Source organism: Chlorocebus sabaeus, chromosome 20 (genome assembly GCF_047675955.1).
Source record: "Chlorocebus sabaeus isolate Y175 chromosome 20, mChlSab1.0.hap1, whole genome shotgun sequence".
Taxonomy (NCBI): domain Eukaryota; kingdom Metazoa; phylum Chordata; class Mammalia; order Primates; family Cercopithecidae; genus Chlorocebus; species Chlorocebus sabaeus.
Genome location: NC_132923.1, coordinates 105,452,373 through 105,521,982, shown reverse-complemented (window position 1 = coordinate 105,521,982; position 69,610 = coordinate 105,452,373). Strand labels below are relative to the sequence as shown.

Below are 69,610 nucleotides of genomic sequence, written 5' to 3'. Positions count from 1 at the left end.
TGGGTCACATCTGTTCCTGCTTTCAGCCTCATCATCATCCTTTTCCATGCACTTGCCCCTGTCCAATAGGAGAATCACTTGTGTTCCCTCCCACAGTTCCATGGGGCTTGGGCCGGCAGACTGCACACCTGAGCTGTCATCTCAGAGTGCTGTGTTTTCTTAGGGCAGTCGCTTACCTTCTCTGGGCTTTGGCTTCCCCATGCTCCTCCCACTCCGCATCTCCAAGCCCTAACTTATTTAAAGGGAAAAGGATCCCAGGAATGTTGTGGCTGGCATCCAAGTAAAGTAAGAGGAATCCAGGTTGGAATCATTGAAGAACTTCCCAAACAGCAGTTCGTGTGTGACCCTGCAGGAGATGTCTTCAATTATAGTTTAATTTCAGTGAGAACTGGGGAGTGTGTGTGTGTGTGTGTGTGTGTGTGTGTGTGTGTGATGTCTTCAGTTATAGTTTAATTTCAGTGAGAACTGGTGTGAGTGTGTTTGTGTGATGTCTTCAGTTGTAATTTGGCTTTAATTTTAGTGAGAGCTGTTGTGTGTGTGTGTATGTGTTATCTTCAGTTATAGTTTGGCTTTAATTTCAGTGAAAGCTGGTGTGTGTGTGTTTGTGTGTGTGTGAGATGTCTTCAGTTATAGTCTGGCTTTAATTTCAGTGAGAGCTGGTGTCTGTGTGTGTGTGTTGTCTTCAGTTATAGTCTGGCTTTAATTTCAGAGAGAGCTGGTGTGTGTGTGTGTGTGTGTGTGTGTGTGTGTGTGTGGTCTTCAGTTATAGTTTGGCTTTAATTTCAGTGAGAGCTGGTGTGTGTGTGTGTGTGTGTGTGTGTGTTATCTTCAGTTATAGTTTGGCTTTAATTTCAGTGAGAGCTGGTGTGTGTGTGTGTGTGTGTGTGTGTGTGGTCTTCAGTTATAGTTTGGCTTTAATTTCAGTGAGAGCTGGTGTGTGTGTGTGTGTGTGTGTGTGTTGTCTTCAGTTATAGTTTGGCTTTAATTTCAGTGAGAGCTGGTGTGTGTATGTGTGTGTGTGTGTGTGTGTGTTGTCTTCAGTTATAGTCTGGCTTTAATTTCAGAGAGAGCTGGTGTGTGTGTGTGTGTGTGTTGTCTTCAGTTATAGTCTGGCTTTAATTTCAGAGAGAGCTGGTGTGTGTGTGTGTGTGTGTTGTCTTCAGTTATAGTCTGGCTTTAATTTCAGAGAGAGCTGGTGTGTGTGTGTGTGTGTGTTGTCTTCAGTTATAGTCTGGCTTTAATTTCAGAGAGAGCTGGTGTGTGTGTGTGTGTGTGTGTTGTCTTCAGTTATAGTCTGGCTTTAATTTCAGTGAGAGCTGGTGTGTGTGTGTGTGTGAGAGAGAGAGAGATATGAGCTTGGAGAGGTTCAAGGTACCTGACCTCTGAGGACCTGGCCAATCAGCCCATCCTCTCTGGCTCTGGTTCCACTTCTCTTCTCTTTCCTTCCAACAGGATGTATGCATGGAGGTCGTATCTATCCAGTCTTGGGAACCTACTGGGACAACTGTAACCGTTGGTGAGTGTTTGGAGCCTAGAGAGGTCTTGCTTTGTGAGCCTGTGTCTGACAGACTTGGTTCAAATCCTATCCCTGTCCCCCTTCTGCAAGGGAGAAGTCTTTTCCCTTCTCTGAACCTCAGTTTCCTCATCTGCAACAGAGGAATTTTAACACTGACCAAGTCAACTTATCTCACATCATTCCAACAACATTCCTCAAGCATAGCCAGCCATGGGTGCCTGGCCCAGGGGTCACCCTTGAACTGAAAGTCCTTCCCCACCCCTCCTGGTTTGGGCTGGGCCACTCCTCCCAGCTATTCCTGCTGTCACCACAGAGTCACAGGGAGAAGGGGGCGCCAGGAAGGAAAGCTCTGACTGCAGCATCCGCTGCCCTGAGCGGATGAGTGTCAGGGATGGCTGAGTGGGCGGCCAGCCAGCCTCTAGCAGGGCCTTCCCTGAAATGTGGCCCTTCTTTCCTTCCCCACCCCTCCCCACCATTCCCAGCAGGAGGAGGGATCACAGGTACCCCCCTATTCAGTCTGAGATGGGAAGTGGAGAAGGGCCGGGTAGGAAACCCTGAACACCTTAATAGAAATAATGGGGAGCCTGCGACTTGGAGGAGGAGGCCCTGCACCCACTCCACCCCCGCTCCCTCTTTGCCTGGGACTACGAGGCCCAAGAGAGAAGGAAACTTTTTGGAATGCATTGCGCATAAGCTATTTCCATTGCCTTACTAGGGTGAGGGGTGCCCGGGTCACAGTGAGGGAGGGACGTTTCAGAACATGTCTGGGTGTGCAGCGTGACTGTGTGTGCACTGTGTGTGTGTGTGTTCAAAAGGATAAAACACGCCTGCCTGTCCGCAGGTTCTGATAGGATGGCTCTGGCCATTGAGGGGTTAATGCTCTCTCTCACTGCTGTCCCTGGCCCCTTAGGCCCCCTTTGGAATGCTGAGACCTGCTACCACTGGCCCTGCCTGGACCTGTGTGGGCAGCCCTGGGGGCAAAGGAGGAGATGGCAGGAAAGGACGGAACACCCTGCTGCTCTTGAAGGCTCTGGGGGCGAGGGTGGGGGATCGTCCAGGGTGTCGGAGCCCTCAGAGGATGCTTCCAGAGTCTAGTCGGGGGCTGCTGCCTAGGTGTGCAGAGGAGGAACAGCCTGGTGTGCAGAGGGGGAAAGGAAGGATGAGGAGAGCCTCCCCAGCCCTGCAGACTCCTCTGGCCCTCCCCAGAAATGCCCCCGCCGCTCCTGGGGCTGGAAAGCCCAGCCATACTGGGTCTTGGCTCCCCTTGAGGCTCCTTAAAAGGCAACATTGGAGGTGGGAGCCTCGGGCAGCATGGAAGGAGGCATTTCAGCTTCTTGTAATAACAGAGTTATGAGCTTGTAAAAGCATTATAGAATTCATAGAATGCAACCCTTCAGTCGGCACCTATTATTAAAGACCTACTGCGTGACACGCACTATGCTGAGCTCAGGAGATGGAGCAGGAATGCAACAGACACAGTCCTTGACCCACTTCTAGTTAAGGTGAGGGGCATGGAAAGACAGCAAATGAATGTATCCTGACAAGCTGCCCTGTGTTGTAGGGAAAAGAGAGGATAACGGGGGTCCCAGTTGAGAGCAGGGAGTGGGTGGGAAAGCCACTCTGAGGAAGGGACGTTTTATGCTGAGACCAGGGAGAAGGATAGAAGAGGCCTGGCCTAGGCGGAAGGAGCAGCTCGTGGGAAGGCCGGGAGGTGACTGAGCTCATTTTACCTGAAGCTGGGGTAGCGGAGAGACACCCCAAGGAGGTACAGGTCACGTTCCATGGGTCACATCAGCTGTGCTGAGGATTCTGCATTTTGTTCGGAGTCACAGGAAGCCACGTAGAGAGTACACGGTCTGATTTACGTTATTCAAAGATCTGTCTGGCTTTGGGGTGTGTAGGAAGGGGATGGCCTGGAATCCTAAAGGGGTAGGGGACTTGGTGAATAAGGCAGTGCCGTGGTCCAGGTGAGAGGTGATGAGGGACGGGAGTAGGGTGGCCACAGTGGAGGGGTGAGAGGCAGGTGGATTCCTATGTGCCATCTCCAAGCCCTGCTGATAGGGGACATGTGGGCGGACACCACAGACCACACGGAGCTCTGATGTGAACAATTGGGTGCCATTTTCAGAGTTGAAGATGTTAGGGAAGAGCAGGCCTGTGGGAGGCAGACGGGCTATTTTGAGGTCGAGATGCATTTTGTGCATCCAGAGATGTCAGAAGGTCAGTGGGATATGAGTCTGAAGCTCCAGAGAAGTGGGGTCTGGGGTTCCTGTAATGAGAACGGTGATAGTAGATATTAACTCTGAGCACTTCACGATGGGCCAGGCCCAGTGCTAAATGGGCCTGTCATTGAATCCCTGGAAAGTGGTACCACTGGATTATCCTTATTTTATGGGCAAAGGCATTGAGAGAGACAGAGCTTGAATGACTCTCCTAGGATGATACAGCTAGCGGGCTAGGACTGGAACCCGGAATTTGAATTCCAGAACCCATGCTCTTAGTCAATGCAGCATATGGCCTCAGTTATTGACTCAGTTAACAAATATTCATTGGGTGCTTACCATGTGCTAGGTTTTGTTTTCCCAGGCACTGAAAATACCAAATAATACCTGCCCTTAAGGAATTTACCGCCTGTGAGGAAACAGGTATAAGCAATATAAACAGACCGGGCCTGTGGCTCACACCTGTAATCTCAGCACTCTGGAAGGCCAAGGCGGGTGGATCACTTGAGGCCAGGAATTTGAGACCAACCTGGGCAACACAGCAAAACCCCATCTCTACAAAAATTGCAAAAATTAGCTGGGTGTGGTGGTGCGCACCAGTAGTCTCAGCTATTTAGGAGGCTGAGGTGGGAGGGCCGCTGGAGCCTGGGAGGCAGAGACTGCAGTGAGCCGAGATCACACCACTGCATTCCAGCCTGGGCAACAGAGCAAGACCCTGTCTCAAAAAAAAAAAAAAAAAAGGGGGGGAGGGGAGGGTGGGGAGCAGGCAGATCGCTGTGAACCATCAGGGGCCAGCCTAGCTGGAGCCTTGGAACCAGAACTAGGAGGAGGAGGGGGTCAGGGGACAGGAGGACAGATCGTGCAGGGCCTTGTCATCACCAAACTTTGGCTCTTACTCTGTGCTGTGAAGCCAGTGGAGGGTTTTGGGCAGAAGAACGACATGACATGACTTAGGTTTAGCAGGGTCACTCTGGCAGCTGTGTTAAAAATACCCTGGGAAGGGGGGCAAGGGGCAGATGCAGGGAGCACCCACAGTGAGGAGGCCACAGCAGGAATCCAGGTGAGAGGTGATCGGACTTGTGGGGCGGGTGCAGGAGAGAATGAGAGTGGTTCGGATTCTGGACGTGTTTTTAAGGTAGACCCACAGGATACGCGGATGAACTGGATCAGCATGTGAGAGGAAGTCAGTGGAGACTGCCAGGTTTGGGGCCCAAACTCCAGGAAGGATGGAGTTGCCATTTTCTGAGAACTGTAGGGGGAATAGGTGTGGCAGATCAGGAATTCGGTTCAGGGTATGTTTCAGTTCAGGGTAGTGATGTTGAATAGCCACGAGATCCTTGACTCTGAAGTTCAGGCAGAGATCTGGGCCACAGATACAAACTTGAGAATCACGAACTAGACGTTGACATTTAAAGCCACCAGGCTGGATGGGATCACCTAGAGATTCTCCCATAGTCACTGCTACAGACTCCCTGGCCCATGTTAACCTCCGAGGCCATATTCCTTCAGAGGGTCCCCAGTCCCCCACTTACCCTTTCCTTCTCTCCTTTTCTCACCAGTACCTGCCAGGAGAACAGGCAGTGGCAGTGTGACCAAGAACCATGTCTGGTGGATCCAGACATGATCAAAGCCATCAACCAGGGCAACTATGGGTAAGAGGCCCTAGAAGCACCGTCAGTGGGCACGCATGCACACACATGCATGTATACACACATGCTTTGCTGTGGGGCACATCCAGCAGGCCACTCCTATACCCAGATTTGATTGTGTGTGCACTCAGCCACTGTGTGTCTGTCCCACCTACATGCACCTACCCCAGGACCCCGAGCCTTGGCAGATCTGTGACTTCCTTCCATCCCCTCTCCTTTAGCTGGCAGGCTGGGAACCACAGCGCCTTCTGGGGCATGACCCTGGATGAGGGCATTCGCTACCGCCTGGGAACCATCCGCCCATCTTCCTTGGTCATGAACATGCATGAAATTTATGTAAGTTCATCCTTTCCCACAATCCTACCATCTCCCCATGGCTCAGAACCTCAGGGATGCTGGCCCTGTGCCCTGCTCCTCCAAGGGCCTGGACTATCCCCTACTACAAGGCTGTGTGTCCCTGGACAAGTTACTCCCCTTCTCTGGGCCTCTGATTCCTGCTTCCACAGGATGTGCTGCACTGGAAGAACTGATGTTCAGATTGAGTTTTGTGGTCCTGGCATCAGCTCCCCCCTGATCTCTCCAGCCTGGGAAAAATGCTGTTGGTCTCAGTACAGCTGGGTCAGGGCCCAAGGGGACAGGGGGTCACCTTGGTATTTTGGGAAGGGAAGGACAGACACTCCTCCAGCTCTGGCCAGAGGGCAGCAGTTCTCGGAAATAAATGCTGATTTAGCCGAACCCCAAGGGAGGAGAGGGCTTCTCCCTTCCCACCAGTGGGACCCTCTGGGAGAGGAATGGGAACCAAGTCCAAAGTGAAAGGGTGACAAAGGGGAGCTTCAGCAGACCTGGACTGAGACACATGCTGGAGCATTTGTCCATCAGTGGCAGGCAGTGGGAAGGCAGGGGCTGGCAGGAGTGGCCCTCCCTGCCGAGACTTCGTCCTGGGGTGACCAGACCCTGGCCCTGCCCTTATTCCCCTGGGCCTCTGGCTATTTTCTGCCTCCTGCTGTTTGTGTTGGCAGCCTGCCTGGTCACGGGACCCTACTGCCTCTTCCCTGCCCTTCCCTTTGGGGCCTGAAGCTAAGGCCTGAAGAAAGCTGAGGCCGATCAGAAGGTGCAGAGGAAAGAGGCAGGGGTTGAGAATGGAAAGCTGAGGGGCCTGGCCTGGCCACTTCCCTGTGCCTGGCCTCAGCTGCCTCATCTGGGAAGCAGGACTAGTCAACTCCACCTGATACCTGGGAGGCACTAAATGGTGCTTGGTTCTTCAACACAAGTCAAAGTTGGAGGCAGCTGGAATCCTGCAGCAGCAGGAGGGCTCAAGATCAAACTGCAGAAGGCCCTGCACTTGGTGGCCCTCCAGTGCCAATGGGCACCTGAGGGGCAGGCCAGGGCACAGCAGGAGGCAGACAGGGCAACCTTTATCTTGCAGACAGTGCTGAACCCAGGGGAGGTGCTTCCCACGGCCTTTGAGGCCTCTGAGAAGTGGCCCAACCTGATTCATGAGCCTCTTGACCAGGGCAACTGTGCAGGCTCCTGGGCCTTCTCCACAGCAGGTAAGCCAAGGGCAAGGGCTGGCGCCTGGGAGAGGAGGGCCAAATCCTGAGACTCCTGACAACCCCTCTGCCTCACCCTACCAGCCGTGGCATCCGATCGTGTCTCAATCCATTCTCTGGGACACATGACGCCTGTCCTGTCACCCCAGAACCTGCTGTCTTGTGACACCCACCAGCAGCAGGGCTGCCACGGTGGGCGTCTCGATGGTGCCTGGTGGTTCCTGCGTCGCCGAGGGTATGCAGCAACAGGGGATGTGGGCAGAGAAGAGGGCGAGGGGCTCCGTGGGCATGGCCTGGGCCATGATGCACTGAGTCTTTCAGCCTTTGCTCCCTCTTGCTGCCTCTGCAGGGTGGTGTCTGACCACTGCTACCCCTTCTCGGGCCGCGAGCGAGACGAGGCTGGCCCCACGCCGCCCTGTATGATGCACAGCCGAGCCATGGGTCGGGGCAAACGCCAGGCCACTGCCCGCTGCCCCAACAGCCATGTTAATAACAATGACATCTACCAGGTCACTCCTGTCTACCGTCTCGGCTCCAATGTAAGTCAGCACTTGGGTGAGGGCACCAAGGCAGGAGGGTTGTGAAAGCCTGTAGTCTCACCCCTGACAGATGCTGTCTGTCCATCCCCTGCCCTCCAGGACAAGGAGATTATGAAGGAGCTGATGGAGAATGGCCCTGTCCAAGGTAAACACCCCTCATCCAGCACCCTGGTTCCAGAAGCTTGTGCCTGCTTGAGACTGGGCACAATGGCACAGACCTCCCCTCCCACAGGCAGTGCCTGGAGGGAGCACTTAGAGCCTTGGTACGGAGGGACCCTGGTGCCTGGGCACACCTCAATAGACTCAGGCACCAGTGCCTGTGCCAATGAGCTGAGCGGACCCAATCTTGACATCTGCCCACAGCCCTCATGGAGGTGCATGAAGACTTCTTCCTATACAAGGGAGGTATCTACAGCCACACACCAGTGAGCCTTGGGAGGCCAGAGAGATACCGCCGGCATGGGACCCACTCAGTCAAGATCACAGGGTGAGGGGCGTGTGGGCAGAGGGGGCTGGGGACAGCAGGGTTTGTGCTAGGGGCTCTGGAGCCTGCCTTGGGTTCTTACAACCTCTCTAAAGAGCCAGGACTACTCATCCTTTCAACAGGGGGAAAACTGAGACTCAGAAAGAGAAAGGACTTGCCCTGGGTCGAACTGGAGGTTGGGAGCCTCTGAAGGCTTTTTGGGAACTGTTCCTTCCTGACATGGGATAAAATAACCCCAATGAAATATGAAGAGAGCCTCAAGAGTTTCTCAACCTCTCCCCACCTCAACACCTGTCCCAGCTCTGCCTGACCCACCGAGTGACCTGTGAGGTCGCTCCCCTGGCCTCAGTTTCCCTATCCAATTTAGGGAATATAGATGTCAGGGTCACTGACTTCAATGAACTCAGTGAAATGTGCTTTACGGTGGGAGTTGGGGGTCTCTAAGATATGCATATATTCTCCGAGTGTCTTCCTTCTGGCCCTTGGCACCTACACCTCCCTGGATCCCTAAGTGAGGGAGGGCAGGTATATATGTGGTTCCACAGAACTAGCCCCCAGGAGGTGGGTCTCTGGAGGATCCAGGTTCCCTCCTCTTCTGCTCACCTCGCCTCCACTTGTACCCTTGGTGCCCCACCCCCTCCCATGCTGGGCCTGGGTGCACCGACCTACAGATGTGAGAGTGAGGGAGATGCAGAGAGGTACAGAGACCTGCCTGAGCCCTAAGGGTGTACCCAACCCTCCAAAGGCAACTGGGGGCTGGATGGGGCAGGTTTCCGGGATTGGAGCTCCTGAGAGCAGGTAGACCCAGCGCCCTTCCCCTTCCGCTGCTCTGCCCACAGATGGGGAGAGGAGACGTTGCCAGATGGAAGGACGCTCAAATACTGGGTGAGGCCGCTGACCCTTTCCCCGCCCCCTCTTCCCCTCGCCCCACTCCCATTCCCCTTCTCACCACCCCTCCTTATTCCCAGACTGCGGCCAACTCCTGGGGCCCAGCCTGGGGAGAGAGAGGCCACTTCCGCATCGTGCGCGGCGTCAATGAGTGCGACATCGAGAGCTTCGTGCTGGGCGTCTGGGGCCGCGTGGGCATGGAGGACATGGGTCATCACTGAGGCTGTGGGCTCCACGCGGGGTCTGGCCTGGGATCCAGGCTGAGGGCCGGCGGAAGAGGCCCCTATGGGGCGGTGACCCCAGCCTCCCCCAACAGAGCCGGGGCGCAGGCCGGCGCCAGGGCGCTAATCCCGGCGCGGGTTCCGCTGACGCAGCGCCCCGCCTGGGAGCCGCGGGCAGGCCAGGCTGGCGGAGCCCCCAGACCTCCCAGTGGGGACGGGAAAGGGCCTGGCCTGGGAAGAGCACAGCCGCAGATCCCAGGCCCCTGGCCCCCCACTAAAGACTACCAAAGCCAGGACACCTCAAGTCTCCAAGTCTCCAGCCCCACTACCTACCCCACCCTACTCCTGTATTCTTTTGTTTTTTAGACAGGGTTTTGCTTCCTTGCCCAGGCTGGAGTGCAGTGGCCCATCAGGGCTTACTGTAACCCCCTACTCCTGGGCTCAAGTGACCCTCCCACCTCAGCCTCCTGAGTAGCTGAGACTACAGGTGCACCACCACACCTGGCTAATTTTTGTATTTTTCATAAAGAGAGGGATCTCACTATGTTGCCCAGGCTGGTCTTGAACTCCTGGGCTCAAGCGATCCACCTGCCTCCGCCTCCCAAAGTGCTGGGATTGCAGGCATGAGCCACCGCACCCAGCCCTGTATTCTTATTCTTCAGATATTTATTTTTCTTTTCACTGTTTTGAAATAAAACCAAAGTATTGATAACTACAGTGTCATGGAACCTCTGGGAGTGGAAAGTCAAGCCAAAGTTGGGGTGGCAGTGGTTAGACAGCAGAAAGGACTGCCTGAGGTGTTGCTGGTTGACAGGGGTGGGGGGACTGGAAATCCTAACTGCCATTCAGTCCTAATTGTCAATGCCCTGGGCACTGACCCACTTGGGGGAGGGGCATGGATGGCATGGCCTTTGGCCCTAGAGAGAAACCTGAACCGTGGGAACCACCTTTCAGACGCTGAGTCAGCTGCTGCCTGAAGGGGGAGCCCTGCCCTCCTATCAGCTGAACCTGTGCCAGTGCCCAGTAGGCAAGGGGGGCACAGCCCACAGAAGCTGGAGCCTCTGTCTCTGTAGATCAGTCTCTCCAAGCCACCCAGACAAGGGGGGCCTCTCCTCCCCCTGCTCTTGGGCCAAGCTGAGCCTGCTTCTCATCCTACCTCCCCAGGTTCCCAGTGCCAGCACAATAAGCCAGGCCTCAGCCTGGCTCCAAGACCATCAGAACCCACCCGCCCAACCTCGTCACCAGCTCCTTGCTGCCTCTCAAATGCCCGGTACACATGCAGACTGCCAGGCATTTGCTCATGCTGCTCCCCGGGCCAGATGCCCTTCCATGCCACCCACCCCTTGTCCCGCTCCAGGGTTCCTTCTCCCAGACAGTGCCTGTGAAGGGCCACTGACGTGCCAGAGGCTGTACAAGGAGCCCAGGCCACCCCACCCCCATCTGGCGTGGGTTAGACCCTCCCTCAAATCGTCTGCACTCTGCCCTTCACCCAATATTTCAGGTATCTGGGATCTATTGACCTTCCCCATTGTGCTGGAAATTCCTAGAGGGCAGGGATGGTCTGTTTCATTAGTGGGTCCTGGTACCCACACCGAAACCCTGGTAGAGGGTGACCCTCCAGTGTATGGAATGACTGAGTGGATAGGGCCCATTCTTTCACCTCCACCCCCTCCCAAGCCTCCACTGCGTCCCTCTGGGCGCAGATGCCAGGCTGGTTCTCCTTCCTTTCTGGGAGCCCAAGAGCCTGTGCCTGGGAGGGGGATCCCCGAGTGCAAGGAATCCTCCCTGCCGCCACCTCCAGCCAGCGGGAAGTCGGGGGCACCCTGAGTCGCCGAGGGACTGCGGCGGGGAGGTCCCCCGGGGCCCCTGGCAGCCCCTCAGGACCGCCGCGTTCCCGGGCCTCACGGGCATCACCTGAAAGGAATGCGGGCGCCCGATAAGCAGCCGCCTTTGTCTCGCTTCCTGTTTGCCAGGACGTCCAGAGCCCGGCTCCCGTGGCCCGCCCGCCCGTCCCCAAGGAGCCAAGGCCGGCGGGGAGCCCCGAAGGGGCGGCGGCCCCTTCGCACCCCCTCCGTGGTCCCCGGACCCGCCCCGTCGGAAAAACCCGGTTCGGAGGCCCCACGAGGCTGGAATTTTCTATGGGGACCTTCCAAGGAAGCTCTGGGGCGCGGGGACGGGCGGGCGCGGCCCGCCGGGTCTCAAGGCTGAAGCTAAGGCTCCGGCTCCAGCTCCGGATCCGCCCTGGCGCTGCTGATCCGTGTTGTTACCAGAAAGGGGTCCAGATCCAGACCCCCAAGAGGAGAGTTCTTGGATCTCATGCAAGAAAGAATTAGAGGTGAATCCCTGCAGTAAAGTGAACACAAGTTTATCAGGAAAGTAAAGGCATAAAAGAATAGCTACTCCGGCAGGGCGCGGTGGTTCACACCTGTAATCCAAGCACTTTGGGAGGCTCAGGCAGGGCGCGGTGGTTCACGCCCGTAATCCAAGCACTTTGGGAGGCTGCACTCCAGCCTGGGCAACATAGCGAGACTCCATCTCAAAAAAAAAAGGAAGGAAGGAAGGAAAGAAAGAAAGAAAGGCTACTCCATAGAGCAGCCCCGAGGGCTGCTGGTGTCCCATATTTATGGTTATTTCTTGATTATCTGCTAAACAAGGGGTGGATTATTCATGCTTCCCCTTTTTAGAGCATATAGGGTCACTTACTGACATTGCCATGACATTTGTAAACTGTCATGGCACTGGTGGGAGTGCAGCAGTGAGGACGACCAGAGGTCACTCTCGTGCCATCTTGTTTTTGGTGGGTTTTGGCCGACTTCTTTTTTTTTTTTTTTGAGACAGAGTCTTGCTATGTTGCCCAGGCTGGAGTGCAGTGGCACGATTTCAGCTCACTGCAAGCTCCGCCTTCCGGGTTCACGCCATTCTCCTGCCTCAGCCTCCCTAGTAGCTGGGACTACAGGCGCCCGCCACCACGCCGGGCTAATTTTTTTGTATTTTTAGTAGAGACAGGGTTTCACCGTGTTAACCAGGGTGGTCTCGATCTCCTCACCTCGTGATCCACCCACCTCGGCCTCCCAAAGTGAAGTGTGAGCCACCACGCATGTTGGCCGGCTTCTTTCCACATCCTGTTTTATCAGCAAGATCTTTATGACTTGTATCTTGTGCTGACCTCCTATCTCATCCTGTGACTGAGAATGCCTAGCTGTCTGGGAATGCAGCCCAGTGGGCCTCAGCCTTATTTTACCCAGCCCCTATTCAAGATGGAATTGCTGTGGTTCAGACGTCTCTGACGGTGGGGGGTCAGCCTGGCCCCTCCTTAGCCTTGTTCCTGGGGCCATCGAGCCCAGGCCCACCTGGGCCAGTCCTGCAGTGGACGAGGGTGCAGATGGGGCTGGAGATGCCCTAGCCGGGGCCTCAGCAACCTCCACCAGCCACCCCTGCTCCTCCGATGTTGGGCATGGGTGTGTTGTTATAAAGAGCGAGGCTTACCTCAAGCACCCCAAACCCAATTACTGCCCCTGAATCTGCCCCTAAAGAAACCCTGGTCCTGCAGCCCCTTGCTGTGTGTCCTGGGGCCAGTCCTTCCCTTTCCTAGGGCCAAGGGTGTGGGATGTTAAGACAGAGCTGGGTTTGAACCTCTACTCTGTTCGGCTATGTGTATTATTGGACAGGTCTTTCCAACTTAAAAGGGGGACAGTAGTACTCACCTACCTCCTGGAGTTGGTGGGAGGATTAAATGAGACAAACATGCTAAGCATTCAGCTCAGTGCTTGGAATTCATTAAGGGCTTAATAAATGGTAACAGCAACTGCGATGATCATTTTAAGAGATTAGACCTGATCATGTAAAGGCTTTTTATAATGAGCTAAACATTCATTGAGTGCTTAACCATAGGTTTCTGCCAGCGTGTTGTTCTGAATGCTTTACGTACATTGTCTCATTTAAGCCCCCCCAACCCAAAAAACAAAACAAAACAAAAAACTATTTCCAGAAGCATAGAGAATAGCAAGTAAGTTGCTAAATGTCGTACAATTAATAATTGCAGCAGGATTCAAACCCAGGTCACCTAAATCCTCATACTCATTAGGTCTGTATTAAGATTAATAGTGATATTCCAGTGTCCTTCCCCAAGCCCTTTCCCTGTCTGGCAAGCTCTTACTCATCCTTCAAAACCCAGCTCAAATGTCCCCCTTCCGGAAAGCCTTTCCTAGAACCCATCCTCTGGATCTCCAGGGACCCCTCCATACACACCTGGCACAGAGGAAGCACCTGTCAACAACTTCTCCTCCTACAGAGGGATGGGGCGGTGATTTTTTTTCTTTTTCAGCTCCATCCTTTCCTGGCCACCGAATATTTCACTTGGGCATTCATTCTGGTCCCCCATGGGACTCTGCAGGGGTCCCTAGGCACCTGACTCTAATCTCTCAGGGGCTGCTAAGTTACATCATTTCACAAGTGCTGATGCCTCACATCTTCTTGGGATCTTGCCAAACCCCCATGCCTGCCTGGTGCCCATTAAGGGAAAGGAATTCATGCCTACCGAGCCTGCAGTGAGCCACACTTTGGGCTATGTGCTTCACTCACTTTAGCTCCTTCGATCCTACCCACGTCCCTAGGAGGAAGTGTATCCCTAGACACCCAGTGCCAACCAGTGAGACAACTCTCAGGCTCCATGAGAGGAGTAAACCTCCAAATCGTGGGGAGGGCAAGTGGGTCCAGGCATAGCTGGAACCAGGGACCCAAAAACGGCCAGAACACACCCTCTCTGTCTCTGTCTCACTCTGCCTGTCTTTTCTCTGCCTTTCTCTCTAACTCTGCCATGAGGAAGGATTTGTGGCCAATGACAACTCCTGAGCCTCCCAACCCACAGCCATGTTCTCAGTTCTGATTCAAAATAGAGAAGTCTTTTGATTGGCCAGGCTCCAGTCAAGTGTCCACCTGTGGGACAGTCACGTGTGGCCGAGGGACAAGGTCATGGAAATCATGACAGCCCTTGCCGAACCAGTGTTTAGGGGAGGAGATCCTCAAAGAAGGAGGATCCATGGGAAAGGAGGAATGCCAAACAGAGTGAGGTAGGAGGGGAGACTTAATTCCAGGGATGGGGCCTCAATGATTACTACCCCTTCCCTAGAAATTTCTGCATAAACTGCCCCTTAATCTTCATACAATTAAAGGTGGGTATAAATGTGACTGCAAAACTGCCCTGAACTGCTACTCTTTGTCTATGGGGTAGCCCTACTCTGCAGGAGCAGTCACGGAGCTGTGACACTGCCTCTTCAATAAAGCCATTTTCTTCTACCTTTGGCTTGCCCTTGAATTCTTTCCTGGGCAAAGCCAAGAACTCAGTGGGCTAAGCCCCACTTTGGGGCCTGCCTCCCCTGCATCAAAATGACAGAAATGGGTCCACGACAGCTAGGGACTATTCTTACCTCCATTTGACAGAGATGGAAGCTCAGGGAGGGGACGTGACTTGTCAAGTCACACTGCTGGTAGGCGCTGGAGCTAGATGCAGACCTCACTGCATGAAAATCCGGGGCTCTGACACCAACGCCCGAGCCAGTATCTTTCCAAAGTAAAACAAGCCTGAGTCTGAAGAGGACTTCTAGGGAAGCGTCCTGCTTCCTGCTCCAGGGGGCTACAGGCTGGTTCCCACCATGGGATGGGATGAGATGGTAAACCGAATATGCCAGTGGGCACATCAGAGAGATGGGTGCCAGGGGAGCCATACTGAAGATACTCACTGTAGGTAAGGGTTGCTATTACCTCCTTTTTACAGGGAGGAGACTGCGGCTGGGGTGGTGATGGCGGTGGGGAAGGTGAAGTGACGTGCCAGAGGACACATTGCTAGGAAGTCGTGGGGAACCTCATTTGTCAGACTCCAAAGCCCTTTTCCTAAGCCGTGTCTGGGTGTATACACAGTCACTCTCCATCTTGTACCCAAGCAGGCTCTTTGGCTTCCAGTTCTGTACACAAACAGCCTGGATCTGAAGTTTGGAGCTTGCAGAAGTTGGTGATCAAGGTGCAACTGAGGGGAGGGGCAGTGGTGGGGGTTATGTAACGCTCAGGTGGGCTTGGTCTGGGGCTGCAGGGAGGTGCTAGGGTCTGCAGAGTGCAAGCCGAATCACTGCTCATCTTGTCAAGTTCAAAAGCCTCCTCCTTTGAGAAGCTGGGGTTTTTTGTTTGTTTGTTTGTTTGTTTGTTTTTACAGAGAGAGTCTCGCTGTTGCCCAGGCTGCAGTACAGTGGCAGGATCATGGCTCACTGCAGCCTCGACTTCCTAGGCTCAAGCAATCCTCCCACCTCAGCCTCCCAAGTAGCTGGGACTACAGGCATACCACCACACCTGGCTAATTTAAAAAATAAAAAAAAAAATTTTTTAGAGATGGGGTCTCACTATATTGCCCAGGCTGGTCTAGAGCTCCTGGCTCAAGTGATCCTCCTGCTTCTACCTCCCAAAGTGCTGGGATTGAGAAGCCTTTTTGACTCCCCAGGACAGCCCTCATCCATCACCCAGACTCCACTCTCACACCACTTCCTCCATCATAGTCCAGCATGGGAGCTGTCCACACCCTTCCTGACACGGGCCTCTGAGAGCAGGGCTGTGCCTCACCCTCTCTGCTCTCAGTGTGGCCTAAAACTATACTGGGCAAGGAAGAAACACCAGACCCGTTTGCTGGAGGATGGAGGAAGCCCGCGAATGTGGATGCCCACTCGGCGGCGCCTATCTCGGCAGTGTCAACCTCCGCAGCAACCCTGCCCCCTGGTGGCTGAGTCCTCACCTCCCCCTTGCTGCAGCCTAGAGAAGTAGTGGAGAGAAGCCACCTGTGCAGAATTTCAGACCTGAGCCCCTGCTATGAGTTCGTGTCTTACTCTTTGGAGCCAAAACTGTTCTGTGAGACCTGGAGACTGGCACAGGGGATAAAGAAGGACTGGACAGAGCTGGGAATGGATCTCAGTCAGCCCAACTCCAGAGGCCAACTCATTGCTGTGGCCCCACGTGTCACCTCTCACCCAGATATTGTGCTCCAGACTGTCCAGGAGAGAGTCTGAGTCTGGCTCTTTTTTTAAAAAGACAGGGCCTCGCTTTGTTGTCCAGGCTGGAGTGCTGGAATGCAGTAGCGTGATCATGGTTTGTTGCAACCTTGACCTTCCAGGCTCAAGCAGTCCTCCTGCCTCAGCCTCTCAAAGTGTTGAGATTACAGGCTATGTCACCATGCCCCGCCCCAGGTTAGACTTTGAGGCACCCTAACCTTGTGGCGGTGTCCTCCACTCAGGCCTCCTTTCAGGTTCCTCATCTCCCCCAGCACACATACCTCCCTCAGCCTCTCACTCAGAACCAGGCAGACCCAGATTCAAGTTCCACTGGATTCCCTGGAGTTCATTTTCCACTTTAAACTTTTGAATCTCTGTTCCCCAGTCTTTCTTTGTTTACATATTTATTTATTTTTGAGACAGGGTCTTATTCTATTGCCTAGGCTGGAGTGCAGTGGTGCAGTCACAGCTCACTGCAGCCTCAACCTCCCACGCTCTGGTGAGTCTCCCACCTTGGCCTTCCAGGTAGCTGGGACCACAGGTGTGAGCCACCACGCCTGGCTAATTTTTTGTATTTTTTTGTAGAGACGGGTTTCACCATGTTGCCCAGGCTGGTCTCAAACTCCTGAGCTTAAGCAATATGCCCGCTTTGGTCTCCCAAACTGCTGGAATTACAGTTGTGAGCCACTGCACCCTGCCCTGTTTCCCAGTCTTTAAAAGGAGAATAGTGATTTCCGTTATTTCTGTGTGGGAGCTGCCCTTGATTGGGAAATTTTAAGAATAAGGAAATGCGGGCCGGGCGTGGTGGCTCACACCTGTAATCCCAGCACTTTAGGAGGCTGAGGCGGGTGGATCACAAGGTCAGGAGTTCAAGACCAGCCTGATCAATATGGTGAAACCCTCTGTCTACTGAAAATACAAAAAATTAGCCGGGTGTGGTGGCAGGCACCTGTAATCCTAGCCACTTGAGGAGGCTGAGGCAGGAGAATTGCTTGAACCCGGGAGGCGGAGCTTGCAGTGAGCCAAGACCACCCCACAGCACTCCAGCCTGGACAACAGAGTGAGACTCCGTCTCAAAACTAAAAATAAAATAAAAATTAAAAAATAAGAAAATGGGAGAAACAAGCTTGCCCACTGAGAGTTGGACTGAAGAAATCAGTATCTAGGCCGGGCGCAGTAGCTCACGCCTGTAATCCCAGCACTTTGGGAGGCCCAGGCAGGCGGATCACAAGGTCAGGAGTTCAAGACAAGCCTGGCCAATATGGCAAAACCCTGTCTCTACTGAAAATACAAAAATTAGCCGGGCATGGTGGTGGTCACCTGAAACCCCAGCCTGATCAATATGGTGAAACCCTCTGTCTACTGAAAATACAAAAAATTAGCCGGGTGTGGTGGCAGGCACCTGTAATCCTAGCCACTTGAGGAGGCTGAGGCAGGAGAATCGCTTGAACCCAGGAGGTGGAGGTTGCTGAGATCACACCACTGCCCTCCAGCCTGGGCAACAGAGTGACACTCACACACATACACACAAAAAAAGAAAGAAATCAGTATCTAATGAATGACAACAAGGATGTGCAGAGTCACCTTAAAAGGCCAGGCTACCTCTAACTCCTGAGAAAGATTCTTTGCTTGGCCAAACTTATTCAGGCTCTTGAATCTTCTCCTAAACTCATCTGAGCATTTCCTTGTAAAATTGGGTTTTAGCTAAAGAACGCCACTTAATCCGTTTAGGCAGAATACCTCATCTTCTACACCTGATCATCCTTGATATCTGATCAGGTTCCTCGTCTTCCACCCTTCCGCAGGTGATGTCTGATCACCCCGGCCTGTCTTCAGCAAGAATCCTGTTAGGTCAATTTAGTCAGAATCCCCCTTAGTCCTGCTGTTTCTTCTTAGTAATTTTTCCATCCACTGGCCCCCATCGTCCTTCATGACTAAACTCCCACTTGCCCATTCTGTATTCAGAATCTAACCCAGTCTCTCTCCCCCACTGCGAGACCCCTGTTGCAGTGGTCCCTAATACCTCTTAAAATGGTCCTGAATAAAATCTTCCTTATCATGTTTTCACAGGTATCACTGAATAATTTTTCCTTTAATGGTCCTACAGAAGTTGGCAGGCACCATGGTGGAAATATTGACTCAACTAAAATAGATGAGTCTCCGTGATCCCAAGATGCTGAGTGTTGTTCAGGGAGGGTCGGCTTGGCCATTGGACCAGTGACCAAGCTGAGCCTTGTGTTCAAATGGACGGGGGGTGTTCCCGATGGACTCTGAGGATGGTCCTTTCCCCATGGCAGGCTGGTGCTCTGGAGACCTAGGTGTGGTGGGTTTTCTTAGCCTGGGGCCATAAACTCAGGGTTTCAGCCTCTAATGCCGTTGGGACTTGGCAGATGCATGAGGAAGCCGGGAGTGTCAGAGAATAGGGAGTAACGGGGTCTGTGTCCAGCATGTATTGGAGAGTGTACGTGTGCCTAAATGCATTCAGAATCAATGACTTTTAAAAACATGATGCCATCCTGACTCACACAGGGTCTCCACAGGAAACAGATGGTGAACTCTAATGAGGAGAATTGGGGTAGAGTTTATTTTCAAAAGGATGAATGACAAAGAAGGGTCTAGGGAGGTCATCAGAGAGTGCAGAACTCTGGGTCTAGCGGTGACCTGGCTGTCACTTCCCCTAGGCCTACAGGGCCAAGGGGTAAGAGAGGTCACCAGAACTCTGAAGGAGTCATTTAAAGTAGAGGTGGCCTGCCAGCGAGGAAGCTGGGGAACAAACCCCTCAGCCTGGCTCTCCCCTCCCTCTCATCGGCTAGGCTCTGCACTTACCAAATCCCATGAGAAGCTAGAAGGCAAGGAATCACGGCTGTGGACTTTTACATGAACAAGAAATTAACTTCTGCCTTATTTAGACTTCTCTTTTCCAGGGTCTTTTGTAACAGCAGCTGAACCCGTAACCTAACCAATACACTCATAACAGGAAACATCTGCCAAAAAGATATGATAATCATGAACTTACACATATCTCGCAGAACATGTTTATTTTGGTGAAACATATAAAGCAAATCTGGCAGAACTGCAAGAAGTTTATAGACAAAGTGGAATTGTAGACAAATTTATAGATAAAGTGGAAAATTTTAATTGAACTTTCTTAAAACCAATGGATCAAGTAGCAAAACATTAGTAAGGCTACAGAAGTTTGTACAATATAATTAAAGATCTCCAGCTACTAGATAAACAAGTTTTACACTCCCACCCACAGAGTACCCATTGTTTTCAAGCTCATGTGGAACATTTTTCTAAAAATGCTGCCTACTTGGCAACAAAGAAAGTCTAAAATTTGTTCAAGGAATCAGTATCGTCAGTCACATTTTCTCATCCCAATATAATAAAATTAGAAATCAATAATAAAAAGTTGGCCAAGAAAATCCAATATGTTCAGGAACTTAATGACTCATTTCTAAGTAATTCACAGGCTAGGAAGAAAATTATTAATATAATGGAAATTACAAGATATTTAAAACTGAATAACAATAAGCTAAAGTGAAACTTGGAGGGAAAACATGTTTATTAAAAACAGGAAGAATTGGTAACAAATGAATTAAGCATCCAACTCAAGACCCCAGGAAGAGATATCAGAAAACCCCAAGAGAATAAAATAAAGGAAATAATAAAGATAAAGCAGAAAGGGATGATACAGAAAACAACCTAAAGTTGAGATGAGACTTTTTAAATCTTAATAAAATAAATAAATCATTAACACAAAATAGACAATATTAGGAACAAAAAGAAGGCTATGGCTAGAGACGCAATCAAGGTTTTAAAAAAATCACAAGAAAACACCATGGGGACCTCCAGTTCTGGCAAGATATCAGACTAAGTTAATATGGAAAATCTAGGAGATAAACTCAGAAGGAAGAAGTGGTTTGTAAGAAGAAGCAGAGAATAAAAAAAAAAATCGTTAAGTGTTGACAATTCGAACAAGCAGAAACTTCATAAAAAAATTTAAAAGACTGATTAAAAAGAAAAAGAAGGCGTGGCCAAAAAAAACCCAAACAAACTGGGAAAACAATATAGTGACAGACAGGACACTATGATCAGAGTTCAAAAGCATTCTAAGGTTGTGCTAGAGGTGGAAATTGATTAACTTCAGACTTTAAAACTGAAGTATACATGTTAAAAATTTACGAATGACTGACCGGGCATGGTGGCTCATGCCTACAATCCCAACACTTTGGAAGGCTGAGTTGGGAGGATTGCTTGAGGCCAGGAGCTTGAGACCCACCTGGGCAACATTGCAAGGCCCCGTCTCTACAAAAACTAAGGAAGTTAGCCAGGCATGTGACGCACACCTATATTCTTAGCTACTGGAGAGGCTGAGGCAGGAGGATCACGTGAGTCCAGCAGTTTGAGGTTGCAGTGAGCTACGATTGTGCCACCGCACTCCAGTCTTGATAGCAGAGTGAGATCCTGTCTCAAGAAAATAAAAATAAAAACAAAAACAAAACAACAACAACAAAAATACCTCAGTACCTCAGTTTGTTTCAGTCGCTGTAGTTGGCCTTTGTTTCTTGCAGCTAAATGCATCCGGCAAATACTAAGCAACAGAAAGCTGGTGTCACTTTATAAATATCAAACAACCTGAATACAAAGGTTTTTTTTTTTTTCTTGAGACAGTCTTTCTCTGTTGCCAGGCTGGAGAGCTCAGCTCACTGCAACTTCTGCCTTCCGGGTTCAAGCGATTCTCCTGCCTCAGCCTCCCGAGCAGCTAGGACTACAGGCTCACGTCACCCCCAGCTAATTTTTGTATTTTTAGTAGAGATGGGGGGGTTTCACCATGTTGGCCAGGATAGTCTCCATCTCTTGACCTTGTGATCTGCCTGCCTCGGCCTCCCAAAGTGCTGGATAAAGGTTTGAATATAGCTAAAGCAATCCTTGAGGGACTATGTGTGTTTACTCTTAAATACATACATACATTTGATAAGAATAAAGATGACACATTATGATTCAGTATCCAATTTAGGAAATCAGAAAAAGACAACATAATAACAGCACCCCATCCCCCACCAAATAGCAGGAAATAATAAAGAGAGAAATCAATAAAACAGAAAACAAAGAAACAATAGAGATGGTCAAAACAAGTGACTAATAAAATAGATCTGTTTCTAGCAAGTCTGAGAAAGAAAAAAAGAAGGCCCAAATAATATTGGAAATGAAAAGGGGAGGACATGCGCAGTAATGTCTGCAATCCCAGAACTTTGGGAGGCTGAGGTGGATCACTTGAGGCCAGGAGTTCAAGACCATCCTGGCCAACATGGTGAAACCCTATCTCTACTAAAAATACAAAAATTAGCCAGGCGTGGTGGTGCATGCCTGTAAGTCCAGTTACCAGGGAGGCTGAGGCAGGAGAATCTCTTCAACCCAGGAGGCAGAGGCTGCAGTGAGCTGAGTCTGTGCCATTGCACTCCAGCCTGGGCAACAGAGAGAGACTCTGTCTCAAAAATATAAATAAATAAATAAATAAATAAATAAATAAATAAATAAATAAAAGAAAAAAGAAATGAAAAGGGGAATTTAAGTACAGATAATTTCAATCATAAGAAACAATATCATGGCCGGGCTTGGTGGCTCACACCTGTTATCCCAGCCCTTTGGGAGGCTGAGGCGGGTGGATCACAAGGTCAGGAGATCCAGACCACCCTGGCTAACACAGTGAAACCTCGTCTCTACTGAAAATACAAAAAATTAGCCAGGCATGTTAGCGGACGCCTGTAGTCCCAGCTACTCAGGAGGCTGAGGCAGGAGAATGGCGTGAACCTGGGAAGCGGAGTTTGCAGTGAGTCGAGATCGCACCACTGCACTCCAGCCTGGGTGACAGAGTGAGACTCCATCTCAAAAAAAAAAAAAAAAAAGAAGAAGAAGAAGAAAAAAGAAACAATATTACACAAATAAATTTGAAAATGCAATGTAATGGGTGTCTGTAAAATGTAACGTCAAACCTGACTTAAGAAATGGAAAAGTAGCCGGGCATGGTGGCTCACACCTGTAATCCCAACACTTTGGGAGGCCAAGGTGGGCCGATCACTTGAGGTCAGGAGTTTGAGACCAGCCTGGCCGACATGATGAAACTCTGTCTCTACTAAAAATACAAAAATTAGCCAGGTGTGGTGACATGCTCTTGTAGTCCCAGTTACTCCAGAGGCTGAGGCAGGAGAATCGCTTGAACCCAACAGGCGGAGGTTGCAGTGAGCCAAGATTGTGCCACTACACTCCTGTCTGGGGAAAGAGCAAGACTCTGTCTCAAAAAATAAAAATAAAAAAGAAATGGAGGCCGGGCACAGTGACTCATGCCTGTAATCCCCGCACTTTGGGAGGCCGAGGCGCATGGATCAAGACCAGCCTGACCAACATGGTGAAACCCTGTCTCTACTAAAAATACAAAAATTAGCCAGGCATGGTGGCGCACACCTATAATCCCAGCTACTCAGGAGGCTGAGGCAGGAGAATCACTTGAACCCGGGAGGCAGAGGTTGCAGTGAGTCAATATACCACTGCACTCCAGCCTGGGTGACAGAGCGAGACTCCACGTCAAAAAAAAAAAGAAAGAAAGAAAGAAATGGAAATGAGAAATAAATAATAACATTAAAGAAATAGTTGTTCAGATCATTCTGTTTTTATCTTTTCAATCTCTCCTGGACCTGTAGTTATCATATCATTTGCATTCTTAGTATTTATTAATTTGTGCCTTTCCTTTTAGAAGAAATCAGCCTTGGAGGTTTGACTATTTTTTTAAATCTTCTCAAAGAACCAACTTTTGGCTCATTAATCCTCTTTGTTTTCTGTTTTATTAATTTTTGCTCTGATCATTTCCTTTGTTCTGCTTTCACTAGGTTTATTCTATTGTTCTTTTTTATTTCCTAAGTTAGAGCAATATATAGAATATTTTCAGAATTCCGGTCATAACCTCCCCCATATCCCCAGAGGTAACTACTCCAACTTCTATCTCCATAGATTATTTCTGGTCCCTTTTGCATTTCATACAAATGGAATTAGAGGGTATCTACTCTTTCTGGCTTCTTTCACTCAAAATTAGGTCTGTGAGGTTCATCCTTGTTGTTGCCCGTTTCAGTGGTTGTGTGTGTGTGCTTGTGTGTGATGTGTTTTGGTGTATAGCATTCCATTGTACAAATATATTACAATTTATTTTTTATTTTTTGAAACGGAGTCTCGCTCTGTCACCCAGGCTGGAGTGCAGGGGCACAATCTCGGCTCACTGCAAGCTCCGCCTCCTGGGTTCACGCCATTCTCCTGCCTCAGCCTCCCGAATAGCTGGAACTACAGGTGCCCGCCACCACGCCCAGCTAATTTTTTGTATTTTTAGTAGAGACGGGGTTTCACCGTGTTAGCCAGGATGGCCTCGATCTTCTGACATCGTGGTCCGCCTGCCTCGGCCTCCCAAAGTGCTGGGATTACAGGCATGAGTCACCACGCCCAGTCCTACAGTTTATTGATCTGTTCAACTGTTGATACACATTTGGGTTGTTTCCAGAAGTGTGTTTTTAAATTTCCAAACATGTGGGTATTATTTCTCTCTTTGTCACCAACTCTCAATGGTATTTTGACCAGAGAATGTGATGTGTATCACTGTGACTCTTGAAATTAAGACTTGCTTTATGGCCTGGCACGTAGTCCACGTCTGTAAATGCCCCATGTGTACTTGAGAAGAATAAGCATTGGGTGTTGGGTTCTCTTTGTGTCACTAAATCGAGCTTGTTAATTGTGTTGTCCAAATCTTATACCTTTACTAATTTTTTTTACTGATTAGTCAATCAATAATGAAAAGAGCTGTTTTGAAGCATCTCACTTCTAAGAGTGTATTGTCAGTGTGTTATTTTTGGCTTGTCTCTACCATGTTGCTTTTTTGTTTTCAATTTGTCCCACTTTGCGGTTGCCTTCTTGCCTTTTTGAAAAGCAGACTGAGCTTTTGTTTGTTTTCTTACTTCACTTTTCTGTCTACTGGTTTGGAAATTATTGACTCTATTCCTATTCCTAGAGTGGTTCCCCTTAAATTTTTGCACTGCACACTTAACAAAGCCTAAATTTAATATTTCAACCCCACTTCCAAATAATACAAGGACCTTGGAAAACAACACCAATGGCCACCCCCTTCCTCCTAACATTCAAATTTCATTTTAGTCCTGGCCCTTTTGTTTTCAGCCCCCCAAATTGCCATCATGATTATCATTATACTATACAATGTTTGTTTAGATTTATCTCCATGTTTATCATTTTTATTTCCTCAAAACTTGTTCTTGTATCTCAGGCATCTTTTTCGATCAGTTTTTTCCTTTCTGAAGTATATATTTACACATTCTTTTACTGTAAGTCTGTTGGTAGATTTTTTTTTTTTTTTTTTTTGAGATGGAGTCTCGCTCTGTTGCCCAGGCTAGAATGCAGTGGCTGGATCTCAGCTCACTGCAAGCTCCGCCTCCTGGGTTCATACCATTCTCCTACCTTGGCCTCCCGATTAGCTGGGACGACAGGCGCCTGCCACCACGCCCAGCTAATTTTTTGTATTTTTAGTAGAGACGGGGTTTCACCATGTTAGCCAGGATGGTCTTGATCTCCTGACCTCATGATCCGCCTGCCTCAGCCTCCCAAAGGGCTGGGATTACAGGCGTGAGCCACCGCGCCAGGCCATCTGTTGGTAGATTTTTTTAAAACTTCATTTTGAGATCATTGTAGATTGACATGCTGTTGTAAGAAATAATACAAAGACTCCTTGTACCTCACATCCCCTTTCCCTCAATGGTAACATTTTGCATAAATATAGTGCAATAGCACAGTCAAGAAAATGACATTGATGCAATCTACTGATCTTATTTAGGTTTTACCAGTTTTATATGCACGTGTGTGTGTGTGTGTGTGTGTGTAGTTCCATGCAATTTTAGCAAATGTAAACTTGTGTGACTGTCATCACAGTCAAAATACAAACTGTTCTATCATCGGAACTGGTTACCCTTTTATAGCCACTACTACTTCCCTCCCTCCAACATCCCAACCCCTGGCAACCAGTAATCTGTTCTCTATCTCTACAATTTTTTTATAATGAGAATGTTATATTACTGGAATCATAGTATATATAACCTTTTGGGACTGTCTTTTGGCTTTTTCTCACCCCCGCACAATTCCCTTGAGATCCATCCAGATTGTTATGTGTATTGACAGCTCTTTCTTTTTCATTGCTGAGTAGTATTCCATGGTATGTATGTACCATAGTTTGTTTAACCATTTATATGCTGAAACACTGGGTTGTTCCCAGTTTTTGGCTATTACAAAGAAGGCTGCTATGAACATTCATGTGCAAGTTTTATGTGAACAAAATGTTTCATTTCTCTGGAATAAGCACCCCAGACTGCACTCACTGGATCATAGCCCTGTGCTTTTTAAATTTGCAAATGACTTTAATCCTCATTCTTGATTCCGAATCGACAGTTTTTTCTCTAGGAATTTTGAAGAAATTATTCTTCTGACTTCTATCTTTAATGGCTATTGTTGCAAAATCTGCTGTCTGCCTAATTGCAGTTCCTTGGCACATAATCTATTTTTCCTCTCTGGCTGTCAATAGTTTTTATTCAGCTTTGGCATTTTCCAGTTTCAATTCAATATATCCAGGTAAAAATGTCTATTATTCTTGTCTTTCAGCAGTCCTCCATCCTTTCTATACCCTCTTTCTGGAAATTTGCTTAGTAACATGTTAGATCCTATTATTTTTTTCCCCATATCACTTTCTTTTCTATTTTCCATCACCTTGTCTCTCTCTATTGAATTCTGGTTAATTTCTTCATATCTGTCTTTCAGCTTTCTCTTCAGCTATATCTAACCTACTGTGCTTTTCAAAACTTTTTTTTTTTTTTTTTTTAAGGCAGACTCCCTCTTTCACCCAGGCTGGAGTGCAGTGGCACGATCTCAGCTCACCACAACCTTTGCCTCCCTGGGTCAAGTGATTATCTGCCTCAGCCTTCTGAGTAGCTGGGACTATAGATGCCTGCTACCATGCGTGGCTAGTTTTTGTACTTTTAGTAGAGACCGAGTTTCACCATGTTGGCCAGGCTGATCTCAAACTCCCGACCTCAAGTGATCCACCCATCTCGGCCTCCCAAAGTGCTGGGATTACAGGCACGAGCCACCGTGCCCAGCCTCAAATTCTTTAAATTGTGAAATATAACACAATATGGAAAGGCATATCAAATACAATTGCACAGCTTAAACAAATACAATTGCACAGCTTAAACAATAATTATAAAGCAAACATCTACGTAATCCTCATGAAGCAGAAGATGATAGGCACTCCTAAAAGCTCCGTGTGTACAGCCCATCACAATCCCTTACTTTCTCTCTTAAAGGAAACCATTACCCTCACCTTATGGTAATTATTGTCTTGCTTACTTTTTATAGCTTTGTCCTCTCTGCATGCCTAAAGATGTGTTTTAACCTGTTTTTGGATTTTATATAAATGGAATCTTACAGTGTGTATTATTTTTGTCATGCTTTTTTATTCTACATTGTTTTTAAAGATTCATTCTTTTTGTTATGAATAGCTATCATGTTTATTTTCACCACTGTATACTATTCCATTATATGAATATGCCACAACTTACTCATACATACTTTTGTTGATAAATACCTGATTGTTTCCATCTTGTGACTACTATAATGTTGTTTCTCACCTGATACCTAGCCCAGACATCAGGTTTTCTTTCTTTGTTTTAATTTCAGCATCTCATTTTCCTTTGTAGTGTCTCTGTTTAGTCGTTTTTTCCGCATCTACCTCATCGCTTTTTTTTTTTTTTTTTTTTTTTTTGAGACAGTGTCTCCCTCTGTTGCCCAGGCTGGAGTGCAGTGGCATGATCATGGCTCACTGCAACCTCTACCGCCTGGGCTCAAGCAATTCTCCCACCTCAGCCTCCTGAGTGGCTGGGACCACAGATGTGTGCCACCATGCTCAACTAATTTTTTTAAAATTATTATTTATAGAGACTAGGTCTCGCTATGTTGCTCAGGCTGATCTCAAACTCCTGGGCTCAAGCAATCCTCCGGCCTTGGCCTCCCAAAGTGCTGAGATTACAGGTGTGAGCCACCATGCCCAGCCTGCGTGATCATTTTTTAGAGTATCTTTTTGCTTCTTCATTTTTGTAATTTGATGTCATATTTACTAAAATACTTTATTCACAATTATGGTGTTTTATGTTCCATGTTTGATAAATGCAATATCAGAAGTCTTTGGGGTCTAAGTTTATTATTTATGGTTTCCAGCTGACTCTCAGTCACGGTGACTTGATTCCTTGGGAGTTTTGTTAACAGTGTGATATAGGTATATATTTATCTTTCTTCCACATGGAAAACTAGTTTTCCCACCACCATGTATTGGAAGGAATTTATTTAAATGCCAACTCTGACATAGGTTGAGCTTCCAATTTGCATAGCTCTGTTTCTGAGTTTTCAATTCCATCCCAACCATTTATTTGTACATCCCTCTACCAATATACCTTCCTACCTTAATGACTTTCATTGTATACATCTTGATATGTGGAGGGTGATTCTCCTCATTTTGTTAATTTTCTTCAAAATTACCTTGGCTACTCTTACCTATTTGTTCTTTCGTATGACCTTAGGATAAGCTTGACATGTTTCCCAAGATATTAATTTTTAAAAACTCTTCTTTGAACCTCTTGTTGAAAGTAAAATAAATTTATAGGTTAATTTAAAAATAACATCTTTGCAATTAAGTATTTTCTTCTATGAGCAAGTTATACTTCTCCATTTATCTGGGTCTCTTGAATGACCATCAAGAAAGTTTTAGGCCAGGCATGGTGGCTCACGCCTGTAATCTCAGTACTTTGGGAGGCCAAGGTGGACAGATTGCTTGAAGTCAGGAGTTCGAGACCAGCCAGGCCAACATGGTGAAACCCCATGTCTACTAAAAATACAAAAATTAGCTGGGTGTCGTGGCAGGCTCCTGTAGTCCCAGCTACTTGGGAGGCTGAGGCACAGGAATCTCTTGAACCCGGGAGGCGGAGGATGCAGTGAGCCAAGATCGCATCACTGCACTCCAGCCTGGGTGACAGAGCAAGACTCTGTCTCAAAAAGGAAAAGAAAAAGAAAGTATAATTTTCTCCATAAAAATTTTGCATATCTCTTAGGTTTATTCCTAGGCATCCCATAGTTTTTTTATGCTTTTATAAATGGTGTCTTTTATAAATAGCATTTTATGGTTGTTGCTCAACAACTGGGATGTGTTCCGAGAGAGGATTTTATTTGTTGTGTGAACATCACAGCGTGTACTTACCCACACTTAGATGAGATAGCCTGCTACATATACACCTAGACTATATGGTACAGCCTGTTGCTCCTAGGATACAAACCTGTACAGCATGTTATTACACTGGTTACTATAGGCAATGCAATGGTGAGTATCTGTGTATCTAAATATATTTAAACATAGAGAGGTTACAATAAAAATATATTATGAAAGATTTTTAAATGGTACACCTGTGTAGGGCACTTGCTATGAGTGACGGTTGCAGAACCGGAAGTTGCTTGAATGTCAGTGAGTGGTGAGTGAATGTGAAGACCTAGCACATTACTATACACTACTATAGACTTTATAAACTGTACACTTAGGCTACACTAAATATATTTTTAAATTTTTCTTTAAAAATAAATTAACCTTCACTTCAGTAACTTTTTAAATTTATTAAAACTTTTTAATTGCTAAAAACTTTTTGCCAAGCACGGTGGCTCATGCCTGTAATCCCAACACTTTGGGAGGCCGAGGTGGGAGGAGGCCAGCCCAGACCCTTAGCTGTCACAGTATGGTGGATGCTGGCAGAAGACTTGAGAGGCTTGGGTCAGAGACAAAGGACTTTATTACTCATGGCCCAGGAAGTAGCATCAGCTTCACGTCTGAGTCAATAGTTTCACTTGCCCCCAAGTCCCACAGTGATGTTGAGGGCGGTGGGGGTGGTATAGACGGATGACGCACATGCAGTGAGTTTGCATAATAGCAGAGGAACCCTGAGTTTAGGGAATGGAAATCCCTGACTTTTACTACTGTAAAAGTTATCAGAATCAAAATGGAGTCACTAATATGTTAAAAGTGACAAATAGAGCTGGAGAAGGTCATGAAGAGACAGCTCTCATGTACAAGTTGCCTGATCACAGGAACTATCCCAATTAGCCAGGCGTGATGGTGCATGCCTGTAGATCCAGATACCTGGGAGGCTGAGGTGAAAGGATCACCTGAGCTCGGGAAGCAGAGGTTGCAGTGAGCTGTGATGAAGCCACTGCACTCCAGCTAGGGCAACAGAGGGATACCCTGCCTAAAAAACAACAACAACAACAAACACTATCCCAAAAGACTGCAACAACCATCACAATCTTACACACAAAATAGTGCAAGGCTATCTGCCCAGAAATTGCCTGTCCATCCTCAGGCTAGTGCCATCCTTATTATTGATCCTTGTAGCCAAGGATAATTATCTTGAACAATGATGGATTCCTCCTCATTTTTCCTTCAAAATCTTTTGCCTTTACCTTCATGAATATGCATTTGGTTTACTATGGCACACATATTCCCATTGCAATGCCTATTCCCAAATAGATATCATTTTCTTTTAGAGAGCCTCTTTCTCTGTTTTTTAGGTTGACATCCCAAAGGGAGACATTATTAGGCCGGACAGTAATCAGTCTCCTGTTCAAGAAGACACTAACTATATGTTCCAAAGATGGTTAATATACCAACATCCTTGAAAAGACAGTCCAGAACAAAAGAGCAGTTAGTGCCTCTGTGTGCAGGGCATCCAGAAATGAACCAGATCCATGGAAAATTCTCTCTCAACATGAACCTTCTCAACAGTTTTAATAGTTTGCCTGTAGAATCTCTTAGATTTTCTATGTAGATGATCACATGATCTATAAATATAGAATGACCATTTTATTTCTTTCTTTCCAGTGGTTTATACCATTTATTCCTTTTTTTTTTTTTTTAAAGACGGAAGCTTGCTGTGTCACCCAGGCTGGAATGCAATGGCGTGATCTCAGCTCACTGCAATCTCCATCTCCTGGGTTCAAGCAATTCTTCCGCCTCAGCCTCCCTAGTAGCTGGGATTACAGATGCACGCCACCACATCCGGCTAATGTTGTATTTTTAGTAGAGATGGGGTTTCACCATGTTGGTCAGGCTGGTCTCAAACTTCTGACCTCAGGTGATCCACCCACCTCATCCTCCCAAAGTTCTGGGATTACAGGTGTGAGGCACCGCGCCCTTCTGATGACCAAGGTTTTCTGGGCCAAGCTCTCAGGTTCCTGCTCCTTGGTCCATAAGAAAAATTCTCTCTTCCAGTAGTCTCTTCAGCTCCTGCAAAACTCAGGCCACTCTGCCAATGAGGTCAGACATACCGGGACTCCAGGAGTGGTCAGGAGAGGCATGACCGTGGCTGCGAGCCCATGACATGCGGCATGGAGTCAAGTCATGCTTGTTAGTAGGTAGTGAGGCTGTGATGAAGTTCAACTGGGAGGACTCTAGCTCTTGCCCTCCACTAAGGACCCCACTTTATATCATCAACAATAAAAGGGATATTGTTCTTCCATAATCAGTCTTTTGCTTTCTTTCCCAGCATGTCGGAATCTGGGTGAGGAGGAAAAGGACTATTTAAAGGAGACCCCCTTGAAAACTGGATATCCATATGCAGAAGAATGAAACTAGACCCCTATCTCTCACCATATACAAAAATCCAACCAAATGGGTTAAAAACTTAAATCTAAGACCTCAAACTATGAAACTGCTACAAGAAAATTCCCCAGGACACACTGGACTAGGAAAAGATTTCTTGAATTAAATCCCACAAGCACTGGCAACCAAAGCAAAAATGGGCAAATGGGAATACATCAACTTAAAACGATTCTGCACAGCAAATGAAACAATCAACAAAGTGAAGATACAACCCACAGAACAGGAGAAAATATCTGCAAACTATCCATCCAACAAGGGATTAATAAGAAGAGTATATAAGGAGCTCAGCCTGGCGCGGTGGCTCACACCTATAGTCCTAGCACTTTAGGAGGCCGAGGCGGGTGGATCGCCTGAGTTCAGGAGTTCGAGACCAGCCTGGGCAACACGGTGAAACCCCGCCTCTACTAAAATACAAAAGAAATTAGCCGAGTATGTCATCGTGCGCCTGTAGTCCCAGTTACTCGGGAGGCTGAGGCAGGAGAATAGTGTGAACCCAGGAGGCAGAGGTTGCAGTGAGCCAAGATCAGCCACTGCACTCCGCCTGGGTGACAGAGTGAGACTCCTTCTCTATTTAAAAAAAAAAAAAAAAAAAAAAAAAAGGAATATATAAGGAGCTCAAGCAACTCTATAAATATAATAATCTGATTAAAAATGGACAAAATACCTGAATAGACATTTCTCAAAAGAAGACATACAAATGGCAAACAGGCATATGAAAAGTTTCTCAACATCAGCAAACAAAGTTATCCCATCTTCATTCCACCTGCCTTGTTCTAGCTGCTGGCAGCCGACAGGATGGCGTTCACCCACACTGAGGGTGGGTCTTCCTCTCCAGTCCACCGATTCAAATATCAGTCTCCTCTGCCCACATCCTCACAAACACACCCAGAAACAACACCAGCCATCTAGGCATTCCTTTATCCAATCAAGTTGACACCTAATATTAACCATCATACCATACATAAGTACATAACAATAAAGTAGCAAGAAGATGCTACAAAAATTGAGATGTGGTATAAGATAACAAAAGTTTAGAAAATACTCAAGTAAAAGCCTATTTAGTGAGTAACAAACCAGTATTCGCCATCAACACCCCACCCCCTAACAAATGCAGACATCTGGAACATACAAGGAGGGGAGAGATTTTTAAAGAGAGGGAACTGCTTTCTAAAAAAAATTAAGTGATTTTTGACAGTCACGATGGTTCACACTTGTAATCCCAGCACTTTGGGAGGCCGAGACAGGCAGATCACCTGAGGTCAGCAGCTCAAGACCAGCCTGGCCAACATGACGAAACCTCGTCTCTACTAAAAATACAAAAATTAACCAGGCATGGTGGCACGTGCCTGTAGTCCCAGCTACTCAGGAGGCTGAGGTAGGAGAATCGCTTGAACCTGGGAGGTGGAGGTTGCAGTGAGCATCGCGCCACTGCACTCCAGCCTGGGCGACAGAGTGAGACTCCGTCTCAAAAAAAGAAAAAAAAAGTGAGTGATATTTTTCATAAGGACTAGAGTGCCTACAGGGAGTGTTGATGTCTAGAGTAAATCCTTCCTTATGTGGCCCAGGGTGGAGGCTGGAGTGTCTGTTTGCGTGTCTGCCCCCCTGCCATATACCCTAAGCCTGCTGGTTCATCCTTCCCCACTCAAGTCAGTGAAAGGACAACCTAATGACATTTTCAGACATGCAAAGATTCAGAAAGCTTTTCTTCCATGCACCCCTTTTCAAAATGCTATTTGAAAATATACTTCAGATAAAGGGACATAATTCGAGAAACAGAGACATAGCGGATTCACAAAACAGTGGAATTAACCCAGTAGCACAGTGAATAGAAATACCAGAGGTCCATAAAGCCATTCGTCAAAATTAGAACAGGAAGTCAGAAGGTTTGGAGAAGAACATCTTTAGGAAGAAAATGGGCTCCATTCAACAAATAATGTAATTAAGAAGCTGGAAGATTTTAATGACTTGACTTAAAAGGCATATGTTTCTTGTCTCAAGGAGAAAAGAGGAAAGCAATTACAAACTCCACGAGAACAAGAAATTGTGTAAGAAAGTCATGGTCCAAATATGAAATGAATTAAAATGTCATATGACTTTGAATAGCTGAGGGAGTGGAGGAGAATAACTTCAGCTTGAAGCCTGGAGCATTTCCCTTTGAGTAGCATTTAAACCATAAGATTATAGTTCCTTCTCTATGTGTCCCAGGATTCTATTTGGCTCTGTAGAGAATAGTGTTTATAGAATCATCATATTATTTAAGAACATGTTATTAATTTTCAATATTTGAAATTCAGAGATAGACAATACACAAAACTAGAACATTTTAGTTATGGATATAGAAGTAGATGCAAATGTAGCGGTTTAGCAAAAGGAATTAGGAGAGAAAGCAAGAGTGATGTCTCATCTTACACAGTGGGGAGTTAACAGATAGCGCATGAAATTAATGGCACAAGAAGAAAGAGCTGGAAATATTTGTATTTAACCAAACTCTGGAGGGAAGTTATCTTTGCTAAATTCATCTCATCTTTCTTTTCTTTCTTTTTCTTTTTCCTTTCTTTCTTTCTTTTCTTTTTTTTTTTCCAGGCAGGGTCTTCCTCTGATGCCCAGGCTGGAGTGCAATGGTGCAATCACAGCTCACTGCAGCCTCAATCTCCTAGGCTCAGATGATCCTCCCACCTCAGCCTCCCAAGTAGCTGGGACTACAGGCACCTGCCACCAAGTCCAGCTAATTTTTTGTATTTTTTGCAGAGATGGGGTTTTCCCATGTTGCCCAGGCTGGTCTTGAACTTCTAGGCTCAAGTGATCTGCCAGCCTTGGCCTCCCAAAGTGCTAGGATTATAGGCATGGACATTACCGGTGTGAGCCACAACACCTGGCCATAAACTCGTCTTTCATAGTAGGAATTGTTTCAGACGCTGTTAGTTCTTCAATAACCACCCCTTCCTCTACCTTTAGTCACAGAACACTTACATCTCAGCTGGACACCACCTGACATGGCTACCCAGACAAAAATTATATTTCCCAGCCTCCATTGCAGCTACATGTGATCAGTTGACCAAATTCAGGTCAAGTTGATGTTAGCAGAAGTGATGTGCCTCCTGAATAGCTGGTCTTACAGGTGTGTACCACCACACCTGGCTAATCTTTGCATTTTTAATAGAGACAGGGTTTCACCACACTGGCCAGGCTGGTCTCGAACTCCTGACTTCAGGTGATCCACCCACCTTGGCCTCCCAAAGTGCTGGGATTACAGGTGTCAGCCACTCCACCCAGCCTAGGCCAAGAGTTTTGTCATAAATATTATAGTAGCTAACAGTTATATACATGCTAAGTACCCATGGGGCACCTTTCAAAGTGTTTTGCATGTATTAACTCATTTAACTCAATGGGGATGTGCAGTCACTTCCTATTGCTGCTGTAACAAATTAACCACAAACTTAGTGGCTTAAAACAACACAAAGTTATTCTCCTACAGTTCTGGAGGTCAGACATCTAAAATCAGTATTTCTTTCCTTCTGGAGACACAGGAAAATCCATTTCCTTGCCTTCTTCAGCTTCTACAGGTCACCTGCATTCCTTGGCTTGTGGGCCTTTCCTCTTATCACCACGACCGCTTGCTTCCATCCTCACATCTCGTATCACTACTCTGACCTCTTGCCTCCCTCTTATAAGGACCCTTGGATTTCATGGAGCCCACCCAGATAATCCAGGTTAACACCCCCAACTCAAAACATTTAGCTTAATCTCTTCTGCAAAGTCCTTTTTGCCACATAAGGTAACATTCAAAGATTCTAGAGATTAGGACTCAGACATCTTTGGGGAAATATTATTCTCCTTACCACAGATGGGTACTATATCATCCGCTTTTAGAGATCATGAAACTCAATGTTTCATGCCCAGGATCACACAGCCAGTAAGTGGCAGATCCATGGTTTAAACCCATAAAATATGGTCCTAGAATCTGTTCATGTAACCACCATACTCCTCTATCCTGGCAGAATTCTGGCTTTCTGATGACCGTGGAGTTGCCTGACCAGCCCTGGATATCCTGCAGAGAGAAAGACACTTTTTTTTTTTTTTTTTTGGAGACAGAGTCTCGCTCTGTCGCCCGGGCTGGAGTGCAGTGGCCGGATCTCAGCTCACTGTAATCTCTGCCTCCCGGGTTTACACCATTCTCCTGCCTCAGCCTCCCGAGTAGCTGGGACTACAGGTGCCCACCACCTTGCCCGGCTAGTTTTTTGTATTTTTTATTAGAGACGGGGTTTCACCGTGTTAGCCAGGATGGTCTCGATCTCCTGACCTCGTGATCCGCCCGTCTCGGCCTCCCAAAGTGCTGGGATTACAGGCTTGAGCCACCGCGCCCAGCCTTTTTTTTTTTTTTTTTTTTTTAAGACCAAGTCTCATTCTGTCGCCCAGCTGGAGTGCAGTGGCACGATCTCAGCTCACTGCAACCTCCGTCCCCTAGGTTCAAGTGATTCTCCTGTCTCAGCCTCCCGAGTAGCTGGGCTTACAGGCACACACCACCACACCTAGTTAATTTTTGTATTTTTAGTAGAAAAATTTAGTAGAATTTTTTTTTTTATTTTTGTACTTTTAGTTTCACCATGTTGAGACCAGGCTGGTCTCAAACTCCTGACCTCAAGTGATCCACCCGTCTTGGCCTCCCAGAGTGCTGGGATTACAGGTGTGAGACACCTCGCCCAGCCAACAAAAACACTTTCAACTTTCGAAGCCACTGTCATTTGGTGGGGCTCTTTGTTACAGTCGCTATATTCAAATACAGGAGTTAATAGGTAATCCACAGAAATAAAAATAATGCTTTTCATTTTTTCTGAATGGTTTGAATATTTTACAAGGAAAATGTGTTATTAATTTCAAATAACACAAATTTTAAAATCAAATCTGCTTAAGTTGCGGGACAAAACTGCCGACCTGTCTATGTCGCACCTGGGTTAAACCCTCCCACCATCTTTGGGATAGATTGAGTTCAAGCACCTCAGCCTGCCCTGGAGGTCAGCGTTTCACCCATCTTTTTGTTTCTCATTGCTCCTCTTCATGGGAAGACTCTCAGGCCAAACTAGTATTTGTTGCATACTAGTTTGCAACAGGCCTTTCACCATGCCCACTCCTTGCCTGTGCTCATGCTGTCCCCTCTACCGGGAATACTGCCCCTTCTTCCTCTCCCACTCCTGTCTAGCATGTCTCATTCAAAGACTAGCTGTGAGCTCCTATTCATCCCTCAATACCTAGCCCAAATTGCCTCTGGAAATTTTTTCTGTTTATCTTGGTCTTTTTCTGCCCTGCTAAATATTTTCCTCAAATGTCTGGTGATCCAGGTTATAGTTTGAAACCCCAGCTCCCCACCTTTCCCACCATACACACACACACACACACACACACACACACACACACCTCCCAGGAAGAACCGACCCCTCCTTCTTTGCCTTCCCCCACTTGTGTGTCCCTATGTCAAAATAATCACACCAGCACACATTTACTATGACCATTGTTTATTATTAATATTATTTATTATTTTAGGATTTAGATCTTTAGCAGCTCCCAGGACCAATACATGGCTCAAAACAATACCAAATGTCCACTTATGTCATGATGTCTGACAAATGATGACCACTTTGACTTCTTAAAATGTTAAATTATTTTAAAATATGTGCATGTGTATGATTATGTCTGTCTCTGCCCTGCTGGTGCCGCAGCTCCTGATGCCCTGCACACCTATCTGGTCTCAGGGAATCCTTACAAATTCTGTATGGCAAAGGTCCTTGTTAGTTTCCTCTTATAACCAGCAAAGTGAGGTACAGAGAAGCTGTTAGTTTTCTATTGCTGCTGTAACAGATTACCACAAATTTAGCAGCTTCAAACAACACAAAGCCGGGCACAGTAGCTCACGCCTGTAATCTCAACACTTTGGAAGGTCGAGGAAGGTGGATGGTTTGAGCTCAGGAGTTCGAGACCAGCCTGGGCAACATAGCGAAACCGTATCTCTACAAAGAATACAGAAATTAGCCAGGTGTGGTGGTGTGTGCCTGTGGTCCTGGCTACTTGGGAAGCTGAAGCGGGAGGATTGCTTGAGCTGGGGAAGTCGAGGCTGCAGTAAGCCATGATTGCTCCACTGCTCTCCAGCCTGGGCGACAGAGTGAGGCTCTGTCTCAAAAAAAAAAAAATATATATATATATACACACACACACACACACACACACACGTGTATACATTATATGTATATATAAAATATGTGTATATATACACAAATAAAAACAACATAAGTTTATTCTCTTATGGCACTAGAAGTCAGAAGTCCAAAATGAGTCTTATGAGGCTAAAATCCAGGGGTTGGCAGGGCTGCATTTCCTCTTCATCATCCTGTCTTCTGTTTCGGACCCTCCCGGCTCCCTCTTATAAGGACCATGTGATCACACTGGGCCCACCTGCATAATCCAGGATAAACTCCTCATCTCAAGACCCTTAATTTAGCCACATCTGCAAAGCCGCTTTTGCCATGGAACATAGCCACAGGTTCTGGGGATTAGGACGTGGACATCTTTGGGGGCCATCATTCAGCCTATCACAGAGATGAAGGAAGTGACCAGCCCAAGATCACCCAGTAGTAAGCAGCAGAGTGGCGGTCTAATCCCAGTCTTCCTGACCCCAAATCCTGGCTCCTGACCTCCCCTCAACACCAGGGGCGGGGTGGGGGCGGGTGGGTGGAGATGTATTTTCTGTGGTTTCCCCACACTGTTGTTTGTGCTGTCCCATTCCGCCCCCACCCTGCCTCCACAGGCTCCATCCTGATGCATTTCACACCACCCCTGTCCACTCGTCTCCATGAGGGTCTCCCTAGCCTAACCAGGAGAGTCTCCATCTCTGCAGCCTACCCCGTCTCCGAGTTTGTTGAGTGAGTATGTGGGTAAGTGGACAGACAGAAGGCTGCCGGCTCCAGTCCCTTCTCCCTGGCTCCTGCCACTGACTTGAAGATGTTCTCTAGGCCGGGAGCGGTGGCTCACACCTGTAATCCCAGCACTTTGGGAGGCCAAAGCAGGAGAATCACTTGAGCCCAGGATTCTCAGTGGAGGTTGCAGTGAGTCATGATCATGCCATTGCACTCCAGCTTGGGCGACAGAGCAAGACTCTGTCTCAAAAAACAAAACAAAACAAAAAGGGAAAATGATCTCTAGCGTTGGGAGTCACAGAGAAAGCCTGACTCTGGGTCCCGGGCTCCTCCTCTCCTAGTGGCTGCCTGTCTCCTTCAAGTCACCCAGACCCTGAAGGAGGGGGCCCATCCAGAGGAGAAGAGGCACAAAGGCTGAGGACCTGGATATGGGGAACAGAGGTCTCTGGGTCCCTTCCTGGGCATGAGCTCCCAGAGGCCACTGCTGTTGGCCCAAAGACCAAAACACTGCAGCTGCTCAGTGGTCTCCCTAGGCTCCGCCCTCAGAATCCCCCTTTCCCACAGCACAGCCCATCTCTGCTGGCCTCCCCTCACCCACCCCACACCTCGGCCTGCTGCCTGATCTCTGCTCTTCTACAAAGCACCTCTGCCTTCTCCAGAGTTTTCCTATCCACGTTCCCAGGTCTGTAGCGGCATTAGCAAGAGGAAACCCAATTACATTCCAATTACTCTAGTCCTAGCCAGACAGAGGTTACTGTAAGTCACAGCAGGATTGGGAAGGAGGAGGAGGTAGCACCTGGGGCCAGTGCCTAGGGTGACACTTGAAGATGGATATGACAGGGACCTGTGGCTCAGAGGCTCAGGATTAGATCAACAAGGCTGGGGCTGGCTGGTTCCAGGAAAGAGGTCGTGTGGGCCCCTGTTGACAGACAGCTCAAGCACAGCAAAGCCTTGAGGCCAGTCCTCCCTGGGCAGAGGAGGCGCCAGGGCTGGGAGCCCAGCCTGGACATGGAGGACCTGAGGTCCCTGTGGCCCTCCCTTAGACATGGGCATTTTGCCGGAGTTCCCAGAGCCCAGTGCTGTTGTGCTGAGGACCAAAATCCGGCAGCTTCTTGTAGGTCTTCTAGAGCACTGCTGGTTCCCACTGCCCCGCCCCCAGGATTTTCTCTGAGCATACACCCACTCTCTCTCATGCCCATCTAGGCCAAATAACTGGTCTCTCCCACCCTTAGGCTGTGGCAAAATAGGCCAGATTCAGGACCAGAGGGGCTGCGAGGCCTAGTGCCTCCAGGCCACAGCCCTGGCTCCTCCTGCTGACTTGAAAATGCCTGGCCAGGGTCTGCTAGGGGAGACAGGGAGATCTGCTGCTTGTGATGGCAGGAATCTCTCAGGATCCCTTGACCTGGGGAGCAGCCATCTTCGGGGTACCAAGGGATAAAGGGTGGGGGAAGGTTAGCAATTGAGATCCCTCTTAAGTGGAGATGGGACTGACTCTGTGAAATTGTATACTGGGGGGAATTCCCAGCTATGATTTCCTCCCTACATAGACATGCGCCACCCTGTATCATGACTTGGGGGAACCTGGCGAGCCCCTTGCCCACTCCAACCTGTGGTATCTGCGAAGCCCTGAAATATGGAGATCTGCACTCTGGGCTAGGTTCTAAGCCTGGGCTGTGCTGGGCTTGGCCGGTGCCTACCGCCCACACAGAAAAACATGAATCTGTACCTTCCACACCGCTGGCTGCACCTTGTTTGCCGCAGCTGTCATTGGAGTGTCCCCACATGATCTGACTCCCATCCCCCCCACGTGCTACAGCCCCCTCTTCAGCCCCTACATAGCAAACAGTCACAGCTCCAGGTTAGGGGGAGAATGTGGGGGGATAAGATGAGTCACTGCTGTAAGAACAGATGTACCAAGTTCCACATACGCACACTCACATAGCCTTGCACACAAAGGCATGGCCACACTCACATTCCCTCACTCACAGGGAAACACACTGGGGGGCCAGTGCTAGTCAAAGCCACAGTTGAACATTCAGATCCACACTGAGAAACAGACATCTCCTCACACATACACATTCCTCACAGACACCAAAACACAGAGACAGATCAAGACCCAGACAGACACATCCCACCCAGGGTGACCTCCAGTCATCAACCCAGAGCCCATCCCCTGCTCATATGCACAGTCAGACACAAACACACTGGATTCCCTAGACACACACCACTGCCCTTACTTGAATTCAAGACTCAAACACAAACACACACGCATGCATACATATGCAGACATGCACGCACCCACCCCCCCACCCCCACACACACACATACACCCGCCCCTCTTCTGAGTCTCTTCACTCATTCTCCTACCTTGGCCAGCACCTAGGGCAGGCAGGATATCACCCACCATGCAGATGCCATACCTGCCCAAGGACAAAGTTCTGCCTTGAGTTTAGCTTCAGTCCATCCTCCTGTTCTGCAGAGGTGAAGGTCACTGGCCCCCTCCCTTAGGCTGCTCCAGTTCCTCTCCCACACCTCTTATGCCTAACAGTGCGTCCCCAGAGCCTTTGAAAAGGGCTTTGGCTGCAACGGGAAAGATGGTGGTTACATCCCAGGAGTCACCTCCCAGGACGGAAAGAGTGTGAGTTTCAGAGGGTGACGTGTTAGGAAGGTCCTATCCTGAGGTAAGGGATGGCCAAGGTGACTGCATGATGCTCAGGCAGTCACCCTTCACCTACCTGTGATTTCCAGAATCCCCAACCTTCAAACCTTTGCACCTGCTGTTTCCTGACCTTGAATACCTTCCTCAAATACCACGATCCCCCTTGCAGGGCTACCTTCTTATTCTTCAGGTCTCCATGGAGATGCCCCTGCTCCAGGAAGCCTGTTCTCATGCCCTGGCTGAGTCGGTCTGTCCTCCCGTGCCCCACAGTTCCCAGGGCCCTCACACTCTCCTCACACCACAGGTTAATTGCCTGGGTGTACACCTGCCTCCCCCAGCAGCCAGAGGGAGGGAGGGAGCCAGCAGGTGAGGGAGCCTCTGTCTGGTGAGAGAGGCTCATAGGCCTGAGAGGGGCAGAGGCTTGAAGCCCCGCTCTGCCTCTGCTGTGCGACCTTGGGCAAGTCATTGCCCCATGTGGGTCCAGTGTCCTCATCTCTAAAATGGGGACAATAACGACCACCTCACCAGGCTAATATGAAGATTAAATGAGATCAGGCATCATGTGCATTATACAAATGGTAGCTGTATTATTATAACTCATTGCCTGGCACACAGCTTAATAAATCGGTATTTGTGGAATTAACGAACCCCCACTTCTGTCCCCATCAGTGTCCTTGTTTTTTGGGGGCAACAGTAGGTATAACAAAAAGAAGAATTGGGGGCAGATAGGATGGGGGATTGGGAGATGGGAGAGAAGGGCTCTCTGGCATCGTTGGGAGCTAGCTGTTCCAGCAGCATCTGGAGCTGGGCTGGAGGCGGTGCAGGCGTCCTCTCTGTCTCATCCCTGTGACCCACCTGTGCCATCCTCCTCCTCAGTTATGTCAGGCAGCAAGGAGAGGCGCGGCTGGGCTCTACCTCTGCACTGTGGCCCTCCGAAGCTGCCAGGCCCGCCGGCACACACTAAGTGCGCCCAGAATGCGGGGTGGCCAGGGGCATAAATGTTGAATGAATGAAGATGGAATGAATGAACGGATGGACGCATGAATGGAGGTGGGATGGAAGCGTGAAGTGGGAGACGAGAAGAAACGAGCGCCTCCCTCCGCCCTGCGGGTCTCGGGGCTGGAAGCCACGGAGCCAAGACCGTCTGGGGGCTCCCACCCCGCCCTGCCCCTCCCGCCGGCCCTCCCTTCCCGCAGCGCGCAGCCCGGCGGAGCCCGCGCCGAACCACAGCCCGCGCAGTTGCCGGGGCTCGCGCTCAGCCCCGCGAGCCCAGGCAGCGCAGCCTAGGGAGGGGGCTGCCCCGGCCCCCTCCCGCAGCCCCGGCCCCCAGAGGCTCGGCCTTCCTCGTAGGAAGGCGAAGTCCCCGATGCCAGGTCCGGGTACCAGCAGCCGAGAACACCCGGGTCCCGGAGCCAACAGGTGCGGGGTATGGGGGACCCCCAGGCCCAGGATGGGGGTTCCAAAGGACCCGCGGCGAGGGATGGGAGGAGCCAAGAGTCTCGGGGGGTAACCTGGGTGCTGGGAGACTGGCTCCCCGGCCAGCGCTGCTCTCCTCCAGGCAGGCTCCGAGTGCCCTCGCTCCCCGCGCCTTCCAGGAGTCCCCCGCAGCCCCCGAAGTGCAGGAAGGTCCCGTGGACGGGGCGGGCTTGCTGGCGTTCAGTGGGGTATGAAGGCGTCCCCTCCCCCTCCCCAGGGGTCTCCAGGGATCCGCAACCCTCCGGCACCCGGCCGGGGTCGTCTTAGCCCAGCAGGGGGAAGGAGGGGCTGAGTGTGGGAGGAGGGAGGGGCGGGGAGCTGGGCTGGCTGGATTTATGAATGGAGAGCGGCCCGCGCGCCGGAACAGCGGCTCCTGGCGGCCGTCGGGGAGCGTCGCGGCCCTGGGGACCCAAAGGGGGCTTCTTAGCGGGCCCGGACGCTCCCCTTGCTCCCAAGGGGTCGTCAGTCCCTCCGCGCACCACCCACATTGTGCGTGTGTTGTATGTGTGCGTGTGCGCGCGTGCCCACCGGAGGGTCTGGCAGGTATGGCGGGTGGGGCTTGGGTCTCTTAACACCTCCTTTGGCCCGTTTGCCCAACCCAAAGTTAAAGCTTGTGAACTGGCTCAAGAAATATTTGCAATCGGGATGGCTTATCCTCTCAAATCTATGGTGTTTGATGGGTTCGAACAGACCTGGCTTAGGAGCTTTGTGACCTTGAGCAAGAGACTCAATCTCACTGAGCTTCCCTCTCATCTGCAAAGCAGGGTACCCTAATAATGGTAACCCGAAACGTCCCCTAAACTACCTTCTTGTACCAGGTTCTTGGTGAAGCACTTGGCATGCATCGGAGCTCATTCCTCCTCATCGCGGCCCTGTAAGGTAGGTAGGGCTGTCACCCCATTAGACAGATGGGGAAACCGAGGCTGAAAGAGGCCAGGTAAGCTACCCAAGGCAACTGGTGTGGAATTGGGATGCAACTCAGGTCTGTCTTCTTCCACCAATTTCATGACTGTGAGAATTAAGAGGGAACTTATATGCAAAGCACCTGGCACACTCCCTAATTTCCTTCCTTCTCTCTTTCTCCACTCTCTCCTTTCCTTCCTCCCTTCAGGAAGTTTGGGGCTGAGATCCAAAAAGAACTGGGTGCAAGCCTCCAGGCACCCTGAGGGGAGTGGGCTGAGGGCTGGCCCAAGTTCCCTCCTCCCCCTCTGCAGAGCCTAGGATGCCCCTCCGCCGCAGCAGCTCCTGAGCTCATGGAGCCCTCAGCCACCCCAGGGGCCCAGATGGGGGTCCCCACTGGCAGCAGGGAGCCATCCCCTGTGCCTCCAGACTATGAAGACGAGTTTCTCCGCTATCTGTGGCGTGATTATCTGTACCCAAAACAGTACGAGTGGGTCCTCATCGCAGCCTATGTGGCTGTGTTCCTCGTGGCCCTGGTGGGCAACACGCTGGGTAGGTCCAGGGCTTGCCCTTCAGTGCTGCTGGCTTTCCCTGGGGATTGAAGGGGGGGGGGGGGGTATGTGGGGAGGGGCTCGCTGATTGGGCAGAACTAGGATGGGTGTGGCTCTGCCATCAGCTTCACCTCACCCCGCTGCACCCTGCAGTCTGCCTGGCCGTGTGGCGGAACCACCACATGAGGACGGTCACCAACTACTTCATCGTCAACCTGTCCCTTGCTGACGTTCTGGTGACTGCCATCTGCCTGCCAGTCAGCCTGCTGGTGGACATCACTGAGTCCTGGCTGTTCGGCCATGCCCTCTGCAAGGTCATCCCCTATCTACAGGTGAGCTCTGCCCAGGCACCCTTCACCACTCCTTGTCACACCTGTACAAAAACGATGGCCTTGCGTAGGTCTCAGTGACCCTCAGACTTGCCTTTCAGACAGGTCAGTGGCTCGTGACCCCTGAAGTGTCATCCTCTGCTGCTAGCAAGGGCAAGCCACCAGATCAGACACTCCAGGACACAGATACAACCCCACACAATCACAGAGATCCCCTCCTGGTCACAGCCACAGACACATACATAGGCACGTCTGGACACATAGAGTCACCTCCAGGTACACAGGCACACAGTCAAGGAAAGAGGCATCAGCCCACAGTGACACATACACAACACCCTGGGCCTGCTCCCCAATCCCAAAGGGGCAGACGTGAGAAGCCTGATGGAAACAGCCTTCTCTTCTCCCTCCTGCACTGGCCAGGAAAGACCCCAGTGGCGGAAACCAGGATGTCCAGATGGGGTTAGTGGGGTGGAAGAAGGCTTCTCTCAGTTTGTATCCTGTGATCCACTTCCTGCACCCCAGAGGGCAGGGGGTACCCCTAGAGGCAATGCCTACACACCTGTGGCCCAGACTCATCTCTGTCTCCCAGAATGAGGGTTTTTTCCTAACAGCCTGGGGTAGGGATTGCATTCCATGGCAGAGATAAATGCCTCTTGGATTTCCCAGTTTTGAGGCTTCCTACTCAACCGGTTAACTCTGGTGACCCTGAGCATAAAGACAGATGGATGAGGGAATTCTGTGCCTGTTTCCTCATCTGTAACAGGGGGGCAAGAGCACTTACTTTGTGGGATTGCCATGAGGATGAAGAGAACAGTGCCCAGCACACATTAAGTTACATAGGTACAAGTTATTATTCACCGGAGGGGTGCACCTACCATGTGCCAGCTCTGAACCTGGACATTGTTTACACATGATTTCACTTATTCTTACAAGAATCCTGCCAGGTAGATGGTATAAACCCATTCTGTAGACGAGGCTCAGAGAGGGTGAGTGACTTGCCCACATTTACACAGCCAGTAAGTGGTGGAGTCAGGATTTGCACTGCCCTGCACCTGCCGTCAGCCTCCTCACTCACCTACTCTCACATTTCTGGGTGGCCCCCAAAATGACTGACATTGTGTCCCCGTGGGGCAGGCCGTGTCCGTGTCAGTGGCAGTGCTGACTCTCAGCTTCATCGCCCTGGACCGCTGGTATGCCATCTGCCACCCACTATTGTTCAAGAGCACAGCCCGGCGGGCCCGTGGCTCCATCCTGGGCATCTGGGCTGTGTCGCTGACTGTCATGGTGCCCCAGGCTGCAGTCATGGAATGCAGCAGTGTGCTGCCTGAGCTAGCCAACCGCACACGGCTCTTCTCGGTCTGTGATGAACGCTGGGCAGGTAATGGTGGAAGCCTCAAGCAGGCATCCCCTCAGGTGGGCACTTCGGGGGCACATACCCCAAGGGCAAGCATCTAGCAGGGTCCCTTCCAAAGTGGGAAATCCCAGGGCAGGTATTTCCCCAGGGGACACCCTAGAGTGGCTCCTACCAGGGATACTCCCAGGGTGGGTGCCTCCCCTCATGCAGATATCTGCTCTAGTGTAGACGTCCTTCCAGGAGGGATACCCCAAGTTGGACAACTCCAGGGTCTCTGTCATGGTGGCTGTATGGGGTCCAGTTGCTCCTAGGCCTTGCTTTGACCCTAGTCAGGACAGGGTGGCATTGCTAACCAGGGAAGGGTGGGGCTCGCGGATTGGGCCTGACTCTGCATCTCTTGACCCCTGCAGATGACCTATATCCCAAGATCTACCACAGTTGCTTCTTCATTGTCACCTACCTGGCCCCACTGGGCCTCATGGCCATGGCCTATTTCCAGATATTCCGCAAGCTCTGGGGCCGCCAGGTGAGGCCCACTCTGGTGTCACTGTGTGGGCTGAGGGTGGGGGTGCTACTGGTCTAACTGAGTAGACAGTCCTCTGCCATCAGCACGTGCCATCTTGGCTGCAACCAAAGAGAGGGGAAGCCCAGAGACACGTCAAACTCAAGGCCAAAAGCACCAGTGGCTACCCTGGAATGGAATAGTAACACATCCTTCTAATATTAGTGGCTGCCGTCTATTGAAGTATCTACTCCCGGATAGTCTTGCATCCTCTTAGCCACCATATATTACCCACATTAAATATATGAGAAGACCGAGACCCAGAGATCAACATCACTGCCCCCAAACCACTCAGCCAGTGAGTAGATCAGGAACTAAAGCCCAGATCCGTGAGCTTCCACTGCTGAGTTTAGTACCACTGCAACAATAATAATAGCAACTCCGTGTTGCTTGCCAAATTAGGCACTTTGCATCCAGTGTCTTAACAACTTCTAACAAAAGAAGCAACGTTACCCACGTCACAAATGCCAAATGAGGGCAACCAACTTGCCAGATTCAACAGCAGCAGAGCCTTCTGGTTCCAGGGCCTGTCTTCTTTCCTGCATTACAGACTGACCCTCAGTGGGTTTCCTAGGTTTTTTTGGGGCAGGGGTGCTCAGAGGCCCTTGGCCTAGTGAGTAGGAGTCCTGGACTGGTGTCTGGGCGGTGAGAAAAGGCAGGCCAGAACATGACCAGGCTCAGGAAGGGACTCTCACACCTGGGGACATCACCTACATTCCACAGGAAGTACTGGCTTGCGCCCAGGCCATGCCGGGCAGTGGGTGGGGACACGGACTGGCTGTGACCCAGGTCCTGCCTTGGAGGAGCACCCAATCCAGTAGGGCCCTTCCTGGCTGGCCAGCCCTGCAGTCCACCAACACTCATCACCTGCTCCCCACCTGCTAACCCCCAGCCAAGCAGGACACAGGCACGATCCTCCTCATTTGACAGACATGAAAGCAAGGCTTAGAAAGGAAAATGAAGTGGCCAAAGTCACATAGCTCACAAATGTCTGAGCTGGCTCTACACCCACGTTTCCAGAACTCTAGCCCCATGCCCCTCTGTGGTGGGTGATTCGAGTGTCCGGTGGCAGGAGAGGCTTCTCTAGGAGCCCAGAACCACTCCAGGCTTATAGGCACTGGTCTAGGCCATTCCATGCTGCCCACCTGCCCACCCCTTGCCCAGAGCTCCTCACAGCCTGGTATGACCCAGAGGAGGCACAACTCACCCCCACCCCTACTCTCAAAGATAGTGTTGGAGATTTAGGGAGGATGGATGGGCAGCTGAGAGGATGTGGCCTGGGGCCTTGTCAAGGGTCCCCACCTCTTTTGAGTCTTAGTTGCCTCATCTATCCCTAAGGACCAATAATATCTTTCCACAAGGCATGTTGTAGGGGGTTTCACAAAGAGCTAATGGAAAATGAAAGTCTAGGCTGGGCACAGTGGTTCACACCTGTAATCCCAGCACTTTGGGAGGCTGAGGCGGGCGGATCACCTGAGGTCAGGAGTTCAAGACCAGCCTGGCCAACGTGGTGAAACCCCGTTTCTACTAAAAATACAAAAATTAGCCCGGTGTGGTGGCACACACCTGTAACTCCAGCTACTCGGGAGGCTAAGGTTGAAGACAGCCAAGATCGCACCATTGCACTCTAGCCTGGGTGACAAGAGTGAAACGCCATCTCAAAAAAAAAAAAGAAAAGAAAATGAAAGTCTATCATTCACTCTCAAGTCCAGAGTGTTAGTCTTTATCATAAACATCAGATTCCTTCCTCTCACAAAAGTTTTATCCCTTTGCCCATGTCCACCCTGCCCAGGGTCCAGCCTGGAGTGGGCCCCACAAAAGGCAACCACCCTCCCAAGGTGCTATACCCACTGCTGCTGTCTCTATGTGTGCTGGACAGATTCCTGGCACCACCTCAGCACTGGTGCGAAACTGGAAGCGCCCCTCAGACCAGCTGGGGGACCTGGAGCAGGGCCTGAGTGGACAGCCCCAGCCCCGGGCCCGCGCCTTCCTGGCTGAAGTGAAGCAGATGCGTGCGCGGAGGAAGACAGCCAAGATGCTGATGGTGGTGCTGCTGGTCTTTGCCCTCTGCTACCTGCCCATCAGTGTCCTCAATGTCCTTAAGAGGTGAGAGCCTGGGGTATGGTTGGGGTGGGGAGAAGTTTGAGGTTGGGGAAGGAGCTCTCCTTGCTTGAGAGAAAGACCTGGCTCCACCCCTTCTCCACTATGTGACCTTGGGCAGGCCATTTCTCTTCTCTGAGCCTCTGTCTCCTAGGGCTATTGTGAAAATTTATTCACTTAATCATCACATTTTAGGGGGTTGGAAATACAGTGAACAAGTGCACAAGACAGACAAAGTCCCTGCCTTCATGGAGGCTGCATTCTAGCAGGAGAGAAGGGAAGTAAATAGAAAAATCAATGTATATTATAATGTCAGGAAATGACAACTGCTGGGAAGAAAAATAAAATAGGACAGAGAGTGACAATGACAAGGGTTGGTGGGTTTTTGCTTTTGCTTTAGATATATTGGTTTAAAAAAAGCAGGGAGCCAGGTGCAGTGGCTCACGTCTGTAATCCCAACATGTTGGGAGGCCAAGGAGGGAGGATCGCTTGAGGCCAGGAGTTCAAGATCAGCCCGAACAATATGAGACTTCATCTCTACTAAAATTCAAAAAATTAGCCGGGCATGGTGGCATATGCCTGTAGTTCTAGCTACACAGACTGAGGTGGGAGAATAGCCTGAGTCCAGGAGGTTGAGGCTGCAGTGAGCCATGATTGCACCACTGCACTCTAGCCTGAGTGACAGAGCTGTCTCAAAAAAAGAAAAAAAAAAAAAAGCCTTTCCAAGGAAATGACATTTGAGCAGAGATTTGAAGGAAGTGAGAGAGCTAACCATGCATGTGTCTGGAGGGACAGCAAAAGAGGGTCACAGGGCGCCGGGGAGAGAATGCAGGCTATTGGACAGAAGACAGTCTCACTTTGAGACTGTGCTTGGCCACCTCCTGGTTGTGTGATCTTCGGCATGTCACTTTACTTCTCTGAGCCTCAGTTTCCCTAATAGAAAAATGGATGATGTCTATGACTCATCATGTTGCTGTGAGGATGGATGAGAAAGTGGATGGGAAGCCCTAGGGGATCCGATGGCCAGGAGGCTAGAGATGCCCATCGCGGTGCTTGATACCCTCCATGCTTGAGAACCCCAAACCCTGGCCAAGACCTCAGGTACAGAAGGCAGGAAATGTAGACGGAAGTGGGCAGCAGGAACTCTTGCCCTTTACAGCTCAGGTTCTGTGAGCAGCACTCCCCCAATACACACACACAGCTACTCCATTTCTGACGCTCCTCCACCCTGGGCCTAGGGTGTTCGGGATGTTCCGCCAAGCCAGTGACCGCGAAGCTGTCTACGCCTGCTTCACCTTCTCCCACTGGCTGGTATACGCCAACAGTGCTGCCAACCCCATCATCTACAACTTCCTCAGTGGTGAGCAGGCTGGGGATGCAAACTCACTGAGGGTGGCCAACAGTCCACATGACAAGTCTCCCCATCCCCAAGCCAGGGCCCAAATAAAGGACGGTGGGTGAGGATGTACCTGCTGTGGGCACAGTGATCCTGCTCTGGGAGGACCCACCCCGAGGAGCCCTGTCCTGAGTGGGAGACGGGCCACACTCCCCACGGTGGCTGGCACCCAGGATCCAGTTGTGCAGATTCTGCAGACCAGTGAGTGAGTGGAAGGGCAGGGGCTAGGTCAGTTCACCCCTGACTCCCACCACGGGTGCCGGCACAGCAAGACCTCCAATCAGCACAGGCAGAGGAGTCCACCCTCCCCAGAGGGAGTCAGACCTGTGGGAGGAGGGCCCTGGAGCCCCTGCCTGAGGAAGGATTGCACAGTCCAGGTGTCAGGGCTAAAGGAGGGTCACTGGCAGAGATAGGCCAGGCCCAGGAAAGGGCTTCCCCCACTCAGCTAGATACACTGGCAGAGCGACCAGAATTTCAGGGGTTGGCCCCTCTGGAAGTCTTCCTCCCCTGCCGCTCCCACTCCCACTCCAGGCCTCTCCTCTCTGCTGTCCCAGTGCCCACTCCCTCCCTCCACCTCCCAGTCTCAGGGTGGTAATGGCCCTGAGGCTGAGCTCAGCAGAGTGTGACTCACCAGCCCTCTGACTTTGGGACTAGACTTCTAAAGAACAGGTCCATATGACTGTTCAAGCCTGGACAGAAATAATCTTTGAGGAACTATTAAAAGGTTAAAGAAGGGATCCGTAGTCAATAGTATAACCCTCATTGAGACTCAAGAATTACTCAACAAGGCTGGCTGCGGGTTTCCAGCTCAGAAAAGAGAACAGAAGATGAGCTCTGTGGGGAGGGGAGGGCAGACAGACTTACTGACACATATGCCTTTGTTTGGCCTATGTTTACTGAGCACCTGCTGTGTGCCTGGCCCTGTGCTGGGCACCAGAGAGGCTGGCAGGCTAATGACACATGATCAAAGGGGCTTTAGCCTGACAAAATCTGTTTCCGTGGTATACTTGGGCTGAACAAGGTGGTGTGGCAGTCCCTCCTTCCCTCCTCCCCCTTGAGAAGGGCTTTGGAATTAGAATTGGGTTCAGCTTCTGGCTGGGTGGCCTTGGGCAAGCCACTGTACCTACGTGCATCTCATCTGTGAAGTGAGGATAAAGGACTCCAGTCTTTCAGGGTGCTGGGATGCTTTGGGGAACAGAGGCTGAGGTGCCCAGCACAGCATGACTGCCAAATGCAAAAGGGCTGCTGCTGCCACTGTCATTTTCATCACCAAAGGGCAGAGAGGGCACAAGCCTAGCAACAGATAGTGACCCCCACGTACACACCAACGAGGGCAGAGGTGACCTGAGGCCCCTGAGCCAGACACCATGTTTTGAGCCAGCCTCTGAGCCAGAGCGCAGTCAAGGAATCAGATGGCAACTGCGTCTCTCCTTGGGAACCCGCTCCAGGGCCTCTGTCCTCTCTCCCTGGCGGTGCCGAGGTTGCCTCAGGGCTCTCCCTCCCAGCTCTATCCCTCCCTCCCTCCCCGCCTCCTCACAGGCAGCTTGGCTGGAGCTGCGTGGGTGTCCCTGGGCTCAAGGCCCCTTCCTGCTGCATCTGTCTCCTTATGGCTGTGTCTTTTGTCTCCCAACCAAGGCAAATTCCGGGAGCAGTTTAAGGCTGCCTTCTCCTGCTGCCTGCCTGGCCCGGGTCCCTGCGGCTCTCTGAAGGCCCCTAGTCCCCGCTCCTCTGCCAGCCACAAGTCCTTGTCCTTGCAGAGCCGATGCTCCGTCTCCAAACTCTCTGAGCATGTGGTGCTCACCAGCGTCACCACAGTGCTGCCCTGAGCGAGGGCTGCCCTGGAGGCTCCAGCTCGGGGGATCTGCCCCTACCCCTCATGGAAAGACAGCTGGATGTGGTGAAAGGCTGGGGCTTCAGTCCTGGGTTTCTGCCTGTGTGACTCTGGATAAGTCACTTGCCTTCTCTGAGCTTGTGTCCCCTAAGCAGGGTTGATGTGAGGATTAAGCATGCTGAAGCAAGTGGAAAGCTCCCTGTAAACTGTGAAGTGTTGTGGACACGATTATTGTACTTCTCTCATTTGGCCATACCCCACAGTATAATCTGTCCCCATCATCCTTTCAGAGCTTGGCCATCCTCCTAAAGACCCCTTTCCTACCCAATTACCGGCCTTCCCTAGAGTCTGCCCTAAAGGTCCCAACAGGCATTTCCATCTGGTTCCGTGGCTCCCTGAAGCCCAGGGCTGCGCTTGGCCAGCTCTTCTGATGCCTGTGTGAACTAATCTGGGCCCAGCCTTTCTCCAGTGGGCCACGAGCGCAGCCCCACCCTAACCAGGTGCCAAGGGCACACACCACAGACCTGACCTTGTTGACTTTGTGGTGTGATAAAACACTCTCCATGGCCACTTGGCACAGAGGCCAGCAGCCAGAAGCAACTGTAATTAAAGCCTGGCACTGAATGTTCCCTTTCCTTGTCATTGCACGAAATCTGTGCTGCTGAGGTTAGGAGCAGAAGAAGGTGGGGAAGCTAGGGGGAGGGAAGACAAGAAGGCACTAGAATGCTCTTATCTGCTGACCTCCCACCCTCACCACACGGGATCCAAGATGGACTCAGCCAGGCCTCGGCACACGTGGTGCTGCCTCCTCATGCGGTGCCAATCCTGTGACGCCAGAACCTCGCCCCTCAACACAACTGTCTGCTCACAGGCCCAATGGCCTGAGGAAGGTAAGGGGGGCCGGGTGGGCAGATAGCGGGTTAATGGGCTGATTTACTGTTATCCTCATCTTCTTGGAAACCAAGGCTTGCATCTATTTTCTATGAACTCGCAGGATAGAAAGAGAAAGCCACAGACTTGGCCAGACATGTTCCGTCTGCCACCGAGATGATTTTAAGGCTGCCAAAGGCTCTGAGCCTTGTTGCCAGAGCAGGACGTGGAGTGCAGTCTGAAGTGCTACTCTGCTGAGAGGAACAAGGACATCTGGCAGGGGCCAGCTCTGCTATGCACACCACCAGGTCTGCTTAACTTGATTAATGGAGCTGTGGGCTCCCTCTGACCTCAACGGTCAAGAAGGTGGGCAGAGCCTTGGTGCTGCCAGGGGCCCAGCCCAGGAGTGTTGAAGCACTGCTCATCCTAGGCACCCCGCTTTACCCAGAGCAGGTGGAATGTGTGGCCTAAGTATGCCACCTGCTCTCCACACGACTTACCAGCCCAGCTCTCTGTGGACGGGGCAGAGCTCCAGCTGCTGCCACGATGGGTTCTCCTGCCCATTCCACACTCCCACTGGCCTTAGGCTCCAAAGCGGTTGGCACAGTGCGTAGGCAGGCTTGGAGGTGAGTGTGCAGGATGAGGTGTGACAGCTGGCCCCCAAGCTCAGAACCAACCAACCATGCTCACAAGATCAATCCAGGTCTTGGGCTCCTCAGCCTCAGCTGAGCACAAAGGTGAAAGACTACAATTGGCACCATCGGGTTTCAGCAGACACTTGGTTCAGTGGGAACGAAGAAACACAGGCGCTGCTCCTAATGGCTGCAGTTCTACTCCACACTCTGCTGGCTGAACCCAGCACCATGGGGGGCCTCAGCCCTCCACTCTGGGGGACTCAGATAAACTGAAGAAAATTCAGGGGAGGTGAACAGGATGCCGAGGGGAGAGATGCTCAGCGAGGGGCTGCTCAAGAGCCCGGGGCTATCTGGCCTAGGGAAGCGATGACTTGGGGAAAATGTGGCATATAGGGCAGGCTCCACTATGTAGAGGGTTGGCATGCAGAAAGGGTGATGTATGTCCTGAGTGGCCCACAGAGAAAACCACAGCCAATGGTGGTGTCTTCAAGATGGCAGGATTTAGAATCCACACCAGGAAGTTGTTCTGCCAGTCATGGAGGAAATGGGCTGCCTGGAAAGGCACTGGGTTCTTTGCCTTTGGCGAAGCAGAGGCCAGACTCACATGGGGCCTATGAAGGGAATTATAGCTCTGGATAGGGGCTGGCCTCTGGGAACCGGATTCCATCTAATGCTGGGATTCTAGCACTACAGCAGCCCAGAGGAGAATGCAGCTGACCTGACTAAGCCCGACACACTGCTGGGCCTCACTGACCTGCAAAACAGTCATAGTTACTTCCAACTACCCACTGCAGGGAGGAGAGCCCTGCACAGGGCCTCAGAGCTCTTCATCTCAAAAAGCCAAAAGATAATTACCATTACCCAGAATAAAGCCCCCTGGCAAACTAGAATGTCTGGTGTCTTTGGCTTTTGATTGAAATGTGGTCAGCTCATTACAGACACTCGGTGTAGACTGGGTATTATGCTGATCTAAAGATCTGACTTGCAAGTACAGATGTCTGTGCTTAATAAAAATGGGGGGAAAGTTATGACTTAATAAATGGAGTTTGTCTGGAAGATAAAACTAGGGCCTGAGAAAATAGAAAGGCCAGGCTATGAAGTTTGAGGCAGCTGCTTTCAACCCAGAATGCCTGCCCTAAAACTGCTATGAAATAGCTTCCTGAATAGACCTTCAGGCCATACTGAACTGAACCCGGCAGGGCCCCCAGCTGGCTACCCTACACTTCACTTCCCTCTGGCAGTGGATAGGAGCCCCACATAGGCCATGTCCCCACAAGCTGCTGCTTTCCGCATGGCTTGGTGTATAGGATGTACTTAAATAGTCAGTGAAAGAAGGAGTGGATGGACCTGTAGCTGAGAAATCACGGTGGAAAACATGGAACCCCAGAGTTTCATCCTTTTATTGAAGCTTACAGTTTCCCTGGACTTTTGGCCCCAAATGAAAAAAAATGCAAATTAAAAAAAGTATTGGCAGGGAGAGGTGCCCACTGTCCCCTGGAGACTGAAGCCGAGCAGGGCATGGCAGGCAAGTGAGGGGTCCCAGCCGCGGAGGCAGAGCCTGGCCAGAGGGGCCCAGGGAGCAGATTTGTCTGAGCAGGGCCAGCCCCAGGCAGTTAGAAGTTAACACACAAGGATTTATGGGTGTGGCGGAATCCAAGCCACTGGTCCCATGGGCAGATCTCTCTCATGCTTGGTGAGATTCCACTTTGGAGAAAATGGGCTCGTGTGACAGGATGGCCTGGTGAGGGAACACAGGTAGTAACGATAATGGGCCAATGAACACTCACCACTGGCATCAGGGTGGAGCTCAGTTGACTGGACACTAACTCCATTACAAGAACCTCCTCCTGGTGCCAGGCTGTGCCACTCAACTGCTCATGGCCATCAGGACATTCAACTTCCATCCTCTCCTCCATCAGGCCCCTACCTGTGTGGCCTCAGCCCCAGTCCTTACTATTTGGTGGCTATGATGCAGGACTCTCAACCCTCTTTTGGAACAGTGTTGCATCAAGCAAGGGAGAATGTTCTTCTAAAGGAACAGGAAAAGAAGAGATGTCCACGTACTTCTCTCACTCTAAGAAGCCAGGAAAGGTCCCTGGTGCACTCCACTCTCCACAGATGGGTTGGGTCATAGCATCCGAGAAGCAGTCATGGTGACGAAGTCCTCGAAGCTGAGCCGAATGTTGCCTTGTACAGCTGTGTCCTTCTCCCGGAAGGCCTCTGTCAGCACCTGCAGCTGGGTGCACACCTGGATGAAGCGGTCCAGCTGCATGGCAGGATTGGCAGAGCGTGGGCAGTAGCGGGAGACCAGAAGCTGGGTGAACTGGGGGCTCAGGTTGTAGCCCATTTGGGACAGAGCTGGAGAAGAGGGGCACACAGACCAGACACACAAAAACCTGCCATGAACACCTCCATCAATCAGCAATACTGGATCACAGCAGTTCAAGGAACTTCGAGAGGACAGGCACAGAAGCATAAAGAGGGCAGAGAAATCCCAAGGGTCTAAGATATCAGGAACACAACAGGGGCCCTGTCTGGATGCTACCCTTAGGTGGAAGGCCCTCATCCCTCTTTCTCCCAGTCTCCATTATTGTCTCTTCAACTGAGGCTCATGGGATTCCAGAGATGACAACGGACTATCCACAATCATCTCTGACTCATTTGCATTCCAAAAGGAAGCCTGAGCTCCCAGGACCACCCTGCTTGGGGCAGACATCAGAGGCAGCACAGCAGAGGTATGAGGACCTGCTCTGGAGTCAGCCCCTGGGCAAGTTGCTTAGCCTCACTATCCCTATCTTATCATCTCTAAAACGGGGATAGTACTTAACTTGTAGGTTCTAGCAAGGATTAAAATGGGTGATCATGTAAAGCTACTTAGCACAGTGACTGGCACATAAAAAGCACTCAGTAAGTGCCATTTTAATAAAGTCACCGCCACTCCAAGGTCTCTTGGAGCATCCTGTCTCTTCACTGGTATGCTTGCTTCCTTCCTTCCTCTGTTCATAACTTACCAGGCCAGGCTAAAACCTCAACTCTCCATTTGTTATGCAGGCCCTTAGGCAGGTTACCCACACTAAACCTCAGTTTTCTCACCTGTAAAAGGGAGATAACAAGGGATTCTTAATTGAAGGGTGTGGAATTATAAATAGTACCTAGCACATGGGAAGAATGAATCACATAAGCCTATTAAAAATAGCAAGCATTCAGTAAATATCTGTTTTGCTGTGGTTACTATCACCCTTACTAATATCCATGGCAAAAGCTGGCAAGAGTAGGTCATTACTATAGGCCATCTCCCCTCCCTTCTGCTGGGGGCAGATGTGGTGCACTCACTCCTGCCCACAGACCTCCTTAGTCTGAATAAAATCCGCAGCCTGGGCAAAGGACTAGACTCTCTGGGGAGCCGCTTCTCCCTCCTGGGTGGCAAAGCTCCCTCTTGGGTCCTCCCCCCAACCTCTTACTAACCTGCCTGAGCCCAAACTGTGGCCTCCTGCCTTACAGAGTCAGTTTGGAACCAGACCTGGGGCTGTGGCCTCAGGTCATCTTCCCCAACTGCAACTTTTAGAGTGCTCGGGGTCCCAAAGTTGGGAGAGAAACTGCCCACTAGCAGGGGTGGCAACAGACCCATCTTTCTGAGCCCTGTTCAGGGCTCTTTCCGTTCTACATGCTAGAAACTGGAGAGGAAGGAGTCACCTCAGCCACACACACTGGTCTCATAGCCCTTAAGGTGCCAATTTTCCATCCTTAAGGCTCCCTGTGGTTGGGGCCATCTCACCCAGCACTCCGGGGTCCAGCCCTGATTCTGGACCCAGGTGTTTCCTTGCCCTAGATCTTGGCTCAGTGCCCCAACTGGGTCACAGAAGGGACGCAGGCCTGCACTGAGAACACCATTCTGTAGTGCAGGTGGACATTCGGTAGCAAGAGGAAATCCCTTTGTGTATCTTAGGGTGTAAAGAGAAGAGTCTAGCTCTGTCCTGCCCATCGTGCCCCAGCCATGACCCGCACCTTGCTGCAGCTCTGTGTAGCTAATGGAGCCCGAGCGGTCCCGGTCATACTGCTGGAAGAGGTTCTTCCACTGCTGGATGAATTTCCACAGGGCTGAGAAGCCGTAGACATCGATGCGGCCTGACTTGGTCTTGTCAAACATGTCTGAAGGTGAGGAGGGAAAGGAGGGAAGGAAGGCTTCAAGACTGAAAGCCAAGGGTCCCCCTCAGGCCCCACTGAGGCAGCCCTTCTCCCCAGGCTGGAGTAGGCGACTTCACAGAACCAAGGCCTAAGGCCTAGATGCTTGCACCTGAGACACCCACATCAAGCGTTGCACCGTCCTCCTACTCTGGACACCTTTAGCCCCACCCCATCCAGAACTGCATTTTCTCTGCAGCCTTGGCACCTAACCCCTCCCTGCTGTTTCCTACCAGGGGAGGGAGTACCATTCTACAGAAGAGGAAACTGAGTTAGCCTGTAACTAGGCAGGGTCTAGAACTTAAGAAAGATCTCAGGAAAAGAGCTCTCAGTCTAGGGGATCTCACCCTGAACCTAGCTTCCTCCCCGCAGTCCTCCCTGGTCAATGAATTTCTCTTCAGAATGTCTACCTACCCAACTACTGTACACTATCAGGTGGCTCTGCCCCAGCTCGGGCCCAAGGGCAAGGTGGAGACTCACTTATCATCATGAGGCAGGTCTCATCATTGAATGAGGACCAATTGCAGTTGACCAAGGCCTGCTTTAGCTCCTTCATGGAGATATAGCCACTGTGATCTGAGTCCACCGACTGGAACCAGGAGTAGGCCTCAGGATCCACATTGGGAGGGGTGCCACCTGGAGGAAGGGGTATGAAGGCCATCAACAGAAATGCCAGGAAGGGCCAGCCTCAGTAACTTCCTGGCTACAGGTTTTTCCTACACACAAAGCCTCACAAATTCACCTTCCCTGTCTTCCACCAAGCTGACATTCTTACTCTGATGGAAGAGGACCTTCAGTGAAGATTCATGAGTATTTGCAGTTGATTTCTATTCCATGAGTCCTCTGGAGTTCTTGTATAATGTTCCAGACACTACTCTTAATTGATTTTATGTTTTTAAGGAACAGGGACCCATACCCCTGTAGCATTTCAAGAATTCTCTGGAAAAGGTGAACTGCGAGATGGGGGGGAATGGGTGGTAGATAAAAGTGTAGAAGTGGCCGGGCGCGGTGGCTCACGCCTGTAATCCCACCACTTTGGGAAGCCGAGGCAGGCATATCACCTGAGGTCGGGAGTTCGAGACCAGCCTGACCAACATGGAGAAACCCCGTCTCTACTAAAAATACAAAATTAGCCAGGCGTGGTGGCGCATGCCTGTAATCCCAGCTACTGGGGAGATGGAGGCAGGAGAATCTTTCGAACCCGGGAGGTGGAGGTTGTGGTGAGCCAAGATCATGCCATTGCACTCCAGCCTGAACAACAAGAGCAAAACTCCATCTCAAAAAAAAAAAAAAAAGGTGTAGAAGCTGGTAAGTCTGTCTATCTTAGGACACTGAGTTAACTGGCCACAATAAGGGTCCCTTCACACAAAGACAGCCATGGGCAGTTGTGGAAGACAGAAACCACTGCCTAGTACCAAAGTTCAGTAAGGACAGACGGAAAAAGATCTGCTTGACTTAGGGATTAGTCTGACCTCCTTGGGAAAATCCAGGCAGGTTCTACCCATCATCCTAAAACATCAGTGTCATAGGGGAGCAAGGGCCACAGCCCTGGGGCAGGAGAGATTCTGTAACATGTTTGATCTGTGTAGTTTGTATAGAAGAGCTCAGGCTTTGGAATCAAAGCAGACCTGGATTCAAACCCTAGTTCTGATCCTTACTAGCTTATGTGACGTTAGGCAAAAAGTTTAATTTTCTGAATAATGACTTCCACATTTCTAAAACGAACCCATTTCCCCAGAATCGTTGTGATGATTAAATGAGATAACAGTAAAATAAAATCCTCAGCAAAGAGCCTGGAATGTGTGTATTCTGAGATATTTTCACAGAAAAACGGATATTTAAACTGAGTTTCTCCCCATGGTAGGCTATATTACCGTCTCCTGGCTAATAATCTCTAGCCAGGAGACACAGTCTGCACACCCACAGACATTGTACTAATATGGTACAATGGTTGAAAAGGCCAGTTCAATAATCTATTATTAGATTATTTGCTAATCTCCCCTTCCCTATAAGAGCATTGTACATCCTCTCCCACTGCCTGGTGGCTTGCAGAGGGGCATCCATTCCCATCCTACTGATGTCAGTCTTGATCAGGGGGTGCTCTGGCCAAAAGAATGCGAGTGGGCAAGACATACAGTACTTCAGAGATGCTTTAAGAGGCATTGTGCATTCCTGCTAGCTCTCCTGCTCTTTCTCTCTGCCACAAAGATAACATATCCCAAACAGGAGCTGCTCCTTCAGCATGGATCCCTGAATGACAACACACACGGAACAGAAACTCAACAGTCAACTAACAGCTGCTGACATATAAGCAAAAGAAAGTAAGCATGAGCAAGTCATACAAACAAATGCTTGCAACAAAACTAGCTGACAGACTTCTCATTTTAAGGACACACACTGAAGCTGGAAGCAAGGTGCTAAGGTGCCAGAGACCAGGCTGCCTGCACACCCACAGGAAGGACAAGGGCTGGCCATGGATAACTCAGAACCACATCAAGAGGTCACTACTTACCCTGTCCATAAGGTCCAGGCTGCTGGGCACCATAGGAACTTGGAGGTGGCTGACCATAGGGGCCCCCTGGAGCTGCACCGCCATATGGTCCTCCTGGAGTTCCAGAGGGGAACATGCCAGGATTGGGGTGTCCATAAGGCCCTCCACCAGCTGGTGGTCCATAAGGCCCTCCAGGGGCAGGACCCCCATAACCACCAGGGGGTAGCCCACTGCCATACTGCCCTCCACTATTGGGGGGTCCAGGGTAGTAGCTACCCGGAGGGGCTCCTGGTGCTTGTCCTGCAGCTCCTGGGCAGCCCTGTAGGAAGAGCAAGATTATCAGTCAGAATGATGAGGCCAGAAACTAGGCAGAGTATGGCACTTCACAGCCATAAAGCACTTCCACCACCATCCTTTCAACTGATCCTATAGGTAAGGTTGGAATTACGATCTCACTGCTAAGGTGGGTAAACTGAGGCTTCCAGAGGAGAAACGAGTTACCCAAAGTCACACTGCCAATGACTTGCAGAATCAGGGTTGAAATCCTCCTTTCCTAACTCTCCTTTCCTGCACACCAAAGGGTGGGATCCTGTCTGGTTTGTTACTTTATCCCCAGCTCCCAGTGTAGAATGGATGCTCAGTAAATATTTTCTGTATGAATGAATAGGCAAATGAATCAAACAGAATTCTAAATGTCCATCCCGTGGTACTCCCATCTCTATTTGCAGAACTCATGGGGCAAATGTAGTCTCTAACACACACCCCTGACCCTCATCAGGGACAAATGACATAGCTGTAGCATCCTTACCCTAATGTAAAAACACTTCCCTATCCTCACTCACAACTCTGTGAGGCAGGCAAGGGAGACCCTATTTCTAAGGCAATATGATACAGTGGTTTAAACGGCCAGTTCAACAGCCAGGCGTGGTGGTTCACACCTGTGTAATCACAGCACTTTGGAAGTCTGAGGCAGGCAGACCGCTTGAGCCCAGGAGTTAGAGACCAGCCTGGGCAACATAGAAAAACTACATCTCTACTAAAAAAATACAAAAATTAGCCAGGTATGGTGGTGTACACTTAAAGTCCCAGTGACTCAGGAGGCTAAAGTGGGAGGCTCACCTGAGCCTGGGGAGATCGAGGCTACAGTGAGCCATGATCGCACTACTGTACTCCAGCCTGGGTGACAGAGTAAGACCCAGTCTCAAAACAAACAAACAAACAAACAAACAAAAAACAACCAGTTCAAGAGTTCAAGTTCAGGTTCTGCCACTTACTAACTGAACTGATGTATTCTCTCTAAGCCTCAATTATCTTCTGCTGTAAAATGGGAATAATAAAGCTACCTCTCAGGTTAGTTTGTGAATGAAATGAGGCCAGTCATGACACAGGGCCTGGCACAGATTAAGCACTCAATAAACACTATTAATAATAGCCTCCTACAGACTCAAGTCCAGGAAAGTCACACACAGGCTGTGTGGAGGGGCTGGGACCAGAACCTGGGTCTCTTGGCTCTATGTCCAGGGCATCTATGCATTAGAACATACATGGGGGCATTCCCTCTCTCATCCATCTTCCCACACCAATAGCCAGGGATCCCTGAGGCTCGGAGTGTTCCGCTCCATCTCCCTAAATGGCTAGCACAGGATGCAGCAGAGCACAGCCCCAACACATCTGCAGACAAGCTGAACTCAAGGGCACAGAGAGCAGCTAGGCCCAGCTCCGAGGATGGCACCATCTAGATATGTTCTAGATCAAGCTGTGAGTGCACCAGTGGCCAAGCCACCGAGAGCCTGGGCTTTCTCTTTTTGTTGTGTTTGATAGCTTGAGATAATTACTCTTAAGGCTAAGGCCAAATTCATGAGGTTTTTTGTGGGGAGAGCAGGAAGCAGGCCCTGTCATCTCCCCAACTCAGCAATCCTTGGGAGCTTTTCCTCCCTAGAAGCTGTCAGAGCTACTATACTAGCAAGACTCCTTCACAGACAAGAATGGGTCAGACAGATCTCAATTTAAAACTCTGCTCCCATCAGCTGAGTTCATGACTGTGGGCCTGTGGCTTCATCTCTCTGAGCCTGCTTCCTCACAAATAGAACAATTCCTTCCTCACTGGACTGTTCTGCAGAGTATAAGAAATAAATGCAGCAAAATTCTGTTTAATTTTTAGCTAAAGAATCCTTTGATAACCAACCTGGGCAACATAGTAAGATCCCACCTCTACAAAAAAATTTTTAAAATCAGCCGGGTATGGTGTTACACCGGTAGTCCCTGTTACTCGGGAGGCTAAAGCGGGAGGATCACTTGAGCCTGAGTTGGAGGCTGCAGTGAGCTGTGATTGTGCCACAACACAACACTCCAACCTGAGTAACAGAGAGAGACCCTGTCTCCAAAAAAGAAAAAAGAAAAAAGAGAAAGAATCCTTTGATAAAATAAATAAAACTAATACAAGAAAGTTGCTCTGGCTGAAGTAAGGTAGGGGCTCCAGAGCCCTACCATATGAAACCCCCTTCCCTTGCTAGATTCTGAGGGGCTCTGTAGAACCCTCACAGTGACTGAAAAGACAGTCTGAAAACCACTCACATAAGAAAAATAGTTTTTACAACAGTGCCTGGCATAAAGCAAATGATCAATAAGTCATAGCTGCTATTGTTATATTAATTACTATTATCAGCAAAATCCTGGGCCAGGTGAACTGTGGGGGGTGGGCTATAAAGGAGAGTGAAGCAATCTGAAAGAGCTCACAGTTAACAGGACCTAATATGTAGACACTGTGTAATGTCTAACAAAACAGCATAAGGAAAATAGGTGTTTGAAATGGAGACATAAGTCATGTGCCACAGGGCTGCAAAGGAAGGAGGGCAAAATCAGGGAGTGTTTCCATGAGAGTGGCATTTGAGCTAGGGCTTAGAGAACGAACAAGATTCCCAAGGGGTTGGAGACATGTGATAAGAGAAATACCCAGAAGACAAGTCACTTAACCTAACCCCCTCATTTGACAGACGGGGAGGACGGAGGGACTTGCCCAAGTCATGCTGTGAGCTGGAGGCAGAGACAAGGCTGGACCACTCCTCTGCACCCAAGGACTCCCCCTGCCTCCTGATACAATGCTCCTTCCTTAAGCAATAGGGCTCAGGATTCTAGCATAGGATGGAAAGGGAGTGGGGACTCTACAGAATCTGGGCACACCCAAAGAACAGGCCAGACACGAAGCCAGAAGTAGCTGCCCCACTATAAGGCCTGTGAACAAAGCTATAAACTGCACCTGGCACCTAGGAAAACCCACCTAGGAAACCACCTATAAACCACCCAAGAAACACCCCCAGGCCAACAAAGCAGGTGCACCAGGCAGGTCTCCTGCCCTTCTGGCTATTGTAGTCTGGCAGCAATTAAACCCTTTCCTTTCCATCCTGCATTAAAGACCTCCTCTGTAGTTTACAAAGTACTTTCACAAACACAAACACTACTGGCAGAATCTTGCCAATGGCCTCCTAACAGAAAAAAGGAAGATGTTAGTTGGCCTCTTTTACAGATGAAGAAACTAAGCCACAGAGCTGTTAAAGGACTTCATTTGGCACACATTTTCACAGTGACGATATTGTACTAGGCTCTGTGGTAGATCTGAGGACACAACTAAATGAAGTCCTGTCCTTAAGGAGCCCACAGAAAACTGTGATACAATCTGATCAGTGCCATTCAGAAAAATCTACTTATGTGCTATCAAGGAAGCTTAGATGGAGGACTTTGTGCTGTTTGAAGAATGAATAAACAACGCATGAGGTGGATCAAGGAAAGCTTCCTGGAGGAAGTGGCAGTGATATTGGAATTGGTCCTTGAAGGATGCGTAGGCATTCTCCAAAAGGCAGGCAGGGAAGGACACTCCAGACAGAAGGGAGAAGAAAGACAAAGGCACAGACTTCAGAGTGAGCATAGTGCATTCAGGGAATGAGTTAACCTGCAGAGCCAAGAATGCCTTGTGAACCCAGAAAGGCAGGCCCTTTATACACTCCTTGACCAAGCACCTCTCCCACTGCATTTCAGTTAGCTGTGAGGTATCAGTGTCTAAGAGTAGTTTCTGTCTGTCTAGCATCTCCCCCGTCCAACAGTAAGCTCCCCAGGGACAGACACTGGGCCTCACTCATCATGGTACCCCAGGGCCCAGCACAGTGCCTGGCACCTGCAAGTCTCCACAAATATTTGAACAAATGAACACCACTCTAAAGAGTTTGGTTGGGGCTTTATGCCGGAGAAAACAGAGCACTATAGAAGGGTTTCCAATAGGAGAGGAACGTGATCAGAACCTTGTTTAGGGAAGTAGCCAGCAGCGGTGTGGAGGATGAGCCAGCGAGGGAGGCAGTAGCCCAGGTGTTGGGCAGGCAGGGCATGAACCAGACAGCACACTGGGGATGAAGAGAACGGAATGGATTCTGAAGCTATTTCAGAGATAGACCAGACATGACTTGGTGACTAATTAGATTAGGAAAGAGATGGAGGAGTGAGGAAAGTGTTTAGAATGACTCGGGTTTTTCTAGCTTGCACAAGATGAAGGAGGTGGAGCCAACTGAGACAGAATCCAGGCTACACAGGAAGTTTGGGGAAGAAGATGAGGTGGTCCCTACCTCACAGAGGGTCACCCAGTGTCACTGAGTTGTCTGCAAAGGTCTGAACCAGAAATGAAAAACAGCGTCCCTGACTCCATGTTCTTTTACGCTACTCCATGCTCCCAGCCCTTTTCAGAGTTTTTCCAAGAGTTATTTCATACCGATAAACACAGGATTGTGAAGTGGGAGAAAAAAGACAGGAAGAGTTCACTAACTGCAGCTTCTGAAGCAACACAGAAAAACTATCTCTAGGGCTCTGGCTGATTGCAAATAAGCTACATCTGACGCCCTGGGGGACTGGGGGCAATGAACATTTATTGAGGTTCTGCTAGGTGCTTCCAGTTCAATCAGCTCTCACTGATCCTCAGTCCTGTGAGGTAAACACTATCATCTCCATTTTGCAGATGAGAAAACTAAGGGGCAGAGAGTTTAATACCATACCTGAGATCATGTAGCTAGAATGGGTGAGTTGGGATTCCAGTCAGGGTCTGCATGACTCCACACTACCCCCTCCTGTGTGTTCACTCAATAAATGAGTGAGAGCCTAGCATGTGTCTGTGCGCGGGATTGTGCTACATGTCTTTGTCAAATATAATGAATTTCTATCGCGGACAGAGGTAGAGGGGGAAGGCAGGATTAGGTGATCTCTGAGAGCCTTCAAGCCCAGAAATCAGGGAGTCTCAGAAAAATCTTATTCTTTTTCATCCCAGCACCTAGACCCAGTTCGAGAGCCACATTTTGTAAGACACCCCAAAGATTCTTCAGTCCAACCTCTCAGTTAATAATGGAATCTCTGCAGCACCACTTGGAATCTCTACTTGCACTCGTGTAAGCAGTAGGGAGCTTACCTCCTCCCAAATAACCACCTCAGAAAGTCCTGGGTTTTTTTTCTTTTTTCTTTCCAGTTCTGAGGACTCACTCTTCTAACCTCAAGACCCTGTAAAGCTCAAAGGTATCAAAGGCTGTTCCAAGCTGAGCCCTGACGACGAATGGAGGAGGGAGCATTGCAAAGACAGGTCTGCACCCCAGAGCTACTCTTCAAGTGCATGGGAGGAGGTGGAAAGCCCAAACTAAGGGGTTAAACAATCACTAGACAAAAGGAATGGTTCAAGTATTCACCAGCAGAGCCACTCGAAATAGGAGAGAAGTATGCAACCAATAAACAACGAGGCAAGAACCATCCCCAGACTTCAATTACCTCTGTGCTCACACTTTCAAATCTTTCCAGCTTCATCACTCCGGAGCTACAGACCCACATATCCAGCAGCCTCCTGGACCGTCCCTCCAAACCCATGCCTCCCTGTGTTCTCATCTCAGTGAATGGGGCCCCTTTCCGCCTAATCATACAAACCTAAAGCCTTAGTGCCCTCCTGGGAACAACCTCCTTCTTCCTCTCTGTCACCCTACTTAGGCACCAAGTTTTCTCAACTCTACCTCCTACGTGCTTCTCAAATCTCCTCTACCAGGTCACAGTTCTCTTTAGCCTAGATTACCTCAATAGCGTCAAAACCGGTATCCCTGCTTCCTGTCTCTCCTGCTTCAATCCATTCTCACAGCACCCCACGGTGAGCGCTCTGAAGTACAAATGGGAAAAAACACTTCACTGGCTCCCTCCCTACTCTTAGGATGAAGCCACACTCCCCAAAAATGCACACAAGTCCCTTTGGGATCTGGCCCTTGCTTACCTTTCTAGTCTAATTTCCTACCCCTTTCCCCCACATCACTACAACTACACTGAACTTCTTAAAGTTCCTCCAAAATCCTAGGCTGTCTTACTTGCTTCCTGGGCTTTGTGCAGCTATTTCCTCCACTGGAATATCATTCCTTTCTTCACCCAGCTAAGTTCTACCAGTGATTCAGTTTTTGGCTTAAATATCACCTCTTTTTAAAAAGGCTTGATGTACCCCTAGACTGAGCTAGGTATCTCACTCTCCGGTGCTGTACCTTACGCTTACTCCCATTTAATACTTATCACATTGCCTCTTCAATCTGCATAACTGCATTACTCCTCCACTTGGGAGTATTCTACATGCCCAACACCATACCCGGCACTTTACATGGATTATCATATTTAATCTTTAGAGTAATTCTGAGGTAGATACTATTATGACTCCATTTTAAAGAAGGGAAAACTAGTCCAGGCGTGGTGGCTCATGCCTGTAATGCCAGCACTTTGGGAGGCTGAGGCAGCTGGATCACCTGAGGTCAGGAGTTTGAGACTAACCTGGCCAACATGGCGAAACCCCATCTCTACTAAAAATACAAAAAAAAATCAGCCAGGTGCGGTGGCGTGCGCCTGTAATTCCAGCTACTTGGGAGGCTGAGGCAGGAGAACTGCTTGAACCCGGGAGGCAGAGGTTGCAGTGAGCCAAGATTGTGCCACTGCACTCCAGCCTGGGTGACAGAGCGAGACTCTGTCTCAAAAATAAATAAGTAAATTAAAATGTTTTTTTAAAAAAAGGGAAAACTGAGTCTCAGATTTTTGCAACAAACTTCTGCAAAGGAGTGGCAAAGCAGGGATTTGACACCAACTCTCTCTGGCTTCAGAAACTAAGCTCTTAAGCACTGAAATCCACCAAGGTGGTTCCCCTATAAGACCAAAGGGTGCCTGAATTTTACTACTCCAATACCCAGTCCCTGCTTGGGTACCCTGGACTGGAAGCAGTGGAAAATTACAGGAATTCTGACTCCTAACAATAGGCTGGAATCCTCCAAAGCTATGTAGTGGGTGGAGGGAAGGCAGCACTGACTGAGATGCTCTAAAACAACCGGTTTCCTTTCTTAGAACACCTGAGACCAGGAGGCGGACAAGGGTATGGTAGGAAAAAAAGCAACATTTCTTTTTCTATTCCAGACTCCTCTCTCTGTGCTCCTTTTCAGTATTTCACTCCAAGAATAGCCCAGGCAGCATAGCATCATGAGAGCAGTCACAGCAGCAAGAGCTGCCACCAGACACTGGCATGTACTAGGCACTAGCAACGTGCCAGGCTCCCTGCATTTCAACCTCATTTTAGCCCTCTTCACAGGTATTATTTCTCCCTTTATACAGGTGAGGAAGCTGAGGCTTGGAGCCCTTAGTTTGTCCAAGGGTATGTAACTATTAACACAGCTAGAATTCTAGCACAGTTCTGTCTAACCTGTCACTGCTTTTAGGATGCACACAAATTGTCCCTAATGCTTATTAGCATGTAGATGCCTGGGTACAGAACAGGTCTGAAGCGGGACCCAAAAGTGTGCTTTCTTAAACAAGCTCACAGGTGATTCTGAGGTGGAAGACCAGCCACTGGGAAACAAGGCACTATGAATGTTTTCTCAGCCTGTGTTGCTCAGAAATACTAGAGTCACAAAACGTGACCAGACATCTGAAAAGAAAGAGGGAAGGGGGAGTTTCTATGGTTAAATGTGTTTAAGAAATACTGCATATTATATTCCTTTCTGGAAGGTTTACCATGTACATTAGCAAATTAAGAATTTTGAAATTGTTTGTGGTCAACAAACTTATTCAGCTATACTTAAAGAAGAGTATTTCCAAACCTTTAGTTAACTACAGAATCCTTCTATATTAACAATATCTATTAACACCTCACAAGACTCAGCAAATGGAATGGACTTTAGGAAACAACTGCTATGTTACACTTCCTCCTAACTCCAGCCTGCAGTGGCCTCTTTCCTACCTCTCTCTACGGATGCAATAAGAGAAGTCCTAAGCTCTGGTCATGGCCTCACCCTCACTTACTACATGTGACTTCTGGGAAGCCACTTAACCTCTTTGGGTTAGCAGTTAATTAGGGGTAATAATACCTGCTTGCCGATAGAGCCTTCGTGATTACGATAATGGAGGTCCGAATACTGTGTAACCCGTACAAGACTACACTCCTTGGAAGGGCTGTTACATCTTTTGGCATGTGACTATACTCAGCTGAGCACTGTGTAATATACCAGTTGACCTCGTTTTCCCAAATTTCCTGCACAGGTTTCATCTCCTAAGTAACTGTGCGATCGCAGGCCTCTGTGGGCTTCATTTCCTCCTCTGTAAAATGAGGGGTCTATTTTGAGGACCCTCCGGGCACTGGCCTTTTAGAAGTCTAGTAAAAATCAAAATGCTAAAGGGCAACACTTGTTACACCTCACTATGTACCAAACGCTTCGTAAGCATCACCTCCTGACTCTCCACAATAGCTTTATGAGGCAGATCCTATTATTCGGCCCTATTTTAGAGGAGGATACTTGGACTCAGAAAGGCAAAACATCTTGCTCAAGGGCTCACAACTATTTAGGTGGTAGAGCTAAGGTATGAACCTACCTCTGACTCCAAAGTGCACTTCAACACCCTACTATCACCCAACAAACAATTCCGGCCACAGAATCACCTTGCTGTGGTATTCCTCACTGAATATACGCTGGGGAAGAGGAATCTGAAGGCAGCCCGGGTTCTGACCTCGGCCCTGCTGCCTAACTGCCTGGTGACTTCAGGTAAGTTCTGTGTCTTCTCGGGGTTCACTTTTCTACATGCGAAATGGCGGTGCTGAACTAAGTCAGTGGTCAAACCAGCTCACTTGTGGCGCCTGCTACGACCGAAGTTTCCTGATGACTCTGATGCAGTGTGGGGTGGGTCCGGAAGCCTGGATTTTTATCCGACGCCCCAAACTAGATCGACGGAACCAGAACTCTAAAAGTCCGGTCATGGATGATGCCCTGCCCAAGGCCCCCGTGGGGGCCTTGGGAGGCTATGGAGCCCAGGCCAGCGCCAGCCTGAACCTGTGGGGTCCAAGGTCCCCAAATCCTCGCGTGAGCGACGTCAAAGGGGGCGCGACACGACCTCGCGAATGTGCAGTCCTTCATGACGTGAGCCGGGCGCGACCGACGGTCCCTTTTCGGTTCTCTACACCGCGAGGCCTCGCTGAAGCGAACCCATCGTGGGAAGGGCGCGGAGAAAGCGGGGAAAAAGAGCAGGAGGGCGCCGGGCCTGCGCTTGGCACGGCCACTACCTGGATTCACGGGTCCCTCACACACTCACCTGCCGGTACGGATAGCTGGCCATGGCGATTCTGACGTCACACGCAGGCAAGGGGTGGGGCTTTCCGCTCTCAAACCCGCCCCTCGCCTCGGCTTTGGGGCTGGGCCCGCATCTGACTGGACGTCCGCGCCTGTCAATCTTGGCGCTATCGGCCGACGGAAGTGACGATAGGGCGGTGGGCGGATGCCTACCCGAGAGACCAGGGGAGCTAAGCGACTGATGGAGCTTCCGGAAGTCTTGGCGGCTGTGCCGGCACTAATGTTCCTCCCTTTTCTGAGCTGGAGTGGGCCCAAGCGGTGGTCAGGTTGGGATATTTAGTGAGAAGCCTGGGTGGGATGTCGCTGCGGTAGCCATGTCATAACCTGGCAAGTGGGACGCATGATAGTGACGTAGTTGCTGGCGTAGCTCCTAAGTTTCCGCAGAGGAGCTGCGGGAAAGGAGAGGAGGGGGGCAGGCGGTTCCCCTGACAACGGGGAACCCACCGACTCTTCCCGGCAGGGAGAGGCGATGGCGGAATTACTTTTCTAATGTCAAAACACTGGGTACCAGTTAGTAGCCTTGTAGTGGGATACAGATCTGTGGTCTTTGGAGAAAAAAATCCCAGACCGTTAGAGTTGAAGGAAAATTGAATTATCTAGTGCCTCTTTCTTCATAAATGGGGAAACTGAGGTCCAGAGAGGCAATTGACTTGCCCTAGCTCACAGTGGGTGGCCTAGAACCGGGGTCAATGGATGTCCAGTTCTCAGCAGGGAAGTCTAGGTCGGTCCCCATCGCAGGTCAAATCCTGGTGACTGAGTGATCTCAGCACCATGTACCTGCCACTCAGTGGTTCCGGTGTACAGTTATTTGTGTGCTTATTTGATTACTTTGTC

The 69,610-nt window shown here is 49.7% G+C and overlaps 3 protein-coding genes across 8 annotated transcripts in view; 2 read left to right on the top strand and 1 right to left on the bottom strand.

Moving 5' to 3' along the window:
* TINAGL1 (tubulointerstitial nephritis antigen like 1) overlaps positions 1 to 9,781 on the top strand; it is an 11,136-nt gene extending 1,355 nt beyond the window's left edge. For both annotated transcript variants that reach the window (XM_007979656.3, XM_007979657.3), the window contains 10 exons: positions 1,453 to 1,516; positions 5,298 to 5,390; positions 5,609 to 5,723; positions 6,814 to 6,937; positions 7,022 to 7,172; positions 7,287 to 7,476; positions 7,576 to 7,621; positions 7,840 to 7,963; positions 8,800 to 8,845; positions 8,929 to 9,781. In XM_007979656.3, the coding sequence (XP_007977847.2) occupies positions 1,453 to 1,516; positions 5,298 to 5,390; positions 5,609 to 5,723; positions 6,814 to 6,937; positions 7,022 to 7,172; positions 7,287 to 7,476; positions 7,576 to 7,621; positions 7,840 to 7,963; positions 8,800 to 8,845; positions 8,929 to 9,069 (1,094 nt within the window). In that variant the 3' untranslated portion in view covers positions 9,070 to 9,781. The remainder of the gene's footprint in view (positions 1 to 1,452; positions 1,517 to 5,297; positions 5,391 to 5,608; positions 5,724 to 6,813; positions 6,938 to 7,021; positions 7,173 to 7,286; positions 7,477 to 7,575; positions 7,622 to 7,839; positions 7,964 to 8,799; positions 8,846 to 8,928) is intronic.
* A 30,367-nt stretch (positions 9,782 to 40,148) lies between these two features.
* Positions 40,149 to 51,575, top strand: HCRTR1 (hypocretin receptor 1). Its single transcript, XM_007979652.3, has 9 exons — positions 40,149 to 41,871; positions 42,747 to 42,807; positions 43,040 to 43,380; positions 43,533 to 43,711; positions 44,843 to 45,086; positions 45,473 to 45,588; positions 47,504 to 47,730; positions 48,963 to 49,084; positions 50,756 to 51,575. Exons 3-9 carry the CDS (start codon positions 43,182 to 43,184, stop codon positions 50,944 to 50,946), a joined length of 1,278 nt encoding a protein of 425 aa, XP_007977843.1. The 5' UTR covers positions 40,149 to 41,871; positions 42,747 to 42,807; positions 43,040 to 43,181; the 3' UTR covers positions 50,947 to 51,575.
* Positions 51,576 to 53,834: 2,259 nt separating this feature from the next.
* PEF1 (penta-EF-hand domain containing 1) lies at positions 53,835 to 68,857 on the bottom strand. Of its 5 annotated transcripts, XR_494415.3 has the most exons (6): positions 68,739 to 68,857; positions 59,151 to 59,448; positions 57,119 to 57,274; positions 56,462 to 56,605; positions 54,521 to 54,814; positions 53,835 to 54,194 (listed from the first exon to the last, which is right to left on the bottom strand). XR_494415.3 is itself a non-coding variant. In XM_007979654.3 (5 exons), the coding sequence occupies exons 1-5, from the start codon at positions 68,760 to 68,762 to the stop codon at positions 54,585 to 54,587; spliced, it is 852 nt and encodes a 283-aa protein (XP_007977845.1). In that variant the 5' UTR covers positions 68,763 to 68,857; the 3' UTR covers positions 53,835 to 54,584. The 5 variants fall into 5 exon arrangements, 4 of the variants coding, with proteins under 4 accessions (XP_007977845.1, XP_037848746.1, XP_007977846.1 ...); XM_007979654.3 differs by having other exon boundaries at positions 53,835 to 54,814; XM_037992818.2 differs by lacking the exon at positions 68,739 to 68,857 and adding an exon at positions 68,025 to 68,700 and having other exon boundaries at positions 53,835 to 54,814.
* Positions 68,858 to 69,610: the final 753 nt, after the last annotated feature.

Excerpts from the sequence above, each read along its gene's own strand:
- HCRTR1 (XM_007979652.3), top strand. The coding sequence starts at position 43,182 with ATGGAGCCCTCAGCCACCCCAGGGGCCCAGATGGGGGTCCCCACTGGC. Across the intron at positions 43,712-44,842 it reads AGGTCATCCCCTATCTACAG|GCCGTGTCCGTGTCAGTGGC; the intron begins GTGAGCTCTGCC and ends CCCGTGGGGCAG. Across the intron at positions 45,589-47,503 it reads GCAAGCTCTGGGGCCGCCAG|ATTCCTGGCACCACCTCAGC; the intron begins GTGAGGCCCACT and ends TGTGCTGGACAG.
- PEF1 (XM_007979654.3), bottom strand. The coding sequence starts at position 68,762 with ATGGCCAGCTATCCGTACCGGCAG. Across the intron at positions 59,449-68,738 it reads CCAGCTATCCGTACCGGCAG|GGCTGCCCAGGAGCTGCAGG; the intron begins GTGAGTGTGTGA and ends CTCTTCCTACAG. Across the intron at positions 54,815-56,461 it reads CTACACAGAGCTGCAGCAAG|CTCTGTCCCAAATGGGCTAC; the intron begins GTGCGGGTCATG and ends CCTCTTCTCCAG.